Source organism: Phocoena phocoena, chromosome 2, assembly GCF_963924675.1.
Source record: "Phocoena phocoena chromosome 2, mPhoPho1.1, whole genome shotgun sequence".
In the NCBI taxonomy this organism is placed as follows: domain Eukaryota; kingdom Metazoa; phylum Chordata; class Mammalia; order Artiodactyla; family Phocoenidae; genus Phocoena; species Phocoena phocoena.
The window spans coordinates 87,837,048-87,909,136 of NC_089220.1; the positions used below are offsets into that span (position 1 = coordinate 87,837,048).

Genomic DNA, 72,089 nt, shown 5'->3' on the forward strand with positions numbered 1-72,089 from the left:
ATATTTGGGGACTTTCAAGGTATTTTTTTGTTAAACATTCCTAGTTTAACTCCTTAATTGCCTTAGAATATATTTTGTATGATTTCAATTATTTTAAATATACCAAGTTTTTTTTTTTTCCTCTAGAATATGGTCTGCCTTGGTGAATATTCTGTATACTCCTAAAGTCAATGTATATTCTGCACTTGTAAGGTGAAATGTTTAAATAGTTCAGGTCAAGTAAATTGATGATGTTGTTTAGATCTTCTGTTTTCTCATGTTTTTTTCTATTTATATTATCAATTATTTAGAAAAGAGTATTAAATTCTCCAGCCATAGTTTTGTACTTGTCTATTTCTCCTTTCAGTTTTATCCATTTTTGCCTTGTATCCTTTGAAGCTACATTATTTAGTCCATATGAAACAGGAGGGAAGGGGGCAGGGCACAACCTTTAAAAGAATGACATAGCTGTTGAAGATGTGACATAAACTAGTTAGAACCAACTAGGTCCAAGATGGTGGAAGATTCAACTTCCAGTGGACCTTGAGCCTCATTATACACTCATTGTAATATATTAACATGCTAAATGACACACCCACCAGCACCATGACAGTTCCAAGGCTGACCTAAAAGGCTGAAAAGTGGGTGGTGGCTCAATTCCTGGAAATATCTGCCCCTTCCCCAAAATAGTTGGAATAATCCTCCCACTCATTAGCCTATGAAATTACCCAGCCCATAAACACTAACCACCCCATATTTTGGGGCCTCTTGCCTTCTGAGATGACCCACACTCTGTCTTTGGAGTGTGTTTGTCCCAAAGCCATTCTTGCCTTTTTAGAGGGACTGTATTCTGTCTATGGAATGTGTATCTCTCTAAATAAATCCACTTCTTACCTACCACTTAGTCTTTCACTGAATTCTTTCTGTGATGAGACATAAAGAACCTGAGCTTTGTTAAGTCCTGAGACCAGTTGTGTGACCTCAATTAAAAGACAGTGTGTTCAAGTCCCAATCTGAGTTGTGTGGTTTCACATACACATTTAGGATTGTGATATAGTCTTGGTGAACTGACTCCTTTCCATTAATGTAATGTTCCTCTTTATCTCTGGCAATATTCTTTGTTCTGAAGTCTACCTTTCTAATATTAATATAGACACTCCAGCCTTTTTTTTTTGGTGTTAACATGATATGTCTTTTCCCATCTTTTTACTTTTATTCTGTGTTTTTATATTTAAAATGGGTTCCTATAGACAGCATATAGTTGGGCCTTGCTTTTTTTTTTTTAAATCCAATCTGACAATCTCTGTATTTTTTGGTATATTTAAACTATTTATATAACTATTGACATGTGTTGACTGAAAAAAAAAATGTACAACCCAAAAGTTGAAAATTATGTTTTATTCGGTAGCCTTACTGAGGATATAAGCCCAGGATAATATAGCTTCTCAGATAGCTTTGAGGGATTGTTCTGAAGAGGTAAGGGAAGAGCCAGGACGTATAGGAGTTTTTGAAAAAGAAAAAAAAAAGAAAAAACAGGTAGTCAGAACATCAAAAGATTACTGCTAATTAAAGAAAGCCAGACTTTGAATTTAGCACTTTTCTATGTATGGGAAGATGCAAGAGTCTGGGCTTACTGAAATTATTCCTTTGATATGCACATCAACTATCTAGAGCCAGTATCCTGTTCTTTCCCATCCTGAATCCCCTCAGGGTGCACCGCTGGGGTGGCTGCAGAGGCTGATGTCTTGATGGCCTCAACATCCTTTGTTTACTGAAATGGCAGGCTGAAAGGACTCTAGAGTGAAACCTAGAGGAGTTAAGCTCACAAACAGTATGTTGGCCCACCGCAGGATCTTCACTAGTGATTTTTTCTCAACAGACCAACTTTGGAATGGGGAACAAAGCTTTCAAACTAAAAGAAAAAGGAGCGACAGATTGTCAGCCTCCAACTAACATCCCAACTAGGTTTATGTACGTACAAAACGTATACTTACAAGTACTTACTTAATTGGGAATTAAAGGAAGTCTCACCCTGAAAATGACTAAGATGGAGCTCTTTATTGTGTTTGCAGTTAAGTTAGAGAAAGCCGGCTTGATAAAACAACTCTTCAGAAACATTTGGCAGTCTGTTGAATAGACTGGGATTCTAAACAGGGAATTCCCAGAACTCTTAATTTTCAGTTTAGTTGGAGATCATCTCACTGATACAAAAAGGCAAATTAAAGAAAATATAGCTGGGCAAGTCAATCTTTTAATATCATTAATATCATTAATATCATTTAGGTGGCAGACCAGTTTTTTGGAGAATGAAAAGTAACTGTTTTTGTCTTGCAAATCTCTACAAATCAGAAATGATTCATAGCCTCCTTAATGGTTTATCAAGGACAAATACAAATCTTAAAAGTCTTTTCCACAAATAGTAAAAGCCTTAGTCATCTGAGTTAACAAATTTAACTTATTCCAGCTGTTATTTACAAACTGGTAAGTTTATATTGTAATACCTGATTCATAACTAAGTGTTAAAGTGAAGATATGAGATCTCTAGTTTTGTCTGTTTATATGTCTGTATGTACATTATACATATGAGATGTCTCTACCTCCAGAAAATATTATCAGAACTAAATTTATAAAATAGTTCTATCTAACTGACTTAAAAGTAAGTGCTTACAAATTAAATGTTTCTAAATATAAAGGAAGCAGGGCAGAATGACTTTCAGGTTCACATAATCTAGGAAATATTAATATTAAATTAATATCTGGTATTAAAGCTAGCTTAAGCTTGTTGATTTAATCAATATAGACATGTCTTACTTTTATTGTACCTAGGTATACTGAAGGTCAGTAAGTTCATGTTATTTCTATTGCAGAGTTTATCAGCAAAAATAAAGAAAAAAGTTAACTTTGGTATGATGATATTTTCATAAGTTATAAAATAAAGATAAATGAGGTAAGAATTTTCAATGTGCACTCTAGGAATAATTATGTTTTGGGTGTGTCCACCTAAAATAGTTTCTGCAGATTTTTTTTTTTTTTTTTTTTGCTGTGTTGGGTCTTCATTGCTGCACGCGGGCTTTCTCTAGTTGCAGTGAGTGGGGGCTACTCTTCATTGCAGTGAGCAGGCTTCTCATGGTGCTTGTTGCGGAGCATGGGGCTCTAGACGTGTGGGCTTCAGTTGTTGCAGCACGTGGGCTCAGTAGTTGCGGCACACAGGCCCTAGAGCATGAGGGCTTCAGTAGTTGTGGTGCGCAGGCTCAGTAGTTGTGGCACGCAGGCTCAGTAGCTGTGGCGCACCAGCTTAGTTGCTCCACGGCATGTGAGATCTTCGAACCCGTGTTCCCTGCATTGGCAGGAGGATTCTTAACCACTGCACCACCAGGGAAGTCCCTCTGATAACTTTTAGATCATACTGTTACTCAAAAAACGGTGTTTGCCTCTTGAGCCAAAAGATACAACCAAGCCAAAGACTGGGAGAAGGAAGGATTTATTACTTGCAGCAAGTAGAGAGAACATCAGGGATCTTTTCCAAAGCACTGTCTCCCCAAGCAGCAAAATTGGGGAAGTTTTAAGCTAAGGGTACATGCATATTCACGAAGGGGCTTGGGTGGTGTACGCGTATTCATGAAGGGGCTTGAGCAGAGGAGAATTCAGCATAGAATTGGGCAGAGTTTAACAGAGTCCAATCTTCAGTTGATTGAAATCAGAAAAGGTCAACATCATCATTCCATCCTCTATCTGGGTGGGGTCCTTAGTTCCTGCAGAACTCAAAGATATGTATCAGATTGTTATGTACATCCCTTGAGAAGGAACTAGGATCTATTTTATCCCTGAACTATTGTTTCTTGACTGTTTTTCCTTTGTTCCTGTATTCTCTCACTTCCCTTAAGATCATTAATTACTGAGACATGTTTAAGGGCAAGCACTGTGGCCAGGCTTAGACCACAAGTTGACTTAGGCCCACAATGGCTTCTCTTATGTTAGGAAAGCCATACCTGGTTCTCTTTCTCCGGGGACCCCCTCGCCTATCTGCTTACAATACCACTGAACTAGGTAAGAAATTGCAAAACTCTAATGAAAAACATGATGACTTCATCCAGATCAATAGGAATTAATTACCTGGGGCTGAATGAACTGATAAATATGGTTTATAATGTTATGACTTTTTTCTGAAATATACTGGCTAAACATCTTGAGGCAGTTGATCATATATTTATCTCTACATAGAATAATTATAATAGAGCAACTCTAGATATGGGAAGAAGCAACAAGGGAAAATACTTCCTGGATTATAAGAGACTAGTAAGAAAAGAGAGCCAGAGAATTTCAGATTATCAACAGGGTCTAATCCAAAAAAACCCCAGCACATTGAGTGGCCTATCAACAGAATCCTCACCTGATCCAGCAGTGAGCCTTCCTAGGGTAGTGGGGCAAAATTGGTCATGAAATGCCTACCAAATGTTGGTCAGATTTATGTCCAAGAGAGGGTGCTGTGGACAAAGAATGTCACCAGCCATTTTATTATAGTAAATAAAGGATGTTGAGGCCATCAAGCCATCAGCCACTGCAGCTGCTCCTGATGGCGCACCTGGAGGGAATTCAGGATGTAGAAAAAAACAGGTTACTGACCCTAGATTGTTAAGGTTCATATCAAAGGAATAATTTCAATAAACCCAGACTCTTGCCTCTTCCTATTCACAGAAAAAGGCTAAATTCATTAACTTGCAATGCCAGGTTTTCTTTAATTAGCAGTAATCTTTTGATGTTCTGACTACCTCTTTGTTTATGTTTGTTTTTTTGCAAAAACTCCTCTATATCCTGGCACCTCCCTTACCTCTTTGCAACAGTCCCTCAGAGTTATCTGAGAGGCTGTATCCTGGACTTAAGTCCTCAGTAGGCCCACCAAATAAAACATGATTTTCAACTTTTAGGTTGTGTATTTTTTTTTCAGTCAACTTGTCTTTCCTTAGATTTGGGGATAATTGGTTGCCCTGCAACCTCAGGTCACTGATGGGTTAAAGAAAATTGTAAATTTTCAGATTATCTGAATTTTTTAAATTGTTGTTATGAAGATGGGAGCAAGACTTTTCCAGCTTTCTACATCCTAAATGGAAGATAGAAGTTTTATTCTGCTTTTTTCCCCTAAATTTTTCTTTCTGTGCTGTTCAGATATTTTCTGTTGACTACTCTTTGAGTTCACTCACCCTGTCTTCTGTTTTATCCAGTTCGTTAAACCATTTTAGTTGGTTCTTTTTATTTTATTTTATTTTTTATTTTTGGCTGTGTTTGGTCTTCATTGCTGCACGTGGCCTTTCTCTAGTTGCAGCGAGCGGGGGCTACTCTTCGTTGCGGTGCCCGGGCTTCTCATTGCAGTGGCTTCTCTTGTTGTGGAGCATGGGCTCTAGGCACGCGGGCTTCAGTAGTTGTGGCATGCAGGCTCAGTAGTTGTGGCTCACGGGCTCTAGAGCGCAGGCTCAGTAGTTGTGGCGCACAGGCTTAGTTGCTCCGCGGCATGTGGGATCTTCCCAGACCAGGGCTCGAACCCTTGTCTCCTTCATTGGCAGGTGGATTCTTAACCACTGTGCCACCAGGGAAGCCCAGTTAGTTCTTAATTTTAATCCCTAGAATGTGCATTTATTTTTTACAAATTTTAATTGTCTTTTCTAAATCTCTATCTTTTCATCTATTTCTCCACCTTTCCCCTTATTTTCTTGAAAAGATTAATCATAGTTATGTTAAAGTCCCTGTTTGATATTTCTAATATCTGAGTCGTTTACGGATTTGTTTCTATTATCTGCTGTTTTTTTTTTTTTTTAAGAATGTCTTTTTCTTTTAAATTAGATGCTGGACATTGTAATTGAACATTTGTAGAAGCTCTGGATGATATGTTATATATGCTTAAAGAAGGTTAGCGTTTCTTTTGTCAGGAAGATAGGGTAGAAATAGACTGACTTACTTCTGTTGAGTCTTTGTTTTATGTTTGTTATTTCGGTTTTGTCTTTCCCCTAGGGCACAGTGTTTATTCTTAACGCATGTTTCTTATTACTAGGCAATGGCCCCTTTAGGGTCTCAGTAGAAAGCCTGATGTGTTTATCAAGGTCCAAAACAAACATTTGTCTCTCCAGTACCACATAGTTGCTGAAATCTCCGCTCAGGTCTTTTTTTTTTTAGTATATTTATTTTATTTATTTATCTTTGGCTGTGTTTGGTCTTCGTTGCTGCGCGTGGGCTTTCTCTAGTTGCAGCGAGCGGGGACTACTCTTCATTGCGGTGCCCGGGCTTCTCATTGAGCTGGCTTCTGTTTGTTGGGGAGCATGGGCTCTAAGCTCACGGGCTTCAGTTGTTGTGGCACGTGGGCTCAGTAGTTGTGACTTGTGGGCTTTAGAGCACAGGCTCAGTAGTGGTGGCTCATGGGCTTAGTTGCTCCACGGCATATGAGATCTTTCCTGACCAGGGCTCAAACTCGTGTCCCCTGCATTGGCAGGTGGATTCTTAACCACTGTGCCACCAGGGAAGTCCGTCTGCTCAGGTCTTTAAGCACTCCAAATACTGTTTTTCACTGAGTTTCTTGGTGGCTTGTTTTGAGCATCTAAAATTTTTGAGTTGGCCAATGACTTTGAAATTTGGTTGCAGGTTTTTAGCCTCCGTCTTCATTATTCTTTTCTTTTTATGATTTTTTTTCCTTCAAAAAGACTACTTGAGCATTATTTCTCTGCATTGTGATTTGAAAAATAAAATGCCTTCAGGAAAAGAGCTAGGATGAATGTGGAACTCAACTGGTATGCTTCCCTTCTCTCAAGAATCAAAAACCTTCAAGTCCTGCTTCCATTGATTGCTCTGCAGTGCTTTCACCTGTTGATTTATATATTTGTCTAGCCTTTTTAGTTGTTCTCAGCAGGAGAGTCAGTTAAGTGTAAGTTACTTCATTAAGACCAAAACTGGAAATTTCTATATGCTCTCTAGTTCCCCTTGCTTGTACTAGTAATCAAGGAGAGGTCAAAGCAGGAAGGATAAAATCATTTATTGTTTATACCCTACTTATTTCCCAGATGGGTTTGTGGCAGGCCACCTGGTTTTCCAGGAGCAACCCCTAGACTTTAGGAGAGCTCTGAGGCCAAGCTTCCATGGAAATGACCATAGCTAGCCTCCAGTCCTGACTCTGCCCTAACCAGCTGTATGACTTTAGACAAATTGCTCATTTTCTTTGAATATAATTTTCTCTGTACCTAAAATAGGATTAGTAGTTGACTTGCTTACAGAAATATTATGAGGATGAGCAGTGAAAGTACAGGAAAATCTTTTGAAAAACTGTAAAAGGCTGCAGAGACAGAGCATCTCTTATGTTTCACCCTACAGCCCAGAAATAGCACAGAACCAGGAGTGAGGATCCCAGGATATTGGTTTGGCTTAGCCACTAACTAGCTGTTGACTCTGGGTAAATCATTTCATTCTTCCTGATCTTTACTTTGAGAGTTTATCAAACTGTAAATGATAAGAGAAAAAGAAAACATTTAAACAATGAAGCCCAAGCCTGTGAGCCAGCAGTTACTCAAGGGGAGATATCAGCCGGATTAATTCTCTTCCTCTCCGCAGTTGGGTGTTATCAATTGTACCTGCATTTAAAGGAAACTTGGATCTGCTGGACAAGTGAGATGAGTGCTGTAGCCTGCATTTAGAAGATGAACATGGATTTTTCACGCCTTCTAGAGGAAAAAGAAAGAGGGAAGAGGAAGGGCAAGAGAAGACAGATGTGATCACTGGCATCATTTCACCTGGACTGAACGCTAGGCTCTGTGCCTATAACTATACCTGGGCTTGACCCCAGAACTGGCAATTTTCTAAGGTAAAAATGAAAACAGAGATAAAGTGTGTGCTAGGATGAGTCAGAGACTTCACAGTCATACTGAGATTGTAATCAGATGTCAGCTTGAAAATATCTTTAATTTTCCTGAGTTTGTATAAGAATGTACAATAGTAGACTACAACTGCAAGTTTACCTACTGTTTTTCAAATTCTTTTTCTGTATTAAATTACTTAATTTTCCTAATCAGATGGCATTGGGCAATTAGGCGGGGCAGGAATAACAGAAGGGGCCCAGAGAGGCAAAATGAGTTGCTCTAGGCTGCAGAATATAACACACATTTACTCTGGTGGGGCTTTTATGTTTGTGTGTACGTGTGTGTGTGTGTGTGTGTGTGTGTGCACGCGTGCGTGTGCATGGAGCTAGGGAAATAGAGATATGTTTTCCTATTTTGGTGATTGTTATCATCATCTACATACCCAATAATCTAAGCCAGAAATCTGTGTTTGTTTGTTTCACTTATTTTACAGATCTTTATTGATTGCCTAATATTGTGGCAGGCCTTGAGCCTGGGGATACAGTGGTGAACAAGATAAAGAGCCTGTGCTTGATGAGATCATGGTCTACTGGGAGACAAGTAAACATTTAGAGCGCTAAATGCTCTGTAGTCTTCTGCAAGAGCATGTTGCAGTAAGGGTGTGGGGAAAGGGGTCTTAAGTCTCATCTGCAGCGAATCATGGAAAGCTTCATTGAAGAGAGTAGCCTTGCAACAGAGACTTGAAGGTGGTGTGGGAATTTTCCAGGTAAGTAAATGGGAGCAGGGTGTTGGAGGCAGAAGGAACAGCATCCACAAACAGTCGCACAGGCACAAGGGAACATCAAGTGTTTAGGGAACAACATACAGCTCAGTATTACTGGCAGATAGGAGCAGGAAGAAAATAGATCATTTTGAACACTTTTGAAGAATTAACTTCCCCCTTTCATTTACTCCCTTATGCCCAGTTAGTCACCACATCCTGTAGATTTGTTTCCTTCTCTCCATCTACTGCTTTGGTTAGAGCTTCACCATGTCTGACCTGGACTATTGCTTTTGTCTCCTGACTGGTCTCCCTGTCCCCAGTGTGCATCCTTCCAATCCATTCTCCTCTTGCCTCCGCAGCTGGTTCCAAATAAGCCCAAACTTCTAGCCTGGCTTACAGAGCCCATCTCCATCTGGCACTTGACTACATCTCCAGACTTATTTCTGGATAAACTACCACCGTCTCATTCACATTTTCCCCCTCCATTCCTTAACTAATTTCTTACTTTATTTTGTCCCTCCTTCATTAGTTTCTCAAAAATTTGCCTCTGTTCTTTAGCTATTTTTTTAAACACCTTTATTGGAGTATAATTGCTTTACAATGGTGTGTTAGTTTCTGCCTTATAACAAAGTGAATCAGTTATACATATACATATATCCCCATATCTCCTCCCTCTTGCATCTCCCTCCCTCCCACCCTCCCTATCCCACCCCTCTAGGTGGTCACAAAGCACCAAGCTGATCTCCCTGTGCTATGCCGCTGCTTTCCACTAGCTATCTGTTTTACATTTGGTAGTGTATACATGTCCATGCCACTCTCTCACTTTGTCCCAGCTTACCCTTCCCCCTCCCCGTGTCCTCAAGTCCATTCTCTAGTAGGTCTGCGTCTCTAGCTATTTTTTACAGCCTCCTTAATGTGTCAGGGAAGTCTTCACCTCTGTGCCTTTGTTTCAGTTTCTCCCTGTGGTGGTATATCTTTCCCCTTCTCCATCAGTGATTCCCTACTTACCTTTCAAAACTTTCCAGACTCAGGGCCAATGTTACCAACTCGGTAAAGCCTTTCTTGACACATGTCTTTCCTCACTGATTTGTAATTCCTTCATGGCAGAGGCAATATCCCATTCATCTTTGTGTCCTCAGCACCCAAAACTGTGCCTGGGTGATGGTGAATACTTAACAAATATTTGTTAAATGGATTAGTAAAAGACTTCCTAGCAGTCATTTAGAATTGAATCATGTACAGTCCTTCATTCTGTTGTTTTCTAACAACTTTGTTGTCTTTCCCGTACAAAATGATGCTAAGTTTTCTGAGTACAGAGATCCTTCTCTTATTTTTCTTCTTCATACTATCCCGTGCCTAGTTCTGTGCTGGGCAGCGCTCCTGCTGATGTGCCTGTTAGGAATTCCTGCAGAATTCTTAGACCTGACCCTGCAAAATAGTCTTTAGAACATATAAATATTTAACTTGAGAGTTGCACTCCTCCTCTACAGAGAAGGGCAGGAACAGCAAAGGAGGGCCCAGGGCAAAATGGGCCAATCAGGAAATCCTTCTCTCTCATTTCCAGCCCATCCCTTCAGAGTCAAGGTCTCCTGGAGCTGAGTTTTTCTTTCTATCCTTCACTGAGGCACCAGAAGGAATCCTGCAAACTGGAGTAAGTAATGGTCTTGGAGGAGGGCAGAAACCTGATTTGCCAGATTTCTTAATTGATCATATTTAGACCAAATTCAAGTAGTTCTGTGCCTATACAGGAAAGCCCTGATTTAAAAAACAAAAGTTGTTTATGTATGTTGAATAAAATTATATTTAAATGGTTGAAGAGATCACAGTAAAAAACAAAAACAAAAAACAATTCCATAAAATTGAAGGAAAATTTCTACAAAGTAAAAAAAATATCAGATGAACCTATATTATAACTTTGAATGTTTATCTATTAAGGTTGCTTATAGTGAGGCTCAAGTATTTGTTTCTTTATTCTCTCATTTTGTTTTAAAACTTTCTTTACTGGGGATAATTAACATTCATACTGATTATTCTACGTGTAGGTTTCTTTTATTTATCTCATGAGGTACTCTCTTAGATGCTCCAAAAACAATTCTCATGCTACATTATAGTCAGGAACTGGAAAGTCTGTTAATCTTGGTTTCTCAGTAATATATTGGGGGCTGTGGTCTTCCCAGCCCTCTGCCTCCTTGTTTTCTTCTTACTCAGCACAGCTCAGTGGGGTCACCTGGAGGCTAACAGGAGTAGTTGCCCTCTAACCCTTCCTTAAGGGGACTGAAGAGGGTCCTTTTTAGTCCGGGTCCTGGAGCCCTGGGTGAGCCACTGATTCATTTCAGTTCCCTTGCCCTTCATTTCTCTTTTCCTATCTTATTTCCCTTTCCTTTGTTATTCACAATAGGAAGTAGAAGTCTATATTTCATTGTTTATTATTTTAGAATTGTGTTTCCAATTTTCTCAATTCTTAAAGAAATCAACTAAATCTCTAAATATTTTTAGTTTTGTTTTCCTGTGGGTAACTGGCCCTAAAAGTTCTATCCGGCCCCATATTATAGAACAACTAATCTTTCAGCCTTGGCTCTGAATTTGTTTTTCAGGAGAGCAGGAGATGGAGAAAACAAATGGAAGAGAGGGCATTGCTCTGTCCACAGTGGAGACTGGCATGGAGAACCCAGGGCTGGAGCTCACGGTAACTCACCAGTTTAGTTCCTGCACATCTCTGTGGGCTGATGCATGGCCTCATGTAGGGTCTTTGATTGCTCGCAATCCCTATCACCCCTGGAAGGGCCTTATGACTGACCTCAACTCTACCTGTGCTTACAGGAAGAAGGAATAAATCCTGAGGGAACCAGGAAGACTGAAGAGCGAGGACACAACCTTGGGGATGGATTGGAACCCCCAACTCAACAGAGGTACAGGTGTTCTGGCATTGATTCAGTTAAGGGTTGGCTAGTATGGTTGGTGGACTCAGAAGAGGTCAAACTTGCCCTCTTCTCAGGAGCTTATGATCTTGTTGTCGAAATAAGACTCACAGCCACCTGCTGTTACCAAGTGCACATATACATTTTTATGTAATTAATTGTTACATAAACCTGTGCCATAAGTAATGAGTTCAGCGATATCAGTGTTGGTTGGACCGGCAACAAAAAGAACAGAAGTGAGAATAACAACAACTAACATTTATTGAGTACTTACTGTTGTGCAGAATGCTTTATGAAACTAATTTAATTTTCATGCCAACAGGTGGGTACTAATTTTAGTCCCCTTTTTCAATTAGAAAATTGAGGCTTAGATATTAACTTACCCATATAATTTTTTAAAAAGAGCTCTTTTGGAGTACTCAGATTTGGGGATGAGGAGAAAGAGAAATCAGAAATTTAAAAAGATGGAGAAGGACCCACCAAAAGAGATAATAGAGAAAGGTAAAAAGTACAGTCTTGAAAGTCAAAAGGGAAGAAAGTGTCAAGAATGAAGGTACAATCAATCCACAATGTTCTGTGTATCAGGAGACAAGGAAGGAGAAAAACCTCTGAATTTGGTCATGGTCATAATCGCAGAAGTAATGTCTATAGAAGTTGTTGGGGTAAAATAGGTCAGATGGAAGCCGTGTTCCACGGTGTGGAAAAGAGTCTGGGTATTTATAAAATAGTGCAGGGCTTTCCTGGTGGCGCAGTGGTTGAGAGTCCGCCTAACGATGCAGGGGATGCGGGTTTGTGCCCCGATCCGGGAGGATCCCACATGGCGCGGAGCGGCTGGGCCCGTGAGCCATGGCCGCTGAGCCTGCGCGTCCGGAGCCTGTGCTCCGCAACGGAGAGGCCGCAGCAGTGAGGGGCCCGCGTACCGCAAAAAAAAAAAAAAAAAAAAAAAGTGCAGAAGTCATACGTTAAGAAGCTTAGAAGAGGATATTGGATAGTTTCTAAAGGGAATATATGGATATGTGTTTTTTCTTTTTCTATTTTGGCTGTGTGGTGTCTTCATTGCTACACGTGGGCTTTCTCTAGTTGCAGCGAGTGGGGGCTACTCTTCACTGTGGTGCGCAGGCTTCCCATTGTGGTGGCTTCTCTTGTTGTGGAGCATGGGCTCTAGGTGCGTGGGCCTCAGTGGTTGTGGCATGTGGGCTTCAGTAGTTGTGGCACACGGGCTTAGTCGCTTCGCGGCATGTGGGATGTTCCCGGACCAGGGCTCGAACCTGTGTCCCCTGCATGGGTAGGCAGATTCTTAACCACTGTGCCACCAGGGAAGTCCTGGATATGTCTTTTCTTCTCTTTATTTTTAGGAATTAACTAAGTGACTTCATAGAGAAAACAAGCTTAACTTTTTTTTTTTTTTTGGGGGGGGGTACGTGAGCCTCTTACTGTTGTGGCCTCTCCCGTTGCGGAACACAGGCTCTGGACGCGCAGGCTCAGAGGCCATGGCTCAAGGGCCTAGCCGCTCCGTGGCATGTGGGATCTTCCCAGACCGGGGCACAAACCCGTGTCCCCTGCATCGGCAGGCGGACTCTCAACAACTGTGCCACCAGGGAAGCCCAAGCTTAACTTTTTAAATTCTATTTTCTTCTCCAGAATTTCACGTCTAGATACAAATTGATATATATCAATGTGGACATTACCACTTTGTATTTTTGTTTTTCCACTTATTTTATACATCACATTTCTATGAATTGACAGTAAGCTTTCTATAAATTTTCATGCTTACATAATATTTCATACTCTGTTTAGCAATATAGTGGTTAATGTGAATTCTAGAATCAGACTGCTTAGGTCTATATATGAACTCTACCCAGTGATGTGCTGGTATATGTTTAAGAAATGGCTCTCCAAGAGTAGTTTTTTTTTTGCGGTACGCGGGCCTCTCACTGTTGTGGCCTCTCCCGTTGTGGAACACAGGCTCCAGATGCACAGGCTCAGCGGCCATGGCTCACGGGCCCAGCCGCTCCGCGGCATGTGGGATCTTCCCGGACCGGGGCACGAACCCATGTCCCCTGCGTTGGCAGGCGGACTCTCAACCACTGCGCCACCAGGGAAGCCCTCCAAGAGTAGTTTTGCCATGAATATTGGTTCATATTTTTGCTCGCCTTAGTGAGTAAGACCCTGGATTGGCAAACATTTTCTGTAAAGGGCCTGATAGTAAATATTTTAGGCTTTTCAGGCCATAGGGTCTCTGCCACAGCTACTCAACTGTACCATTTTAGTGGGAAAGCAGCCACAGATGTTACTAAACAAACGGGCATGGCTGTGTTCTTAAAACTTTATTTATAAAAACAAGGATGGACTGGCCCACAGACCATAGTTTGCCGCTTCTTGATCTAGACAAAATAATAAATCAACCTTTGATTTGTAGCATTTGCCTGTAGTATAAATACTCTCAACATGGCTTATTTCAACCTACCAATGGGATGTCATTGAATGAGGAGTTGGGAAGAGATGGACAATGGCATATCATTACATAAGATTTCTACCATACACACAGAAGAGAGAACCTTAAGAGCTTAGGTAACAGTAAAATGTAGCGAAATAATTAGGAGGTGTCCTGAGATTTATGACCTGTCTTGTTAAAAACCAGAAGCTTGGTGTCATAGTTATGGCATATTAGTCAGCCTCTGCCTCTTCCGGTAGCGTCAGGGCCTCCTGCTTTGCACCTGCCATGCTGTGGCTCAGCTTCCAGTGATGTGTCCTAGTGTGCCCAGTGGTTGTTGAGACAGTGGTCAAGCTACCTATAGATTAAAGCCTATTTAAACACAGGGCTGTGTCTTTCTCTATTAAACCTTCTAACTTCTGTGGAGCCTTTAGAAGATTGTTTGATAATTGGTTTATATTTAGCCCAGTGACTGTGCTGGGCATAGAAAAGACAGAGTATAGATCCACCTTAAAGTGCCCTGCCCAAGTTAGGGAGTAGGTTCCATGAAGCTGTTGATCAGCTCTTGACTCTTCTAATACTGGGCTTAACTTTTTTTAAAATTTCATTTTAAAAAATTGAAGTGTAGTTGATTTACAATGTTGGGCTTGAATTCTTATTCTATTTTATTTTTTTCTGGCTGCATTGCACAGCATGCTGGATCTTAGTTCCCCAACCAGGGATGGAACCCGTGTCCCCTGTAGTGGAAGGGTGGAGTCTTAACCACTGGACCACTAGGGAAGTCTCTGCACCTGCCTACATTTTGTCAGATTGCTGTTGGTGTCTTAAACTGCTCTGATGTATAATTGTGTCCAGTTCCCTCAAATCTCATCAACTTTATATTTTCTCAGATGAAAAATTTGTTACACAGATGTTAAATCATGCTTTAAAGTTATAACTTGCATTTCTTTGAATCCTAGTAAAGCTATACATTTTCCCCATTTAGTTTTTCTTTCTGTATTTCTGTGGGTGGTTTGCTTTCCTTCTTTTACCACCTATAGTAGAATCTGGATTTTGAAACTCATTTCATTTCTGCTGAACTATTCAAATAGCACCCATACAGATTCTTGTTTCCAGTCCTTCCCACTTGCTACACACCTATCTTATATAGATTCTACCAGAACTGCCTAAAGCATGACTCTGAACTGCCTTGTTCAAAAACCTCTATCATTCCCCACTGGTTGGCATTCCCCACTGGTTGGCATTCAAGTCTTCCCCACTCCTCCTGCTCTCCAGCCATGATTTGTACCTAACTTGACTTTCCAAAATTAACTCTTACAATTCCCTTTCTAATGCTACTCTATGCATTAGAATTAACCCTCAATTGTTCCTTAAATATAACTTTTCATTTCCTGCCTCTGTGTCATGTTTTCCATCATTCCCTCTGCGTGAAATGTCTTTTCATTTTACATCTTTCTGCCCAGATACAACATATCTTTTAAGGCCCAACTCAAGAGCAATCATGTCCATGATATTATCACAAATGGTCTTCCTCCTCCTCAACCTCACTGGCCGCAGTCCAAAGAGGCCCCTTCTTCCTCAAAACTCCCATAACATTTTTATTTGATCTTCTGTAATAACACTTAAAAGTTTTGACACTGTGTTACAGATTTATATGTATATTGCATCCCCTAAACTGGACTGTAAATACATTGAGGGCAGGATCCATGTCTACTTCATCCTTTTATCTCCTATAGCACCTGGTACAATGCTTTACCCATAGTATATACTCAAAAATTCAAAAATATTCAGAGTTCAATAGATACACTTTTGAAGTAGAATTGACAAGATTTGATGACTGATTAAGGCCAGCCATTCTCAGGACACATACTCAGACCCCTGTCTTTATCCTTTCTTCTGTTCTTGGTTCCTCAGGATATCCTTAATCTGATCCTTCAGTGCAAACTATTTTAACTTCTCTTTCTTTTCATTACTCTTTCTGAATTTAGACATTTCTATAAAGCAATTTAGCAAAACATAAACATTTTAAAGAGGGTTCTTTCTGTTGTTGTTAGAATTCAAAAATGTTTGGTGGTGGTGAGGGGTGTTTGTTTTAAAGAACTAGTGAACTTGAGCACATCTGATGGCTGAAAGAAGGAGCCAGAAGAGTCAAAGAAAGAAAAGGAATGGACAATAGAAGAGGATGGAGATAGTGAGATAAATAATTGTCGGATAAGCCCTTAGGAGTTGCGAGGAGGTGGAATTGAGATCAAGAGTTGGAGGATTTGCTTTGGTAAGTGGGAAGGCCAGTTTTCCCTAAGATTTTAGAAAGGAGGCTCAGAAGCTATTGGGTCAGAGACGTGCTAAAGGATCTAGGTCAAGAGAGGCTGAATTTCTGTAAAACAGAGGGTATACCTGCTGAAAGCAAAGGAAACTAGGCTTCATAAGAGCATCCCTCTTGCCCTCAGTCCCACAGACCCTCAGCCATATGCCCTTATGACCCCCCACCACCCCCACAGTGATGCTAGGGTCTTGGGGCTGGCTTAGCAGGGAAGCATCCTGTCCTAAGTTTAGGTCTGGTTGACGGAAGGGCCAGTAGACCTGAGAAGGGCTCTCATGCCCTAGAGGAAAAGAGTCATGTACTTTTTCCTAGCTTATCTTCTAAATACCAGCTCTTCTGGTTCTTGATTCCAGAAATGAAGAGTTGGATCATTAAAATTTTCTTTTACATGTATGGTTTTTCATTCAAGTCAATTACCAGGAAAAAAAGGATAATGATCATGTACCAAATTAATATTGCTTTAAATCTTGCTGAATTTCAGCTATAAATTCTGTTCAGACACGCCTAGTCTTCACGTGGAGCCCAGTAAAGTCATTACAACTTAAAACAATTAAGTGGAACTTTGGCACCAAACTGGACTGCCTGAGCCATCTTCAGTGGTTTGGCACTTCACTTTGTTACATGTGGACTCACCTGCTTATTTACCTTTAGTAGTTGTTTTAAAACTTCCATCCTTTTCAAATTCTCAACCCCATTTTTTCTTACCCATCCCCATCTCCACTGCTATATAATAGCTATACAATCTCCACTGTATATAATCCAATATCATTCCTTTCTAAGAAGACTAAGTATTTTTGTTACTAAGACCCCCATTCATTACTTATAATTTTCTTTGTCTTTGTCCTCTTTTTTTTTCCATTCTCTCAGAAAAAGAGCAGTCTCCCTCTTGCTTTTTTTTTTTTTTTTTTTTGTGGTATGTGGGCCTTTCACTGTTGTGGCCTCTCCCGTTGTGGAGCACAGGCTCCGGACATGCAGGCTCAGCAGCCATGGCTCATGAACCTAGGCGCTCTGCGGCATGTGGGATCTTACTGGACTGGGGTACGAACCCGCATCCCCTGCATCAGCAGGCGGACTCTCAACCACTGTGCCACCAGGGAAGCCCCTCCCTCTTGCTTTTTAAAGCTAACCTGCCAGTCTCTGCTTTTTAATTGGCATTTTTAGGCCATTTACATTTAATGATTTAAATCTACCATCTTGCTATTTATGTGTGTGTGTGTGTGTGTGTGTGTGTTTGCTTTGTTTTGTTTTGCTGCACCGTGTGGCATGTAGATCTTAGTTCCCTGACCAGGGATTGAACCCATGCCCCCTGCAGTGGAAGCATGGAGTCTTAACCGCTGGACTGCCAGGGACGTCCCAGCTATTTATTTGTTTTTATTTGGCTCCACTGCTCTTTTCTTTTCTCAACATATCAAATTTATTTCTTCCACTGTTAATTTTCCCAGTCATCAACTAAGAATAGATTGTCTTTTCACTAGTTACCCAATATTACAGGTTGTCTTTTCACTAGTTACCCAGTATTGCATTCCTCTCATCAATTAAAGTCACCCCATGCCACTGATTTTATGAAAGTTTTCTTAATGATAAAATTTAGGATTTGGAAAGCATTTATAATTTCATTTGTCATTCTTGGCTCCACAAAACAAAACTAGACAAAATAAAAAGTAAAGGCCCAATTCACAATCAATGAGAATTTAGCTCAGCTGTTTACCCAGATCCTTCCTCTCATCTCTGGATTGCAACTAAATGTAATTTTAAAAATTGAAATATGTTTGACATATAACATTGTGCAAAGATAAGGTGTACAACATGTTAATTTGATATACTTTTATTTGTAATATGATTGCCACTGTAGCAATAGCTAGCACCTTTATCATGTTACATAATGATCATTTCTTTTTAGTAGTTGGAATCAAGTTCTAGTCTCTTAGCAAGTTTGATGATTATAATACAATACTGTTATCTATATTCACTATACTGTGTGTCAGTTCTCTAGGGCTTATTTACTACTTGTTGAAAATTTGTACCCTTAACACCATCTGTCCTATCCCCTCACCACCCCATTCCTTGGTAACAACCATTTACTTTCTGTTTTTTAATGTTTGGCTTTTTAATTTTTAATTTATTTTATTATTTTATTTTTTTTGGCCATGCCACAAGGCTTGCAGGATCTTAGTTCCCCAACCAGGGATTGAACCAGAGCCCCGGCAGTGAAAGTGCTGAATCCTAACCACTGGACTACCAGGGAATTCCTGAGTTTGGCTTTTTTATAGATTCCACATATAAGTGAGATCATACAGTACTTGTCTTTCTTTCTCTGACTTACCTCATTTAGCATGATATTCTCAAGGTCCATCCATGTTGTCAAAAATAGCAGGATGTCCTTTTTTCTCATGGCTGAATAATATTCCATGGCATATATATATATACCACATCTTCTTTACATATTCATCCATTGATGGGCACTTAGATTGTTTCCATATCTTGGCTATTGTGAATAATGCTGCAGTAAACATGGGAGTGCATATATCTCTTTGATACCCTGTTTTCTTTTCCTTTTGGCATATACCAGAAGTGGAAATACTGGGTCATATGGTAGATCTATTTTTAATTTTTTGAGGAAACACCATATTGTTTTCTATAGTGGTTGAACCAATTTATATTCCCACCAACAGTATATAAGTGTTTCCTTTTCGCCATATCCTGGCCTACACTTGTTATCTCTTGTCTCTTGATGATAGCTATTCAAACAGATGTGAGTTGATATCTCATTGTGGTTTTGGTTTTTATTTCCCTAATGATTAGTGATGTTGAGCATCTTTTCATGTACTCATTAGCCATTTGGATATCTTCTTTGGAAAAAATGTCTTTTCAGTTCCTCTGTCCATTTTTATTTTATTTAATTTTATTTATTTATTATTATTATTTTTTTGTGGTACATGGGCCTCTCACTGTTGTGGCCTCTCCCGTTGCAGAGCACAGGCTCCAGACGTGCAGGCTCAGCAGCCATGGCTCACGGGCCCAGCTGCTCCGCAGCATGTGGGATCTTCCCAGACCGGGGCACGAACCCGTGTCCCCTGCATCAGCAGGCGGACTCTCAACCACTGCGCCACCAGGGAAGCCCCCTCTGTCCATTTTTAAATTGTATCTTTTGTTGTCATTGTTGTTATTAAGTTTTATGAGTTCTTTATATATTATGGATATTAACTCCTTATCCAGTATATGGTTTGCAAGAATTTTCTACCATTACATAGGTTGCCTTTTATTTCATTAATTGTTTCTTTTGCTGTACAGAAGCTTTTAAGTTTTTTAAAATAAATAATTAATTAATTACTTTATTTTTGGCTGCACTGTGTCTCTGTTGCTGCGCGCGGGCTTTCTCTAGTTGTGGTGAGCGGGGGCTACTCTTCGTTGGGGTACGTGGGCTTCTCATTGCAGTGGCTTCTCTTGTTGCGGAGCACAGGCTCTAGGTGCACAGGCTTCAGTAGTTGTGGCACGTGGGCTCACTAGTTGTGGCTCGCGGGCTCTAGAGCGCAGGCTCAGTAGTTGTGGCACACAGGCTTAGTTGCTCTGTGGCATATGGGATTTTCCCAGACCACGGCTGGAACCCGTGTCCCCTGCATTGGCAGGCAGATTCTTAACCACTGCGCCACCAGGAAATTCCCGCTTTTAGGTTTGATGTAGTCTCACTTGTTGACTTTTGCTTTTGTTGTTTCTTCTTTCAGTTTCCTAGCCATAAGAATATTGCCAAGACCAATGTCAAGGAGCTTCCTCCCTGTGTTTTCTTCTAGGAGTTTTATGGTATCAGGTCTTATGTTTAAGTTTTTGATTCATTTTGAGTTAATTTTTGTGATTGGTATAAAATAGGGGTCCAGTTTCATTGTTCTTTATGTGTTTATCCAGTTTTCCCAACACCATTTGTTTAAAGAGACTATCTTTTCCCCACTGGGTGTTCTTGGCTCCCTTGTCAAATATTACCTGACTGTATGTGTGGGACTTTAAGTCTGGGCTGTCTATTCTATTCCATTGGTCTATGTGTCTTTTTATGCCTGTACCATACTGTTTTTATTACTATAGCTTTGTAGTATAGTTTGAAACCAGGACATTTGATACCTTTGGATTTGTTCTTTTTCTTCAGGATTGCTTCAGCTATTTGAGGTCTTTTGTGATTCCATACAAATTTTTGGATTGTTTTTTCTATTTCTGCAAAGAATGCCATTGGAGTTTTGCTGGGGATTGTATTGAATCTATAGATGGCTTTGGGTTGTATGGACATTTTAACAATATTAATTTTTCTGATGCATAAACACAGGTGTCTTCCTTTTTTTTAAAAAATGCCTTTCCTCTTTAATACCCTTTCCTCTTTTTATGCCTTCTTTCAGATTAATTGAAAAAAAAATTTTTTTGGCTGTGCCGCACAGCTTGCAGGATCTCAGTTCCCCAACCAGGAATTGAACCCGGGCTCTTGGCAGTAAAAGCATGGAGTCCTAACCACTGAACCACCAGGGAACTCCCTGAATATTTTTAAATGATTCCATTTTACCTCCTTTATTGGCTTATTAGGTATAACCCTTTGTTTTGCTATATTAGTGGTTGGTTTAGAGTTTTTAGTATATATTTTCTTTCTCTCTCTCTCTCTCTCTCTTTCCTTCCTTCTTTCTTTCTTTCCTATGTGGTATGTGGGATCTTAGTTCCCTCACCAGGGATGGAACTGGTGCCCCATGCAGTGGAAACATGGAGTCTTAACCACTGGAGCACCAGGCAAGTCCCCTGTAGTGTATATTTTCAACTTATCAAGTCTACCTTCAAGTGATATTATACCCCTTGGCATATAGTATAAGAAACTTATAATAGTATACTTCTGTATGTCCTCTTCCAGCCTTTATATTACTCTTGTTTATGTTTATATATTTTAGTTTCACATATGTTGTAAACCCCATACTACAATATTATTATTTTTGTTTAAACATTAAGTTATCTTCCCATATGTTCCAACTTAAATATACCTGCACCTGCATGAATCCTTATCTTTTCCCCTCCTTATCAGAAGGCCTACTCTCCCTGAGTTTGAAGCCAACCTCTTTATCCATCTTCTTAATGCCACCCTTCTCCATCCCCTTCAACAGGGCCTCTTTCCCCTACCTCTTCAATTATTCCTTCCCTCAATCTATAAATATACTCAAGTTTCTTTCCTCAAAAATCAACCTTATCTCAAACTTGTGATATCCTTTTCCTTCATGGCCAAGTTTCTTGGAAACGTGGGATTTCCTTGCTATTTCCATTTTTCTCACCTCCCCATTCAATTTTCAGCCCAGTACAATCTAGTTTTCACCATCACTGCTCTGCTGAAAATCTTTTACTCAAGTGAGCAATGAAAACGTACATACCAAGTCCAATGTACACACACTTTCACTGGGCATCTGCAGCATGACTTCTGACCCTTTCTTTCTGGAAACTCATTTATTGATTTTAATGGCACTATCCCCTCCTCATTCTTCTACCTCTCTGGATGTTCTTTCTTGTGTGTTGTTTTCCAGAGCCTGTCATTTGTCTTCTGTTCTCACTCCTACACTTAATGTCTTGATTCCTAAAGCCACATCTGAAGCCTGAATCTTTGTTCTAAGCTTCTGACCTATATACCTAACCACTTACCAAACACCTTCATCTAGGTGTTTCATATACACTTCAAATTAAACATTAAAACCAAGTTTCTGTCAGCATAGGTTTGATACTTTTCTACTCAGTCAGGCCCTAGTCAGGCTGGGCTCTCGGCACACAAAGATAAACTCACATTTCCTCCTCAGGTCTGTTCCTCCTCCTGTCTTTTCTATTTTGGTTTATGTTATCACCCTGACTGAGTCACTTAGGGAAGGAACCTCATTTGTCATCCCAGTTTCCCTCCCGTTGATGTTGATCCTCTTTCTCAAACACCTATGCCTTTGTTACAAAGTTTTAAAAGAAGAGATTTTTTAAATCTTCTAAAGTGGAAATGGAAAATAATTTAAAATAATTCAATGCCTTAATGAAAAGCTGATTAATGAATTAAAGTGGCCTGATGGAGATCATTCCGGAAAACAATTTATTGAGGAAAATTCAGCAAGGTTCATATAATTCTGAATAAAATGTTTATAATAAAAGCATGAATTTCCTAATGAATTAAGAGATCCTGGCAGGGCTTCCCTGGTGGCGCAGTGGTTGAGAGTCCGCCTGCCGATGCAAGGGACACGGGTTCATGCCCTGGTCTGGGAAGATCCCACATGCCGCGGAGCAGCTAGGCCCGTGAGCCATGGCCTCTGAGCCTGCGCGTCCGGAGCCTGTGCTCCACAACGGGAGAGGCCACAAGAGTGAGAGGCCCGCATGCCGCAAAAAAAAAAAAAAAAAAAAAAAAGAGATCCTGGCAACAGTCGTCAATGCTAACATCTCAAAAATAGAGACAGCCTGTGCCTCCTGATAAAAGCACGCAACGTCTCTGACACAGTCCTGCACACCCGCCTCCCCTGCTGAAAATGGAATCTGATCAGGTCTCTAACTCTGCCTACAATTTATAGGAAATACAGGGGGAAGGAGTAACTGGTTCAATTGTACTGCAGGGATGCAATCATCAAAATGCAGCCTGGGGGAAACCTACAGAACAAACAACCTACTTTCCTCAACAAAAAAAAGATGGCAGGACATTCAGATGGAAAGACACTTGAAAGAAGCTTCGTCCAACTGCAACATATGGACCTTAAAAAGATCCAGATTCAAAACCCAAACTGTAAGAACAAAACTAACAAAGGACACTTATGAGAAAATCAGGGAACTCTGAACTCTGACTAGATAACTGATATAAAGGAATTAGTGTCATACTGTGATTAAATTGAAAAATTAACAAACAAACAAACAAACAAACACCTATGCCATTCACCTCCTATCAGTCCTCCCCTGCACCTTCAGTTACTTCCATACTGGCCCCTAGCCCATCCCTCACCACCCGCCTCCAGAGTGATCTTTCTAAAAAATACATATATACTTATGTTATTATCTTGCTTAAATTCTTCAATGGGTCTCTGCTTTCTACAAGATAAAACTGAAATTCCTAAGCATGATATATAGTCTAAATGACCTGACTTCTGTCTTCTTTGCATGCTTTCTTCCCACCATCCATCCACATGCTCCCTGCTTCTCAGTGACAGTAAATCATACTGTTGTTTCTTTTTTTGTTTTTTAAAGAAGATGTTGGGGGTAGGAGCTTATTAATTAATTAATTTATTTTTGCTGTGTTGGGTCTTCGTTTCTGTGCGAGGGCTTTCTCTAGTTGCGGCAAGCGGGGGCCACTCTTCATCGCGGTGCGCGGGCCTCTCATTATCGTGGCCTCGCTTGTTGCAGAGCACAGGCTCCAGACGCGCAGGCTCAGCAGTTGTGGCTCACGGGCCCAGTTGCTCCGCGGCATGTGGGATCCTCCCAGACCAGGGCTCGAACCCGTGTCCCCTGCATTAGCAGGCAGACTCTCAACCACTGCACCACCAAGGAAGCCCCATACTGTTCTTTTTTTTTTTTTTTTTTTTTTTTTTTTTTTTTTTTTTTTTTTTATGTGTTACGCGGGCCTCTCACTGTTGTGGCCTCTCCCGCTGCGGAGGACAGGCTCCGGACGCGCAGGCTCAGTGGCCATGGCTCACGGGCCCAGCCGCTCCGCGGCATGTGGGATCCTCCCAGACCGGGGCACGAACCCGTGTCCCCTGCATCGGCAGGCGGACTCTCAACCACTGCGCCACCAGGGAAGCCCCCCATACTGTTCTTTCAAAATGCTTGGCTCACTCAAGTATGCTTTTCCTCCTCTAGAGGTAGCCCAGCCCTCTCTTCTAACTCCCTGAAACACATCCCCTTGGCAAGCGCCTTTCCCTTTACCTTTAGGATCAGTTCATCTGTCCTCTTCTTTGTGAAAGCTTCTTTGACATTCACAGGCACGGTTACCTGCTCCTTCTCCTCTGCTCTCTTCACAATTATAACTTTGGAATTCTGGAATGTTCCCTCTGGAATTCCAGTCTTTCATGTCTAATTAGAAGCCACATGGAGTAATGGAAAGATCTGGGGTTTAAATCCTAACTTTGCCAGCAGGCTCACTTTCCTTGCCTGTGAATATAATATTAACCTTGTGGTTTTAGGGGAGGATGATTGAGGAGGTCTTGCAGTACCTGGTAAAAAGTGCTTACTAAATAGTATCTGGTTTTTCTTTCCTTTAGAGGCAAGTTTTTGAAAAAGTAGTCCATATATACTCACACTCACTCAATCCCCTGCAATTCCATTTTCATCCAGTCACTCTCCTGTAAATGGCTCTTTCAAAGAGAACCAGTCACCTGTTCACAGCCATCTTCTCATTTGCTATGCTACCTGATCTTACACATCACTGAATGTTGTTGACCTCTCCTCCTTTTTTTTTTTTTTTTGTGGTACACTGGCCTCTCACTGCTGTGGCCTCTCCCGTTGCGGAGCACAGGCTCCGGACGCGCAGGCTCAGAGGCCATGGCTCACGGGACCAGCAGCTCCACGGCATGTGGGATCTTCCTGGACTGGGGCACGAACCCGTGTCCCCTGCATTGGCAGGCGGACTCTCAACCACTGCGCCACCAGGGAAGCCCTCCTCCTTTTTTTAAAAAAATTATTATTATTATTTTTAAATTTACTTATTTTTGGCTGCATTGGGTCTTCGTTGCTGCACACAGGCTTTCTCTAGTTATGGTGAGCGGGGGCTACTCTTTGTTGTGGTGCGCGGGCTTCTCATTGTGGTGGCTTCTCTTGCTGCGGAGCATGGGATCTAGGCACGCGGGCTTCAGTAGTAGTGGCACACCGTCTTAGTTGCTCCGCGGCATGTGGGATCTTCCTGGACCAGGGTTCGAACCCGTGTCCCCTTTATTGGCAGGCGGACTCTCAACCACTGCGTTACCAGGGAAGCCCGGGATAAGAGTTCTGGAAGGAAGAAGTTGAGGCTAGGTAGAAGGGCCGGTTGGAAAACCCACTAACTAAGTCCCTCTTGTTTCTGTGGATCTTTGAATCTCTACTTTTAGTGTGAAGAAGATCTGACTTTTTATTGCACATCAAGCAGAGATTTGGGTCCTGTGTGGAGAGAGGGTCCTTTTCCAAGGCAACACATCCATCACAACTCAGCAGTTAAGCACCCGGCTGTGTTCCCTTCTCACTCTACCTGGGCTGATGGTTCTCAGAACTGGTCATCCCCCAGTGCACAGAGCCTCTGACTCCAATGTAGGTTTGCTGGCTTCCATCTGATAGACTTTTCTCTTGCCTTCCCTGGTGTTCCAACTCCTTTTTGCCTCTCCACTTTGATTTATTAATAAGCTTTTTGCTTCTCAATCACCATTCTCCCTTGGACACTTTTTGTAACTGTTCTTGAGCTCCTCTACCACACTATCCAGCAACCCTTGCCCATCCAGTTTTAAACCAGTTTTATACACATCTTTGAATCTGGCAAAGTGGTACCCAGTACAATACCCACTGACCAGTTCTTCTTATGCTATCACCAAATGAAAACTTTGGACACCTTGAAAACATTCTGATCCCTTCTACCTGGAGGTCTTGGCCTTTACTCAGATCGTCATTTGGTACTGGGTTGACTCATTTTCTTTCTTCTAGTTCTTACTTCAAGCCAGGGCAAGCAAGGATTCAGCCAGGGCCCCACTGTCAACAGTCACAGGAGATGGATTTTTTGAAAGCTATCTATGCCTTCCATTCTAACTGCTAAAAGATAGTACCCCAGACCTTGGGAATTTCCATAGCTTTGTCTCCCTTAGTTGGGGGAGTTTCCACAACTTGTGGAAAGGGTCACTGAGAAAATGCATGAACACCCTTGCTGCTAGGCCTGACCTATAGTGACCACTAATGCTGTGTTCAGCTAGCACAGCCTATCATCCTTACCCTACTCTTTCCCATGCTGTCACTTGAGGCTGCAGACAGTAAGCATGTAAGTGAGAGCGTTATTATTAGTCCATATCTGGAAAGCCTTCCACATACATACCTGGAGAATTTATGAGGGGGTACAGACATCACAGCAAGTTATGGACAAGATATCAAGTGTCTCCATCTACCAGACAGATTTTTTTTCTCAATTAAGCTTCTGAGTATAACACAGTTACTAACTCTCAAACTGAGCCATTAGGTAAAGAGCTTGGTTGTATTAGCAAGATCTTAGGCCAAGCAGGATGCCAGGACCATGAACACCCATGCACAAACCTCTATGCACCGCTTCTCAGTCGGTTTAAAAGGGTCTGAGAACATATATTCTCTTTTCCTTGGAATGTCCTGTATGATTTTTTTTTAATTTTAATTTTTTAAAGTAGAGGTCCAGTTGTAAATTGATATGCTAGGATCAGGTTGTTCATGGGTTTTGCAGAAATGAGTGCTCTTCACTGACTTCTGGTAGTACCCACTGATCTTTAGTTCCCAGGGAACGGTTGAATGTGGTCATGAGGTAATGGCAGAAATCTTTTCTAGGTGTGTGGTTTATATTTATCCTGGACTAGTGAGTGTCCCCTCTCATTTTGCAATGGCTTTGCTGAACTGGCATATGGTTAGGTATGATTTAAAATCAGCTTCACCTAATAGATCAGTTTGGGTCCTAACAGGAACAGACGGAATACTTAAATTAGGATAATTAGAGAAGGGTTTATTTACAGAGGGGGTTTATTTACGGAGAGACCATTACAGGGGTGTGTGCAAGATGTAGTGGAATCACAAGAAACAATAGTACAAGAACCTGAGGCTAGAAGCAATGAACAGTTACTATTCCTAGGCAAGGGACAAGATATAAGAGAACCCAGAAGGAGAGTTAGATAAAGAAGACTTCAATATGCTGACCTCAGTCTTTTCATCCACTCTGATCTCCTTTTGGATCCTCTTGGTAGACCCCAACTAGATAATCCAGACGGTTATGTAATCCCACTGAGGCAGTCCACATGGGTTAGAATCCCAGGGCACAGAGCAAGATAGAGAGTGGATCTGGAGGGGCAAACCAAAGATATCTGGCACACATGGGAAGTCTAGGATTGAAATTACATTAGTTCCTTGATATACTTTGCAAATGATATTCCAAAGATATTGACATCCTTCAGGTACATTGACACCTCTCAGCAATGGTTTTTACTCACTACTTTCTCTATTAAGCATGGAAAGGTAGCAGAGTTCTTGAGATCCTAAAGCGTTCTCTTGAACTGATAAGTCAGGTGGTGATAAAGAATGTTTTCTCCTATCACCTATATCTGATAATATACACTCTACTCAACTAACACAAAGGGTTGGAGTCCTTGAAGAAAGAAGAAATAAGGAGAAGGAGAGAGGAGTGAAAAGGAAGGCTTTGTATAAAGAAGAGGAGGGAGTGTGCTAGATGGGAGAGGTAGCAATGGAGAAAGAGCCATGGAAATCTGTGAGCTAAGTCTCCAGGGCATTTGGAGCTAGTGGTTGCTCCCAGCCCTGGCTAAGCTGTCCTGCCTCAGCATGATGGGCTTCTTGCTGGGCTCACCTTCTTTGGAGCTTCTAAGAGTTTGGAAATTAGAGCTTTTTGTTCATATGACTTCAGTGTGCTGAGGACATTTAAAAGTGGCAGAGACAGGCGAGCCTGGGACCTGGGTAAGATGCAGCAAAGGAAGATGGTTAAGAGCTCAGATTCTGAAGCCAGACTGCCTGAGTTTACATTCTGTCTATGCTCCTTACAACTTCCATGACCTTGGGAAAGGTACTTCTCTGTTTTCCAGTTTCCACATCTGTAAAATGGGAATGATAATAGTAGCCACCTCAAGAGTTCTTATTAGGAGTCAATGCGTTAGTACTTTTAAACTTCTTAGAAAGAGTTCAGCACATAGAAAGCACTATATAAATGTTTGATAAATTAAACTTGAAAAGTTCTACTTGCTGGGCACCTTCTTTCAGGCCCTCTCACCCAGGGATTCTTGAGGGTGGTAGTGTTTTCCGTCCAGTCTGTCAATTCATATCTGATTGACTGTTCAGGGTTATGGGTTTATGTGATTTTTATTTTCTCTCAGAAGAATAGGCCCTTTTCTGAATCTGGAAGCTGAGCAATCCCTCGTCCCTAGGGAACAGGAAGGAGTAGGTCCCAGTAGTCTCTCCCTGATGTGACCAGTGTTCCCTTCTATGGTAGGAAATTACTGAGGATATTGCTAGTCCAGGTTGGGTAGGAGTGTTCTGACCTGCTGCCCATTGACAAGGTTGACCTGGCCTTTTTGGCATCGCTACACTACCTAACTTCCCCAGGATGAATTTCATTAAGAGAAAACTCTTCCTCAGGCCAGGCAATCTAAGTTCGGGGAATTGATATAAATGGGAGGGAATAATTTTTGGTTCTTAACTTTTGGATTCTCATCAGGAGGAACCTACAGCCTTTCACCAGGGCAAGAAGTTTCTGTAAGACACATGCTGCCTTGTTCAAGAAGGTCCTGCTGAGCCTGCTGTGTTTGGGTAAGGTATTGAGGATACACGGAAGTGAGAGACACAGTTGTTTTAGAAATGTGACCTTGTGTCAAGACTATTACTAGATGGAAAGCAAATTTATTCACAAGTTGATCTAAAGGGCTATATGATGTATAGATCGTAATTACTTGTCGGTGAGCTGTAATTTATAGAATTGCACTTCTAGGAATAAGTAAATAAGCTTCACTTCTGAGAATAAGCTATTTTTCAAAATGTACTATTTGATAGACTTAAATATGTCAGAGAATCTGGGCTTGTCTCTTTTTTAGTATCTTGATTAGATGAGGGGCATGGTTCTTGAAGTCTGTGAAAGAAGCCTGTAGTATGTTACTTATTTGCTGGTTTACTGGCAAGATCAATGATATAAAATATTTTTAAAAGATAGCAAACCTCTTGGGAATTCCCTGGCGGTCCAGTGGTTAGGACTCAGTGCTTTCAGTGTTGGGGCCCGGATTCGATTCCCTGATTGGGGAACTAAGATCCTGCAAGGCATGGGGCATGACCAAAAAAAAAAAAAAAATAGATAGCAAACCTTTATTTAAAATATACCGTCAGTGACGTATGGGACTTTGATGTGGATATTAGAGGCAGCTGGGGCAGTGAGAACAAAAATTATATTTTGGGGTGAGTCAGGGGGCCATGGAATGAGAACCATATGGCTGTACCCCCTAGTACTAGCCTTGTTTACTAGAAGAATGGCTCTGCTGAAGAGAAAAGATTAAAATGACTGGGGTTGTAAAGTTTTGAGAAAAGATGACTTTTTAAGAGTATAAAGGTGGGTGCTGATCAAATCCACTTCCAGGGATAGAAAGAGAATATCAAGGGAATGAGATTTTATCAGGGTCAAGTGAAAATATGCAGCATTCAAACTAAGTTGGTTCCTCCTTGGGATACCCCAAGAAAACAGTTAGCCATCTATCCTGGCCTTGAGAATTGCATCTCAGTCTGACAGGGATGGGTGGTAAGGTCACTGGAGGGTTTTACCTGCCTTAAGTCCCAGACATTCATGACTAAATCTTCATTTGGTCCTAAGGGGCTCTGCCTTGCTGGTCCTTACTCTGTACTTTCTCTTTTTAGCTTATGCCGCCTACTTCCTGGCAGCTTGCATCTTGAATTTCCATAGGGCACTGGCCTTGTTCGTCCTCACCTGTTTGGTGCTTTTAGTCCTGGTTCACCGCTTTCTGAAGAGGTTCCTTGGTGAAAAATTAACGAGATGTCTGAAGCCCCTTGAAAACTCCTGCCTGAAGCTTTGGATGAAACGGTAAGATAAGAATCTCAATATCCCTCATCCCACAACTTGTCTTAAACCCCAATCCATTACCCTTTTCCTCCTTTGACGGTTCCTGGGCTGTCTCTCAGACCCTCCCCTATACTTTACAAAACCAAGGCTCATACGGTATTTGTTTTTCTCTTTCTGACTTACTTCACTGTGTATGACAGACTCTAGGTCCATCTACCTCACTACAAATAACTCAATTTCATTTCCTTTTATGGCTGGGTAATATTCCATTGTATATATGTGCCACATCTTCTTTATCCATTCATCTGTTGATGGACACTTAGGTTGCTTCCATGTCCTGGCTATTGTAAATAGAGTTGGAATCTAAAAAAAACAAAAACAAACAAAAAACCTAGGGGCAAGATGGGAATAAAGATGCAGACTTACTAGAGAATGGACTTGAGGACACGGGGAGGGGGAAGGGTAAGCTGGGACAAAGTGAGAGAGTGGCATGGACATATATACACTACCAAATATAAAATAGATAGCTAGTGGGAAGCAGCTGCATAGCACAGGAAGATCAGCTCGGTGCTCTGTGACCACCTAGAGGGGTGGGATAGGGAGGGTGGGAGGGAGGGAGACGCAAGAGGGAAGAGATATGTATATGTATAGCTGATTCACTTTGTTATAAAGCAGAAACTAACACACCATTGTAAAGAAATTATACTCCAATAAAGATGTTTAAAAAAAGACAAAAAAAACCAAGGCTCAGAGAGCAAATAGGAACGGGCCTCTGAACACTGAACTTAGTCCAGTTTCTTATAGCCTCATGTCTCAATATTGCTAGGGGGCAGGAGGGGTTCCATTTCAGAGAAGGGTTTCAGTCTGTTTATTGTCAGGGCTGGTATCAGAAATGAGAAAAACCATACTCCTCTTCAATGAAGAAATCAAGGCAAAGAGGCTTATATCAAATTGATTTGGTGGTCATGTGTTTCTCCCTTAGTTCCCGGATACTTTTTGTGCTTTTTTTCCCTCTAGTCCTCCAGACTTCCTGCACCAACTGGTGTCTTATAATTCCCTAGAGTTTAAGGAGCAAACTCACTGTTCAGTGTATACTGAGCTGGATGCTACAGCAGCCGCACCTCATCTAACTAACTGTGGCATGCACGTGTCCTTTGATCACACGCCTGGGGTGAGAGGATAACTTTCAGACGCTCTATATGTTCCACTTTTATGCCTTTTGTCCAATGGATGCACAGAAAATAGCTGTTCAGGATGTTTGCAACAGTGATCATTTGGAGAAACACACCAGACTACAGCCTAAATTTTGGATCATTGATTTATTTGACACTGGAGGGATAGAGCGAAAGGACTTTCTTCATTAACAGGATGGATTCGGGAAGCCAGATTTATTTATTTATTATGTTACTTTATTTTTTTTATTTTATTTTTAAATTTTTTATACAGCACGTTCTTATTAGTTATCCATGGAAGACAGATTTAATTCACTTTGAGTTCACAGTGAGAACAGCTCCAAAATTCAACCCTGACCTGTAATCCCTTCTGTCGTCGTCATCGTTGTTCCTATGGCATCTCAACGGACAATGTACTCTTTTTGTTTTCTTTTCTTTCATATGTGATTCACCTTCTAATTCTTTTCCTTTGAACTGAAATGACTCCAACACTCAGACATGAGGAGACTAGTTTATGTATTGATCAAGCATGTTTGTTTGGTACATCAAGGGACCACAGGGCATTAAGTAGTTGATTTGTGGCTTAGCCTTTACTCTTGCCCTTGGAGTGGTTGGAAAGTGGGTGGAGATCCATGGGAGGACTTTTCCTCCTTCTTTTTTAAATATTTTGGTTATGCATTAGAACATTCTTAAAGAATAAGTCTTTATATCACATCTTACTGATATGATAACTTGAAGAAAAGGAGGTCATGAGATGTATGTCCTCAGATTGGACTCTTTCAGCTTCATTCTGTGAGTAAAAGAGTTGAGGGGAGGGGAGAGGTGTTAACTGGGAAACCACCAAATGAATGATTCTAAAGATATGTCTCTGTGTCTAATCTATTGGGTTGTTTCATTTATCCTTGTGGTGAATTTCTATTTTTTAGAGGTAAAGTTAATGATTTCTTATTCACTCACTGATTTGATGACATGGTCTTGAAATTCCCTCTCTAGTGTGTTCGCGGGAGTCTCCTTGGTTGGCCTTATCCTGTGGCTGGCTCTAGACACAGCCCAAAGGCCAGAGCAGCTGATCTCCTTCGCAGGAATCTGCATGTTCACCCTCATCCTCTTTGCCTGCTCCAAACACCACAGTGCAGTGAGTTTTGGGTATTGCAGGGTGGGCATAGTAATACCTAGCTAGCCAAGGACCATGTGTCACTAATTACAAAGTGCATGAGCCAAGTATTTATTACAAAGGCATAGAACTAAGTTCTTAACAATCTGGAATTGGCCCCTTTGACAATTTTGCCCCTAAGTGAAGTTTAAAGTTCTCACAGGCCCTAGACCATTTATTTTCAAACTGTAGGTTGTTATCCGTTAGTGAGCCTTGATAGCAATTTTGTGGATCCAGACCAGTGTTAAAGAAAAAACAAACAAAACAAAAAATAAAGAAGGAAAGAAAGGAAATAGAATACAATAGAGAATGAGCTTGCATTGCACATAGTAATATTAAAGTAGTGGTTTATAATGCTTTTATATGTATGTGTGCGTGTGTCTGTGTGTGAGGTCTAACCTGTAGGCATAGTTTTGAAAACCACATAGACGTATATGGCTCTTTATATACTACTGCCCTATATCCCCCTGCTCCCTGTTCCATCTTACCCCAGATTTACTGTTAACATGCTAAGGTGGTTCCAGAGTACACGTACCCATGTTTAAAACCCCAGCCAGGTAATGAACAAGTCGGGTTTAGAGCTCACATTAGAATAACGTTCTTATTGGTCCCAGGTGTCCTGGAGTTCAGTGCTTTGGGGCCTAGGTCTTCAGTTTGTCTTTGGGATCTTGGTCATCAGAGCTGATCCTGGATTTAATGCATTTCAATGGCTGGGAAACCAGATTCAGGTATGAGAAATTGAATATGAGAGCTCTTTTAGAACCCTAGAGAAAGGAGACTGGGGGAAAGCATGAGGAGATCAGGCTGTGTCTTGTTAGTGATGGTGGTGGGTGATCTGGTGGGAAAGGAGAGAGTATACTGGGGTACAACTATGCATACAAATAAAGAGAACGGAACAGCTGAGTCCTCTGTCATTCAATGAGTAGCTCATAGTGACTTAGGCCGCTTCCCATGCTGTCAAAGGGAGGCCAACCTCAGTAGCAGCACTAGGTCCTCATCATACATGAGGCTGATCCTATCTTCCCTGTGTCCTTTCTGGCTTCACTCTTGTTCTCTCTCTCTATTTTTCTTTCAGATTTTTCTCAACTATACTGTGGCTGGCTCCAGTTTTGTTTTTGGGGATATGCTGGTCAAGGATATCTTCGCTTTTCAGGTCACATGTTTCATGAGCAAGAATGAGGGTCAGTGGCAGTGAGGGTGAGGGGGATAAAGCGAGATGACGAAGATGTGTGTCCAAGATATCAGCCAGTCTATATACCAGTTTGACCGTAAGAAGAGGATTTGATCTTATCCATATAGGAAGCAGCATTAATCTCTTGCCCTTTGATCATTGTCATACTGAAATTGGAATGAAATAGGGGTGGGAGAAGAAGGCTCAGAAAACATCTCCTTGTGGCTTAGTATTGACGGCATAATAGATTTGCAATACATTTAAAATTTATTCCTAGACTAGCTTGTGTTTAAATATCCAGAGTATCTATTACTGTATCAGCTGTGCTTGGGATGCTAAGAACTTAACTTAGAGACCTGAAACACAGTCTCCGTATGGCACACAGTTGCACATTCAGTGTAGTATCTCACTGGTTGCCCCATCATTCTCATTATAGGCCTTACCGATCATCCTTTTCTTTGGATGTGTGATGTCCATTCTTTACTACCTGGGCTTTGTGCAGTGGGTAGTTCAGAAGGTGAGTCATTCTCCTGCACAGTCAGGAGGTGGGGCTTTGTCTTGTGATCTATCAAGAGGCATGAAGATGGCACTTACTTTGGGAAAAAATGATCATATGTCAGATCTAGAGCATTAGAACGAGTGTGAAAAGCAAACTCTTTCAAGCGTGCCTGATATCAGGTGGTCAGGACCAGGCCCTAGGCAGGCTGAGGGGCAGAGCAGGGAGAAAAAATGGGCTGAACTGCCATTTCATACTAAGTTTTAATCTACTTTTTCTGGAAGCCAAGAGTCCTGAGTTCTGGTCCAGGCTCTGTTTGTAACTTGGTTTGTGGTCTCGGCCTTGTGCCTCTTCTTCTCTAGGCCTTAGTTTCCTTACCAACATAATGGAGGAGGAGTTTTGATGGATACACCCCAAGATTTCTGCTAATGTTAATGGTTTGGATCTTTGCATCCCTTTAGATTGCCTGGTTTTTGCAAATCACCATGGGCACCACTGCCCCAGAGACCCTGGCTGTGGCAGGAAACATCTTTGTGGGTATGGTAAGCACCCTGAGGCCTTCTGATCTTTTCTCTGGGGAACAGAGAGTATGGCAGAAAACAGTTTGAGAAATGTATGCTTTCCTTTTGAAAAGTCAAATAGATGAAGACTGTATGGGCAGCCAGTCACTCTGATGAAAGAAAACTTGGAACTCAGCTCATTGCTTTCACCTTTCTTACCTAATACTACTTATTTGGGTGTATGTAAGGGGGACATACTTAACCACAGATCCAACTTCTTACGCAGGAATTTAGGGAAATGGCCTGGTCCAAGTCATCCCCTTTCAGGGGCTATGAAAGATGTTTCCTCCATATTCTGGTTTCTTCCTGTGACCTTTGTTTTCCATGATCTCTGAGGAGACAATAGCTTGCCTTGCTCAGGGCTAACACCAAAGCTTGTCCCCGTAATACTTGTTCGATACATTTGTCTGTATGGAGTAAGTGTTCAGTATATGCTACTGACTGATCAACTCAATGTTAGGGACAATGGCTTGTCAAACTGACAAGGAATTAGTATTGAGGTCTTTCTCTCCTAAGACCCCAGGCTGATTAATGGTATTTGACATGTTCTCAGAATACTTCTGTACACTTCTACCATAGCATGCTGCATTTTGCTGGAATTCTCCATAATCAGCTTAGTTTCCTCTGCTAGACTATAAAGTCCTAAGAGTAGGAACTTTGCCTTATTCATAGGAATGTCCCTAGCATATCATATAGCACTAGGCACACAGTTGTCACTCATTCAATAATAAGAATTTCTTAGGTCAATGCTAGATATATTTTACCTAGTTGGGTCTTCATAATTTCATACCATTTTCACAAACATTATTTCTTTTGATTCTTTCATCAACATTGGGCTTCAGTAATCTATTTGCAGTTCATTTAATGAGTACCTTTTAAGCAATGAATATGTACTCAGTAAGTACACTATACTAAATTCATTCACTAAGTATATAGTTTTTATTTGTTTGTTTGGGCCGCACCACGTGGCTTGTGGGATCCTAGTTCCCCAACCAAGGACCGAATCCCGGACCTTGGCAGTGAAAGTGTGGAGTACCAACAACTGGAGCACCAGGGAATTCCCGAGTATATAGTTTAGACATTGAGAACATAAAAAAGAAATATACTGTTTGTCTTCTATAGCATTCTAAATTTTAAATAGATGAGACAAACTGATATGAAAACACATGAGAAGAGTGCTAGCCAGGATATGATTAGGTGCCAGAGGGGGTGAGCCAGACACTGGGAGAGCCTAAGAGCAGAGCTTAGTTTTGGAAGAGCACCCACACTGGAGGGATGTGTGTCTGGAGCTGGGGCGGGCACTCTGGGATGGGGAGCTGTACCTTCTTGAATCTGACTCTCTTCTCCTTTTTTATAGACAGAGGCACCTCTGCTCATCCGGCCATACCTTGCAGACATGACGCTTTCAGAAGTCCATGCAGTGATGACTGGAGGGTTTGCCACCATCTCAGGCACTGTCTTGGGAGCCTTCATATCCTTTGGGGTAAGCATAGTCTGTTTGATCACTCCTGGGTGAGCCCAACTCTGGGTTCTGTAGATGCTCATTCCTAAGTCTGGCCCTACAGATTGACGCGTCATCCTTGATTTCTGCCTCTGTGATGGCTGCCCCTTCTGCTCTTGCTTTGTCAAAGCTGGTATATCCAGAAGTGGAGGAGTCCAAGTTCAAGAATAAGGAGGGGGTAAAATTGCCCCGTGGGTGAGTCCAATGAGGCATATAATTGGGAGATGGTGAGGTCAGGTGTAGAGTCAAGAGTGGTGCTATGGTGGTAGCGGCTTCAAGTCTCCTGGAGAAGGAATAATATGATTCCATATCTCCTCTTGTCTACCTCTGCCTTTAGCTAATCATGTTGATTTTTTCTTTTGTTTAACCCTCCCACCTGCCTCTCTCTTCTGCATGCCATTATCCTCTGTCCTTTGTGTCAGTACCATTTCATGGCGATTAAATCTGATTCTGCTTCAGTGTTATTTCCACAAAAAGGGTCACTAGGAACCCCCATCATCTCTCAAATTGTTCTTGCACTCTCCTGTTGCACTCCTGCACTGCTGGGACACTGGGACAGCTCTTCTCTGAGGAGCCGAGATTACTCTAGACACTGTATTCTTCCCCTATGCCCAATGACCACAGGAAGGAGAAGAATGTTCTGGAAGCTGCCAGCAATGGAGCCACAGATGCCATAGGCCTTGCTGCTAACGTAGCAGCCAACCTGATTGCTTTTTTGGCCGTGTTGGCCTTCATCAATGCTGCCCTCTCCTGGCTAGGGGAACTGGTAGACATACAGGGACTCACTTTTCAGGTAAAGGATTCCATTTGTTGGGCTGTCCCTCTAGGGTGTGTTTAAGTAGTCCTTGAATTGTGCATGTCCTCCTGACCCACAGTGCACTTAGGGAGCGTGGAGAGGAGAAGGGTGGAGGAGACTGAGTCAAGGCTCTAGAGAAGTCTTTGTCTCCTGACTGTCTCTCTCACCCAGGTCATCTGCTCCTATATCCTAAGGCCCGTGGTTTTCATGATGGGTGTCGAGTGGGCAGACTGTCCGATGGTGGCTGAGATGGTGGGGATCAAGTTCTTCACAAATGAGTTTGTGGCCTATCAGCAACTGTCTCAGTACAAAAACAAACGTCTCTCTGGAGTGGAAGAGTGGATTGGAGGCGAGAAACAGTGGATTTCTGTAAGTGACAATCTAGAAAAGCATAAACAGTCCAGGCAGACAAAAGGTGTTACACTAAAGTTTAACACCCACAGATCCCTTTCCAGGGTCCCAGGCCTGACCACAAAGCAAGAGTAACAGTATGCTTAGCTTCGGTGCCTGAGCTGCCCTGAGGTCTGTGTGCTAGTCCGCTACACTCTGACCCAAGTTCTCTCTAGAATGTAATTACTGAGCCTTTACAGTTGGGACAGTCCAAGGAGGATACTATTTCTGATAGTCTAAGGTCTCCTTCATTTATAAGTTTAAATTGCTATAAACTGTGCTCCTTTTTTCTCTCCCTCTATCTCTTTTCTCTCAATCATCCTCATTCCTAGACCTCCTAATTCATAGGCTTCAACAAGAAGAGCATTGGGTAAAGAGGTCATGGTGGTTCCATATCATTATCCCTGTAATAACTCATGAAGCGATTATTTTCTGGGCATCCTTTCCATATTCCTTAGAGTAGCACACACAAGATTGGGGGTTCTAAGTACTCTGGAACGTCTATCATGATTATACGACTGCACATATAGGACTGAGTTTACTTATTTATTTTTGTTTTCCCTAGGTGAGAGCCGAAATCATTACAACATTTTCACTCTGTGGATTTGCCAATCTTAGTTCCATAGGAATCACACTGGGAGGCTTGAGTGAGTTAATTCATTTTCCCAGCTACCCAGTATGCCAGCCAGTTCCCAGCATCTGTAGTGGGCACTCCTGGTACTTCAGTATGAGCTGAGACCAGATAGAGAAGCTGATGTGAAATGGGCCTCTCAGGTGAAAGTTAATTTGGAGTTAAGGTAATCATGCTACCTGACTATTCATGAGGCCCAGGCTGGGTTTGCAATCTCAACTTCTGTCATTTTTTTCCCTTTCAAATGGAGGCCCAAAAGACCAATTTTATTTTTATTTTCCCTATGAGGAAGACTATAATGATATTACTTTTACTTTGCCATTAAATGGACATAGTGCATATATAGTAAAGATATTTTGTTTTTTGTTCAGTAGTGAAGGTACTTTCTGAAATTGTGTTGCACACCAGTTGACTTCACAGAATTAAGCATTTGCACAAGGAATCAAAGGACAAATAAAAGCAGCAGACACATAAGGCAGATAGATAATTAGAGCAAGTGGTGTGAAGTGTTGGATTAAAAGCTACAAGTCACCAGGTGTGGGAGGAGTGAGTATGTGAAGCATACATAGATACAATTAGATTGCTGAAAATCTTGCTGAATGGTGATGGCTGGAGGAAATAATATGAGGAAAGTGGAATTGTCCTTGAAGGCAGGGGATTCCAAGAGTTTGGAAGATCCAAGTGAGAAATGAAGTGTAAGAAAAATACAGCTCAGTGTGTCCATTTTTTATGGCACTCATATTCTGGGCTAGAATCATTAAGTTGATTCACTTGGTTGCTGATCGAACAATTTAAAGGTAAAACAATTTCCTTTCAGTTTATCTTTTTCCCTTCTGTTAAACACTTGTCTGTATTCTAATTCTTTTTTTATAAATGTATTCATTTATTTTATTATTTTTGTTTATTTATTTATTAGTTTTGGCTGTGTTGGGTCTTCGTTGCTGTGCGCGGGCTTTCTCTAGTTGCCGCGAGCAGGGGCTACTCTTCATTGCGGTGCGCGGGCTTCTCACTGTGGTAGCTTCTCTTGTTGCAGAGCACGGGTTCTAGAGTGCGCAAGCTTCAGTAGATGTGGCGTGTGGGCTCAGTAGTTGTGGCTCACGGGCTGTAGAGCGCAGGTTCAGTAGTTGTGGCACATGGGCTTAGTTGCTCCGCGGTGTGTGGGATCTTCCCGGACCAGGGCTTGAACCCGTGTCCCCTGCATTGGCAGGCGGATTCTTAACCACTGCGCCACCAGGGAAGCCCTCTAATTCTTTTTTTAAAAATATTTATTTATTTATTTTTGGCTGTGTTGGGTCTTCGTTGCCGTGCACGGGCTTTCTCTAGTTGCAGTGAGCGGGGGCTACTCTTCGTTGTGGTGCATGGGCTTCTCCTTTTGGTGGCTTCTCTTTGTTGCTGAGCATGGCTCTAGGTGTGCAGGCTTCAGTAGTTGTGGCTTGTGGGCTCTAGAGTGCAGGTTCAGTAGTTGTGGTGCACAGACTTAGTTGCTCCGTGGCATGTGGGATCTTCCCGGACCAGGGCTCGAACCTGTGTCCCCTGCATTGGCAGGCGGATTCTTAACCACTGCGCCCCCAGGAAAGTCCCTGTATTCTAATTCTGATGCCTGATTACAATCTGATTGTGAGCTTGTCATCCAGTAGTGGGATATGCATCATGTGACTAAGGCTTAGGTGAATGTTGCCCTCCTTATTTCTCTGGCTCAAAATAGTCTAATTCTGTCCAGGTTAAGAATGCAGATTTCAACTCGTGAACACCCAAGGCATTTTCACCTGTCTGGAGCAACCCAGGGCTTTGCTTAATTCAGATATATCTTGGGAATGTTCACAGAACCACTAAATAGTTAGGGTCAGACACACAATCCTTGACCTGGGGAATGTCTAAGTTAGTGACCCCTTAGGACTAATGAATGTACACACTTCTTACGGTACCACTGTCCAGCCTCTGGTGGTTGGTGGTAAGAATGCTGTTCATCTGCCGCATTTTGATCCTCGGCATTCTTCTACTGGGGTCTCATGGGGTATATGCCTAATTGCCTCGTGGGGAAGAGATTGAATTATTTTGTTGTGTTGTCCGCAGCATCAATGGTGCCCCACCGGAAGAGTGACTTGTCCAAGGTTGTGGTCAGTGCCCTCTTCACAGGGGCCTGTGTATCCCTTATCAGCGCCTGTGTGGCAGGTAAGTGTCTCAGCTTAGCCTCAGAATATTGTTTTAACTCTCCATCTCACATATGCATAGAAAAGGCACCAAATCTGCAGTGTTCTCAATTTACACCCAAAGAATTAAGAGCCTTAAGGAACATGTGTAAAAGCTTCCCCTTAGCATCTCTGTCTCCTTTACCCAGGAATCCTCTATGTCCCCAGGGGAGCTGAAACTGACTGTGTCTCCTTCCTAAACACAAGTTTCACCAATCGGACCTATGAGACCTATGTGTGCTGCAGAGAGCTCTTTCGGAGGTGAGTGAGCACTGGGATCCCTGCCCCCTCCTCCTCTATGCTCTCCTCCACTCAGGAATCTTCTGGGAGTGGGGAGAAGTAAGGTCTTGAGGGTAATCACATGGATGCTGAATAGAGCGTATAAGAAGGGAGACAGGTATTTGTGGTGGTCTAGATCTCCGTTTTTTTCTCTTATTAGATGCATACTCCCTGTTAGCTCTAGCATGGACAAGTGACAGATTTTACCTGTATTGCTGGGGCACTGAGAAGTGGAGGGTGAGGGGAAGTAAGGGAGGGTGGTTTCCCTGATCAGAAGTGATGTATTTATTGTGATTGGAACATAGATAAGTTGTAGGTGAAGACTTGGCAATGGTCCTAAGTGGCTAAAAACTTACAGCCTTCTTCAGACAGAAATGAAGACTGAGAGAGGATAAACTTGAATTGATAAAATCATGATGCATTCGGATAGTGTAAAAATGAACTTGTTTACCAATTTCTGGGATATTATTAGAATAGTTTTCTGGTTCGGCAAGTAAGGAGCTCAGAAGTCACCACTCCATCGTAACAACAAGAAAAAAAAACTGAACAGTCTGAAAAATCAATAACTCTTCTTGGATCTGTAAGAGACACAGGGCAAACTGCTGACCTGAAGATTGGAGAGACAGACAGGCAAACACACGGCTTACTGGAGAGACTCATGAGCGGAAACTGCCACAGAATCCTGTGCTGGGGCAGGAAAACCGGAAATTAATTGCTGGAGCCTCAGTGAGGACAGGTCCGGATGTTAAAAACTCTGGGGGGACCCAGTTATATGGGGCAACCCTACACTTTAGGGAGTTTTACCTCTGGGAGCTAGACCAAGTTCTCACAGTAAATATCAGACAAAACCCCCCTCATTCTTCTGGCAGGGGGAGGGGAAAAGGAGCCATTTTGAAATACACCAGAGCACTCTGTTTTTTTAAACAAGGCCTGCCCTCAGGAGAAGCTAGTTAACCAGAACCTAACCAGCTGGGGTATTATCAGAGCCTACCAGACCTGGAAGAAGGGAAATACCCAACTAAAGCCCACTCTAGCCATCCTATCCCACTTAAAGGGGGAGGAAAAACTGAGAAACACTTGTGAAATTCACAGTGCAGAGGCACAGGCTCGCTAAAAGCCTGAGACCTAATCATAGGACTACAGAAGGCTTCCCCTTCCCCACACCTCACCACCACATTACTAAGGCCTATTTACAGCAGTTCCTTTTTTGGGTACATCATGTCCAGTTATCAAGAAGAAAGTACAAGGCCTGCTAAAAGGCAAAAAACACAATTTGAGGAGATAGAGCAAGCATCAAAACCAGACATGGCAGAGATTTTGATTTATCAGAGTGGGAATTTCAAACAACTATGATTTATGTGCTAAGGGCTCTAATGGATAAAGTAGACAGCAAGCAAGAACAGATGGGCAATGTAAGTACAGAGATATAGGAATCCCAAGAAAGAACCAAAAAGAAATGCTACAGATCAGAAAACACTGTAACAGAAATGAAGAATGTCTTTGATGGCTTACTAGTAGACTAAACACCTCTGAGGAAAGAACTCCTAGCTTGAAGATATATCAATAGAAGTCTTCAAAACTGAAAAGGAAAGAGAACAAAGACTGAAAAAAAAAAAAAAACAAAACAGAATGGAGCATCCAAGGATTGTGGGACAAATATAAAAGGTGTAACATACACATAATGTGTATACCAAGAGAAGAACATAATGTGTATACCAAGAGAAGAACAGAAGAAATATTTGAGACAATTATGACTGAGAATTTCTCCGAATTAATGTCAGACACCAAACCACAGATCCAGGAAGCTCAGAAAACACCAAGCAGCATAAATGCCAAGAAAACTATACTTAAGCATATTTTGAAATTATAGAAAATCAAAGATAAAGAAAAAATACTGAAAGAAGTCAGTTGAAAAAAAAAAGAGTATATCATTAAACTGAAAGAACTAGTTACAGGACACACAAAATGAAAGATTTGAGGAACTAGAATGTTTGGTTCTTCAAAAGCAAAAGATGTGTGTATTAGTAGTGATATATGGGTGAATGAAGAGAGTTCTGAGAGATGAGGCTGAAAGATCTTATAAGGCCTTGTGTGAAATGGTAAGGAATTTAGACTTTGACTTATAGAATTCTTAACACTGGTATGTTTTTTCAAAAGATCATGCTGGTAGCCATTTGGATGTCAGGGAGATCAATAAACACATTGCTGTAATACTCCCAAGTAAGAGATGCTGAGAGCTGATACTAAGTAGTTGTGAGGATGAAGATGCACTAGAACAAGGAGAATCAATAGGATTGGTTATTGAAGTGAAGGGCAGGATAAGGATGACTGTACCCTTTCCAGCTTGGGCAAGTGGGTCTGAGGGATGCCATTCATTCACTGACAGGAAGAGGACTAGTTCCAGGAATGAGAGTAAAGGGGAGAGATTATGGCTTAATTCAGGTGGATATGTTGACTTGGAGGTACCTGTGGGACCATCAAGTTAAGCAACTCACAAACCAACTTGGGTCTGAAGTTCAGGAGAGAAAAAAGAACTGGAGATAGATTTGGAAGTTGTCATTAAGTAAACGATCTGTTCAGTATATAGGTAGATGTTTGGGTACCAGCTCCTTAACAGGTTACTGTGGCAAGCTAACAGACATTACCCTCCTGTGTTTGGAGGTTTTCACCAGAGAAAGCAACCAACATCCTATGAAAAAAAGACTCCTTTTGCTGTACTATTAAAGATGAATTATAAACTGGATAGATCATTGATCTGGCATAGTTATGACTCCTATGTTCTTGGGGAAGTTCAGTGGATGTCATTATAAGCATAGTCTAAAGTAAATGAATGAAGTGAAAATTGCTAATTTGTGTTTAATGATGAGTTGTCTTTACATCACTGAACTTCACTAAAAAACTAGTAGAATACTCTTTCCTGGTCATTTCTGCCTTCAAAACAGAAACTGACTTTTTGCCTAAAGCCACATACTAAGCATCATTAGTGTCTAAAATCTGAAAGAGATAATGTTTTTGTCCAGTTCATTCATGCTAAATATATTTGGAGTGACTCCAGACCAAGATAACAACAAAGGAGGCTTAAATTTCCCTCTTCCTATGGATGCACCAAATGTACAGCTACACATGGAGTAATTCCCTCTAAGCAAAATCCAGAAACTAGCTGAATGACTCCTACAACTGAGAAAATACCCACATTGAATTGGGTAGGAAAGGCTGAGAAACAGTCTCATCATAAAACCCACCCCTGGCACAGCACCATATAATGGAAGGAAACTCCCAACTCTAAGCTTATCCCTAAGCAGTGAAGGGTTTAGACTGAACATCTAGTGCTCCAATTTTTAAGACTGTACTATGCCTACCTCCCCACCAACCCCCGCCTGCCCCACAAGGCTCAGTGTAGAGGAGGCAGTCAAAAATGTCCATCTCCCACTCTTTCCCTGAAAGGGGTTTGACTGCATACTTTCCAGCTGGTGCCTGAGGGTCCAGCTTCTAATCAGCCTGCATCTAGATGCTGGCTGCAATTCTCCTCTTTGGGACACTAAAGAGACCCACACTGAGACACATTATAATTAAACTGTCAAAACTAAGACAAAGAAAGCATAGGTAAAGGCAGCAAGAGAAAAGCAACTTGTTATATACAAGGGAGCTCCCGTAAGACTATCAGCAGATTTTTCTGCAGAAACCTTACAGTCCAGAAAAAAAGTGGGATGATATACTAAAAAGAAAAAAACTACCAACCAATGCTTGGTAATGCTTTACCTGGCAAAGTTGTCCTTCAGACTTGAAGGAGAGAGAGTTTTTCAGACAAGCAGAGGTAGCTATACTTATATCACACAAAATAGACTTTAAGCCAAAACAGTAATGAGAAGCAAAGAAGGTCATTATATAGTAATAAAGGGGTCAATTCATCAAGAGGATGTAACAACTGTAAATTTTTATGCACCCAACATGGAGCACCTAAATATATAAAGCAAATATTAACAGATCTGAAGAGGCAAAAATACAATAATAGTAGAGGACTTCAGCATTCCACTTTCAACAACAGATAGATCATCCAGGCAGAAAATCAACAAGGAAACATCGGACTTAAACTACATGTTAGACCAGATGGACCTGACAATATTTACAGAACAGTCCATCCAACAACAGCAGAATACACATTCTTCTCAAGTACACATGGAAATTATGTTAGGCTACAAAGCAAGTCTTAATATATTTAAGAAGACTGAAATTATATCAAATGTCTTTTCTGACCACAATAGTATTAAACTAGAAATGAGTAACAAGAAAAAACCTGGTAAATTCACATATATGTGGACATTAAACAACATGCTCCTGAACAATGGGTCAAAAATGAAATCAAAAGAGAAATAAAATATCTTTACTCACCACAAGGAAAAATCTGTAACTGTGTGAGTTGATGGATGTTAACTAAACTTATTGTGGTAATCATCTCACAATATATACCTATATCAAATCATTATATTGCACACCTTATACAATGTTATATGTCAATAATATCTCAATAAAACTGGGGGAAAAAACTTGAAAAAATATTTTGAGACAAACGAAAATGGAAACACAATATACCAAAACTTATGAGATGCAGCAAAAGCAGTTCAAAGAGGGGAGTTTATATTGATAAACACCTACGTTAAGAAAAAAAGAAAGATCTCAAACAACCTAATTTAACACCTCAAGAAAAAGAAAAACAAATTAAGTCCAAAGTTATAGAAGAAGGGAAATAACAAAGATCAGAGCAGAAACTAATGAAATAGAGGCAAAAACAGACAAAGAAAAGTTCAAGGAAACTAAGAGCCATTTGTCTTAAAAGACAGACAAAATAGACACACGTTTAGCTAAGCTAAGAAAAAGAGAGAGAAGACTCAAAGTCAGAAATGAAAAAGGAGGTATTACAATTAATAAGGCAGAAATACTAAGGATTTTGAGAAACTACTATGGAAAATTATATCCCAACAAATTAGATAACATAGAAGAATTGGATAAATTCTTAGAAATATACAACTGACTGAGACTGAATCATAAAAAAATAGAAAATCTGAACAGAATGATTACTAGTAAGGAGATTGAATCAGTAATCAAAAACCTCCCAACAAAAAAAGCCCAGGACTAGACAGTTCACTGGTGAATTCTTCCAAACAGTTAAAGAATAATTAATACCAATCTTCTCAAACTTTTCAAAAAAACATAAAAGGAGTGAACACTTCCAAATTCATTTTATGAGGCCAGAATTACCTGTTGCCAAAGCCAGACAGGGACACTATAAGAAAAAATTACAGGCCAGTATTCTTGATGAACATAGATGCAAAAATCCTCAACAAAAAATTAGCAAACCAAATTCAACAGTACATTAAAAAGGTCATACACCATGATCAAGTGAGATTTATTCCTGGGATGCAAGGATGGCTCAACATACACAAATCAATAAATGTGATATACCACTGTAACAAAATGAAAGATAAAAACCATATAATCATTTCAATAGATGCAGACAAAGCATTTGACAAAATTCAACATCCTTACATGATAAAACTCTCAACAAATTGGATGTAGAAGGAATGTATCTCAACATAATAAAGGCCATATATGACAAGCTCACAGCTAACATCATACTGAATTGTGAAAAGCTGAACACTTTTCCTCTAAGATCAGGAATAAGACAAGAATTACCACACTCACCACTTTTAATCAACATAGTGTTGGAAATCATAGCCAGAGCAATTAGTCAAGGAAAAGAAATAAAAGGCACCCAAATCAGAAAAGAAGTAAAACTGTCTCTTTCTGCAGATGACATGATCTTATACATAGAAAATCCTAAAGGCTCCACCAAGAAATTGTTAGTACTGATAAACAAATTCAGTAAGTTGCAGGATACAAAATAAACATACAAAAATCATTTGTGTTTCTATACAATAACAATGAACTATTGGAAAGAGAAATTAATGAAACAATCCCATTTACAATAGCATCAAGAAGAATAAAATACTTAGGAATAAATGTAATCAAGGAGAGGAAAGATCTGTACACTGAAAACTATAAAAAAAATTGATGAAAAGTGGAAGGGATAAATAAATGGAAATATACTCCATGTTTATGGATTAGAAGAATTAATATTATTAAAGTGTTCATACTACCTAAGGTGATCTACAGATTCAATGCAATCCCTATTAAAATTCCAATGGCATTTTTCATAGAAATAGAAAAAACAATTCTAAAATTCATATGGAACCACAAAAGACCCCAAATAGCCAAAGCAATCTTGAGAAAGAAGAACAAAGCTAAAGGCATCACACGTCTTGATTTTAAACTATATTACAAAGCTGTAGTAATCAAAACAGTATGGTACTGACTTAAAAATAAACACACAGGGCTTCCCTGGTGGTGCAGTGGTTGAGAGTCCGCCTGCTGATGCAGGGGACACGGGTTCGTGCCCCAGTCTGGGAAGATCCCACATGCCGTGGAGCAGCTGGGCCCGTGAGCCATGGCCACTGAGCCTGCGTGTCCGGAGCCTGTGCTCCACAACGGGAGAGGCCATAACAGTGAGAGGCCTGCATACCGCAAAAAATAAAATAAAATAAACACACAGATCAATCAGACAGAATAGAGAGCGCAGAAATAAACCCATGTTTTCAACAAAGGAGCCAAGAATATACAATGGGGGAAAGGGTAGTCTTTTCAATAAATGGCATTAGCAAAACTGTATATCCACCTGTAGGAGAATGAAACTGGACTCCTGTCTTACACCATATACAAAAATCAACTCAAAACGGATTAAAGACTTTAACATAAGACCTGAAACCTTGAAAATCCTTGAAGAAAATGTAGGGAGTAAGCTCCTTGACATTGGTCTTGGCAGTGATTTTTTGGACTTGAAACCAAAAGCAAAGGCAACAAAACCAAAAATAAACAATTGGGGGACTTCTCTGGTGGCACAGTGATTAAGAATCCTCCTGCCAATGCAGGGGACATGGGTTTGATCCCTGGTCCAGGAAGATCCCACATGCTGTGGAGCAACTAAGCCTGTGAGCCACAACTACTGAGCCTGCACTCTAGAGCCCTTGAGCCGCAACTACTGAGCCCACACGTCGCAACTGCTGAAGCCCACGTGCCTAGAGCCCATGTTCCACAGCAGGAGAAGCCACTGCAGTGAGAAGCCCATGTGCCACAACAAAGAGTAGCCCCTGCTTGCTGCAGCTAGAGAAAGCCTGCACACAGCAACAAAGAACGAACACAGCCAAAAACTAATAAAAATTTTAAAAAGCAAAAAACAAAAAACAATTGGGACTTCATCAAATTAAAAAGCTTCTGCACAGCAAAAGAAACCATCAACAAAATTAAAAGTCAACCTACAGAATGGGAGAAAATATTTGCAAACCATATATCCAGTAAGGAATTAATATCCAAAATATACAAAGAACTTATACAGCTCAATAGCAAAAAATCCAAGTAATCCAATTTAAAAATGAGCAGAAGGTTTGAATAGACATTTTTCCAAAGAACTCAACCAAATGGCCAACAGGTACATGAAAAGGTGCTCAATATCACTAACTAGCAAGGAAATACAAATAAAAACCTCAATGAGATATCACCTTACACCGGTTAGGATGGCTGTCATAAAAAAGACAAGTGATAGCAAATGCTGGCAATGATGTGCAGAAAAGGAAACCTTTATACACTCTTAGTGGAAATGGAAAATGGTACAGTCACTATGGAGGTTCCTGAAGAAATTAAAAGTAGAACGACTACCATATGATCCAGCAATCTTTCTTCTGGGTATATATCCAAAGGAAACAAAGTCACCACCTGTACTCCCATGTTCACTGCAGCATTATTAACAGTAGCCATGGTATGCAAACAACCTATGTGTCCACTAGCAGATGAATGGATAAAGAAAATATTGTGTATGTATACAATGGAATGTTAGTCATCCTTACAAGAGAAGGAAATCCTGCTATTTGCAACAATGTGGATGAACAATTACAGTAAGTGAAATAAGCCAGACAAAGGCAGATACTGCATGGTCTCACTTATATGCAGAATCCAAAAAAAAAAAACAACAACAAAAAAGAACTCATAGAATGGTGGTTGCCTAGGGCTGGGACATAGGGGAATAGGGAGAAGCTGGTATAATAGTACAAACTTTCAGATATAAGATCAATAGGTTTGAGGACCTAATGTATAACATGGTGGCTATAGTTGATAATACTGTATTATATAGTTGAGATTTGCTAAGAGAATAGAACTTAAGTGTTCTCACCAAAAAAAAAAAAAAGTAAATATGTGAGGTGATGGATGTGTTAACTCAATGTTGGGAATCCTTTCACAGTATATGCACATGTCAAATCATCACGTTGTACACTCTCTATATATTACAATTTTATTTGTCAATTATACCTCCATAAAACTGAAACACATATACATATATACATACACACCAAGCCTGAGCTGTTTTCCTTTCTCAAGAGGAAAGTGGCTTTGGAGTACCATCTCACTATTTAGAATAAATTCAATTCTAAATCATTACAAGGCATAAATGTTGCTTCAGTGATGTTTGGACAGGAAATTCCCCAAAAGACTATGGTTATGAACTGGACAGAGAAGCAGACACATTGTATAGGATTTCTTGCTAGTACTATCTTGGGCATGAATGAGAAAATACGCTTAATTCTGTCCTATTTATTGGTTGGCCAAAAAGTTCCTTCAGTTTTGAAGTAAAAATAAAAGACACATTTTCCATTTTCACCAAGAACTTTATTTGAACAATGTATTCACTGTTTTGTTCCACTGCCTTCTGCCATTTTTCAGGCAGCTTCATAATTCCGTCTTCCCAAAACTTTTTATCTTTTTGAGCAAAAAACGGTCCCAGGTACCTTTTATAGTCTTCCGGGGAATTGAAATTTTTTCCATTAAGAGAATTTTGTAAAGACTGAAATGAATGGAAATCCAAAGGTGCAATTGTCTGGTGAATACGGCGGATGAACCAGAACTTCCCAGCCAAGCTGTAACAGTTTTTTCCTGGTCATCAAAGAAACGTGGTCTTGCCGTACCCTAATGGAAGATTATGCATTTTCTGCTGACTAATTCTGGATGCTTTTCTTCGAGTGCTGATTTCAGTTGGTCTAATTGGGAGCAGTACTTGTTGCAATTAATTGTTTGGTTTTCTGGAAGGAGCTCATAATAGAGGACTCCCTTCCAATCCCACCATATACACAACATCACCTTCTTTGGATGAAGACCAGCCTTTGATGTGGTTGGTGGTGGTTCATTTCGCTTGCCCCACAATCTCTTCCATTCCACATTACTGTACAGTATCCACTTTTCATCACCCGTTACAATTAGTTTTAAAAACAGAATGTTTTCATTACATTTGAGAATCGCATGCAGAAATACGGTAAAGAAGGTTTTTTTCGCTTAACTTATGTGGAACCAAAACATCAAAGCAATTAACATAACCAAGCTGGGGCAAATGATTTTCAATGCTTGATTTGGATATTTTGAGTGTGTCAGCTATCTACTACGTGGTATAACGTTGATTGTTCTCAATATCTCGATTTCATCACTGTCAACTTCAACTGGTCTACCCAACCGTGGAGCATCGTCCAGCGAGAAATCTCCAGCATGGAACTTCGCCAACCACTTTTGACATGTTTGATCAGTCACAGCACCTTCTCCATACACTGCACAAATCGTTTTTGTTTTTTTTTTTTTGCATTTCAGTTGCATTTACCTTTCTTGAACTAATAAAGCATAATATGCTGAAATGTTGCTTTTTTCTTCCATCTTCAATATTAAAATGGCTACACAAAAATTCACCAATTTTGATAAGTTCTTTTTTTTAATTGCATGCTGATATGACAGCTGTCACAATACAATCTAATACAATTGTTTCGAATGAAGTTAAAGACAACTAAGTGCTACTAGAGCCATCTTATGGAAAAAACTGAAAGAACATTTAGGCCAGCCCAATATTTGGTCATTGTGATTGGATTCATTAATAAGTTTCTGTTTTTGTTTTCACCTGCTTGATAGAACTTATTGATACATCTTGTTGCATTGTCTTTATCTGACCCACTATGTATCTCTCTGGCTTTTCATTTCAGTACCTCTCTGAATGGCACAAGCCCTCCTTCTTTTCCTGGTCCCTGGGAAGATAAAGAGTTCAGTCCCATGGCCCTTGCTAAATGCTGTGACCTCTACACCAATGCTGTCTGTGCCTAAAGCTGGTCCATTTCTGTAACAATCCTGATCTGGATGGCTTTTTGATGGCAAAGTTATTTTCGTACTCAGAGTTCTCATTCTACAGCTAATCCACCTTGATCTTTAATAGTAAATGTAAAATATTCATTTTGGTTCACTGTATGTCAGTAATGAAAATTAGCACTCGTTTTTCCATTATTTGGATGAACCAAATGAGAAATTCCTTATGGGCTCTGTCTGAGCTTAGAGTTGAAATAATAAATATTATGATGTCAAAAAATGTCTTTCAAACCTTACCTTTAGTTGCCATCTTAAAAATTATGTGATGTGTGCCAGAACTCTTCTATATATGTTTTGGTAAAACAAATATGGGAGGCAGGCACAGTCTGCCTTGGAGTTTGATGAGTGTCATTCCTCTCTGCCCCTTACTGAAAGAAGACGTATGCAGGCAAGTTATTCAAAATCTTGTACCAGTTTTCTTATTGTAAAATGGGAAGAATGATGTTTGCCCTGTTCACTTCAAGATTATAATAATCAAAGCAGTGTGTGGAAGTTCTTGGAAGATGTAAAAAGTGTTTCATGACTCTGTCCTAAAGATGCTACCAGAAAACTACTGGAGCTAATCGATGGATTTGGTAAAGTAGCAGGATACAAAATTAATGCACAGAAATCTCTTGCATTCCTATACACTAATGATGAAAAATCTGAAAGTGAAATTAAGAAAACACTCCCATTTACCACTGCAACAACAACAAAAAAATATCTAGGAATAAACCTACCTAAGGAGACAAAAGATCTGTATGCAGAAAATCATAATACACTGATGAAAGAAATTAAAGATGATACAAATAGATAGAGAGATATACCATGTTCTTGGATTGGAAGAATCAACATTGTGAAAATGACTCTACTACCCAAAGCAATCTACAGATTCAATGCCATACCTATCAAACTACCACTGGCATTTTTCACAGAACTAGAACAAAAAATTTCACAATTTGTATGGAAACACAAAAGACCCCGAATAGCCAAAGCAATCTTGAGAAAGAAAAATGGAGCTGGAGGAATCAGGCTCCCGGACTTCAGACTATACTACAAAGCTACAGTTATCAAGACAGTATGGTACTAGCACAGAGACAGAAACATAGGTCAATGGGACAGGATAGAAAGCCCAGAGATAAACCCATGCACATATGGTCACCTTATCTTTGATAAAGGAGGCAAGAATATATGGTGGAGAAAAGACAGCCTCTTCAATAGGTGGTGCTGGGAAAACTGGGCAGCTGCATATAAAAGAATGAAATTAGAACACTCCCTAACACCATACACAAAAATAAACTCAAAATGGGTTAAAGACCTAAATGTAAGGCCAGACACCATCAAACTCTTAGAGGAAAACATAGGCAGAACACTCTATGACATAAATCACAGCAAGATGCTTTTTGACCCACCTCCTAGAGAAATGGAAATAAAAACAAAAATAAACAAATGAGACCTAATGAAACTTCAAAGGTTTTGCACAGCAAAGGAAACCATAAACAAGATGAAAAGACAACCCTCAGAATGGGAGAAAATATTTGCAAATGAAACAACTGACAAAGGATTAATCTCCAAAATGTATAAGCAGCTCATACAGCTCAATATGAAAAAAACAAACAACCCAATCCAAAAATGGGCAGAAGATCTAAATAGACATTTCTCCAAAGAAGATATACAGACTGCCAACAGACACATGAAAGAATGCTCAACATCATTAATCATTAGAGAAATGCAAATCAAAACTACAATGAGATAATCATCGCACACCAGTCAGAATGGCCATCATCAAAATATCTAGAAACAATAAATGCTGGAGAGGGTCTGGAGAAAAGGGAACCTTCTTGCACTGTTGGTGGGAATGTAAATTGATACAGCCACTATGGAGAACAGTATGGAGATTCCTTAAAAAACTACAAATAGAACTACCATACGACCCAGCAATCCCACTACTGGGCATATACCCTGAGAAAACCATAATTCAAAAAGAGTCATGTACCACAATGTTCATTGCAGCTCTATTTACAATAGCCAGGACATGGAAGCAACCTAAGTGTCCATCAGCAGATGAATGGATAAAGAAGATGTGGGCACATATATACAATGGAATATTACTCAGCCATAAAAAGGAACAAAACTGAGTTATTTGTAGTGAGGTGGATGGATCTAGAGACTGTCATACAGAGTGAAGTAAGTCAGAAAGAGAAAAACAAATACTGTATGCTAACACATATATATGGAATCTAAAAAAAAAAAAAAAGAAATGGTCATGAAGAACCTAGGGATAAGACGGGAATAAAGATGCAGCCCTACTAGAGAATGGACTTGAGGATACTGGGAGGGGGAAGGGTAAGCTGTGACAAAGTGAGAGAGTGGCATGGACATATATACACTACCAAACATAAAATAAATAGCTAGTGGGAAGCAGCCGCATAGCACAGGAAGATCAACTCGGTGCTTTGTGACCACCTAGAGGGGTGGAATAGGGAGGGTGGGAGGGAGGGAGGTGCAAGAGGGAAGAGGTATGGGGACATATGTATATGTATAACTGATTCACTTTGTTATAAAGCAGAAACTAACACATCATTGTAAAGCAATTATACTCCAATAAAGATGTTAAAAATAAATAAATAAATACAAAGAAAAACAAGTATTTCATGACTTTGTATGTGGAATCATTGCTATAAAATGTATTGTAATATATAATTAACATATAATTGACAAATGCTTCACTTTGTGTTGGCTGGAGTTGCCCTGAAGTAGACCTTGGATGTTATCTGAATACTTTGGGAAGGATGCTGTTAGAGGTACCCATTTGAGTATGAAAGTTGCAGTTTAATGCCCTTTACTTATAGCTTACTGGGTTTCATTTCATTTTTCTTTTTGTATCAAAACAGTGTATCACAATGGGCATTTGGACAATTTAAACATTTGGATAAAATATATAATTGACAAAATTTGAAAGAAATTATGTGATGTGGGTGTGCTATAAATGTGATTTGGTATGTAATGTGTACTGAGGTGAAAAGCTGTATTTCTTGGAGTTCTGTGGATGAGCTGGGTTTATGGTACTAAAGGTACATATGAAAGTTCCATGAATATTTTTTTCTTTGCGGTACGCGGGCCTCTCACTGTTGTGGCCTCTCCCGTTGTGGAGCACAGGCTCCGGACGCACAGGCTCAGCAGCCATGGCTCATGGGCCCAGCCGCTCCACGGCATGTGGGATCTTCCCGGACTGGGGCACGAACCCGTGTCCCCTGCGTCGGCAGGTGGACTCTCAACCACTGCGCCACCAGGGAAGCCCTTCCATGAATATTTAATGATAAGATTTTTCTGGTTGCCACACATTCATAAACCTGAAAACTCTTTAACATCATTACACAGTGAACGGTTTTTCCTATATGCAAACTTATAAGGAATATCTGTTTTTTAGGGGCCCTTACTTCATTTTAGTATTCTGCTTTAGTGCCATATTTGCTTCAAGTTTACAATGACTCTTTTAAAAAAGTGACTTTCGGCAGGGAGGGGGGACAGTTTTTCCTCCCAGAGGACATTTGGCAATGTCCTGAGATATAATTAGTTGTCACAACTGGGGGAATGCTACTGACATCTTCGACGGAGTAGAGGCCAGAACTGCTGCTAAACATTCTACAGTGCACGAGTTAGCCTCCACAACAAAGAATTCTCTGGCCTCAAATGTCAGTGGTGCTAAGGCTGAGATACTCTGATTGAAAATATTTAGCATATTTCTTATATCTAATATTATTTATAGTATTAATAATATTATAGCCTTAAGGAAGAGTTTCAAAAGGATGTAGGAGTTCCTCAAAAAGTTAAAATTACCCCCTGGCCCTACAGTTCTATTCCTTGGTATACCCAAAAGAATTGAAAACAGGTACGCCAACAAGTACATGTACACGCATGACCATGGCAGCACTATTCACGATAGTCAGAAGTTGGAAACAGTCCAAATGTTCATCAACGGCTGAACGGATAAACAAACTGTGTTATGTGCATACAATAGAATTCTATCCAGCCATGAAAAGCATGAAGTACTGATATATCCTACACAGAAGAACCTAGAAAACATTATGCTAAGTCAAAAAGCCAGACACAAAGGCTTATTATTGTATGATTCTATTTTGTATGATTCCCTTTATATGAAATATTCAGCATAGATAAATCCATAGAGACAGAATACAGATTGGTGGTTGCCAAGGTTGGGGGGGAGGGGGAATAGGGAATGACTACTTAATGAGTATGCAGTTTTACTGTGGGATGATGGAAATGTTTTGGAACTAGATAGAAATGGTGGTTACACAACATTGTGAATGTACTAAATGTCACTGATTTGTTCACTTTCAAATGGTTAGTTTTATGTTATGTGAATTTCACCTCAGTAAATTTTATATATATGTAAAATTTATATATATAGATAAATATATATATAATTATATAGAGAGAGACTATTTGTATGTTCCCTTAGCTAATCAACCTTCTTCCATTTCACAATTATCTGAACTCAGAACCTCTTGGTCTGGGCTTCCCTGGTAGCGCAGTGGTTAAGAATCTGCCTGCCAATGCAGGGGACATGGGTTTGATCCCTGGTCCGGGAAAATCCCACATGCCGCAGAGCAACCAAGCCCGTGCGCCACAACTACTGAGCCTGCGCTCTAGAGCCCGCGAGCCACAACTACTGCAGCCCATGTGCCACAACTACTGAAGCCTGTGCACCTAGAGCCTGTGCTCTGCAACAAGAGAAGCCACTGCAATGAGAAGCCTACGCACCACAGAGAAGAGTAGCCCCTGCTCGCCACAACTAGAGAAAGCCGTGCACAGCAATGAGGACCCAACGCAGCCAAAGATAAATAAATATCTTTATACTTTAATAAATAAATACATACCTTAAAATAAAGTTTATTAAATAAATAAATGTATAACTTTAAGTGGCGAGGGGGTGATGGTGTGATGAATTGGGAGATTGGGATTGACTATCCATATAGTTATGGATAACTAATAAGAACCTGCTGTATAAAAAAATTAAATAAATAAATAACTTTATAAAAAAAAAAACCCTCTTGGTCTTCCTTCCAGTCTCCTGTCCCAACTTCTCTCCCTTATTTTCCAAACTTGAGGTAAAAGAAAACAAAGCTTCAATAAAGAAGCATGCTTCTTGTCCTGCACGCAGATTTTCACCCTAGCCTGGTTTCTTTCCGAGAGGCAGCTGAATGCAGTGGTTGGTGGTACTGGACAGCGGGCCAGATTACTTGGGTTCTGCTTTGAGCTCTGCCACTTATCCCAGAGGATCATGGGCAAGTTCCTTAACGTCTCTGTGCCTTGGCATCCTTGTCTGTAAAATGGGGTTAATGGGACCTACCATACAGTTAACGGTTGTGAGGTTGTAAAGGGATCAAGAGTGTCTGCTCACTGTAAGCCCAATGTAAGGGTTAGCTACTATTATTACCATTTAAGGAGCTGAGTTCACAACCATCAATTTATTGAGTTATGTATGAAATTGAGTTCACACGAGGAAGGGTATGGGGCGGAGGGATCTTCTTATCTCCTTTCAGGCAAATGGGCTGGCTTTCTAACTCTGTCTCCTATTTCAAGCAAATCTGGTCTAAACTCTCACACTTAGAGGGCCGCCCTGTAACAGCCGGAAGCGTGACAATGCCACCACCAGCAGAACAGCCTCACAAGCGGGAGGAACGAACAGGAAAAGCTGAGCGTGATATGGGCAAACACAATGCTACCTCCTGGGGCCAAGGGGCACGCGCAGGTGAGCACAGCAGAGACCAGGGTGGAAGTGGGCTGGGCGGGCGCGGGTTGAGTTCGAAGTGCCCGGTCAACCCGGAGGGGAGGGGCAAGACGGGGACCATTGGCCCTCGGGCTCCGTCCTGTGGGCGGGGCAAACATGCAGCTTCCCAGTTCTTGGAGACTCCATGGCGCATGCACTTGACTTCCACAAACAAGTCTCCCTGTTTCCATCCCTGATAAAGGAGTCTTAGGCAGAGGGAAGAGAGGATCCTGAGGAAGAGCGGCCAAGAGAAAAGACTGGAGGACTAGGAAGGGGGCTGTGTTGGGATGTGGGAGCCGTAGTGGGAAATGTTGCAGGAAGGGGGACCCCTTCCAGGGCCCGAGAGTGGGCTCTTGTCTAACACTTGGAAATGAATTGTTGGAGGAGACACACGTGCTGACAAAGCGAGAGACTTTATTGGGAAGGGGCACCCAGGTGGAGAGCAGGAGGGTAAGGGAACCCAGGAAGGACTGCGAGCCACGTGGCTCGCAGTCTCGGGTTTTATGGTTATGGGATTCGTTTCCGGGTTGTCTCTGGCCAATCATTCTGACTCAGGGTCCTTCTTGGTGGCGCACAACCACTCAGCCATGATGGATTCCGGCGAGGATTCTGGGAGGTTGGCAGGACCTGTGGACTGGTGTCTCCTCTCTCCTTTTGACCTTTCCCGTATTCTTCTGGTTGGTGGTGGCTTGTTAGTTCCGTGGTTCTTACCAGGATCTCCTGTCATAAAATAACTCATGCAAATTGTTACTGTCTTTGCCTGGCCAGGGCAGGCGGTTTCAGTCAGTGTTTCCCCTAACGGAAGGGAGACTGTGATGAAGAAAGGAGAGTGGCCGACTGGATAACTGAATGGGTAGAGTCTGTTCTTGCAAACATTACACCATAAAGCCTCTTTTGTGTATATTATTCCACAGCCTGCAATTTTTGCTTATGTGTGTGGACATCTTTCTAGACCGGTACATGTAAACAGTTTGTGTTTGACTCCCACTTCTGACTCTTCTTTAGATGCCTGAACTACTCTTGGTGAAATTCTTTGGCTAAGCTATTGGTTGTCAGACATTTAAAAGGTTATCCCATCTGTGGGAATAATTGACTTTCAAGATAGGAATAAAAAGATTAGGAGGGCTTCCCTGGTGGCGCAGTTGTTGAGAGTCCGCCTGCCAATGCAGGGGACACGGGTTCGTGCCCCGGTCCGGGAGGATCCCACATGCTGCGGAGCGGCTGGGCCCGTGAGGCATGACCGCTGAGCCTGCGCGTCCAGAGCCTGTGCTCCACAACGGAAGAGGCCACAACAGTGAGAAGCCCGCGTACCGCAAAAAAAAAAAAAAAAAAAAGATTAGGAGCCGGAAGATCTGGATTCAAAGTCCTGTCCTGAGTCCCTTTCAAGCCACGTGAAAGTTCTTAATAATTCGAAAGCTCAATTTCCACTTCTGCTGATAATTATAATAATGAAGGTGATGATAATAATATCTACCTTATAAGTTGCTAGAAATTTTGAATTAATAATATATATGAAAAAAGTACATTATGTAAATGGTAAGGTGTGCCAAAGCTATTCTTTTCACAAGTAGTTAAAGTGTACGGATTTTGTTTTTTCCCTTTGGGCTGTGTTGTGCAGCACGCAGAGTCTTAGTTCCCCGACTAGTGATCCAACCCAGTCCCCCTGCATTAGGAGCATGGAGTCTTAACTACTGGACCACCAGGGAAGTCCCAGGGTGTAAGGATCTTAAACAGAGAGCATTTGTTCCTTTGTACATGAACATTTGCTTGGCACTTACCGAGTTCCTTGCGTTGCTTAATGAGATGTGCGTGTCCCCTGCCCCAATTTAATCTGTACAACAATCCTTTAAGAAAGGTACTATTATTATCCCAGTTTTCCAAAGGAGGAAAGATAGGCTTAGAGAGATTAAGTTGCTCCCTAGAGTCACATAGTAAGTACAGAACCATGATTTGAGCCCAGGGAGTGTCTAACTCCAAAAGCCTCTTAACCACTATGTCCGTTCTCCTTCTATCGCAGCCCTCCCTGCCTTCTTTCCTTCTCTAATCCAGTGCCTCAAGGCCGACCAGTTTAACCCAAGTGATCTCATCAGCTTCTAAAGTATTTATTATTTCTGAACGACTTGTGTGCCAATCATGTCCTGCTGTGTGACATCTTTCGTATTTTTGTCTTATTTTTCAGTTTGTCTTATTGTTGTCTTCTATTGCAGTAAGTAGAAAAATGATTGTTATAAAAACTGGCAAGTACCTCAAAGACAGAATTGTCTTTATTTAGCAAGTTACTTTTATCAGGTCTTTGAATATGGAGCTCCATGAGGGCAGAAACCAAGTCTGTTTTATTTATTACCAAAGCTCTAGGAGCTAGCACTGTGCCTAGCAAAACAAAACAAACGTGCAAGCAAAAAATGCATTTAATATTGTTGAGAAACAAAAAAGAGGAAACTCCAAGGGTTTTGGCCTAGACACCTGGGGGCAAAACAAAGAGAGGGAAAATGTCTGCTACATGGAAGAACATACGGCCTAGTACAAAGTAAGCTTTTATAATCAGTATTAGTTATTATTGCTACATATGTATAATAGGTTTGGGGAGGGTATGGGTAGCAGGTAGAAAATGGGAAGGCAAAAGAAAGAAAAAATAGAGCAAAATGATGCTGGGCTAGTTTGTGAATAGATGGCCAGTGAGGACTTTTCAGGCAGAAATGGGTAAAGAGCAGTTAAGAATAGGGATATTTAGGGCTTCCCTGGTGGTGCAGTGGTTGCGAGTCCGCCTGCCGATGCAGGGGACACGGGTTCGTGCCCCGGTCCAGGAGGAACCCGCATGCCGCGGAGCAGCTGGGCCCATGAGCCATGGCCGCTGAGCCTGCGCGTTCGGAGCCTGTGCTCCGCAACGGGAGAGGCCAGAGCAGTGAGAGGCCCCAGCAGTGAGAGGCCCGCGTACCGCAAAAAAAAAAAAAAAAATAGGGATACTTAATATTTACACCCACCAACTTTGCCCTCAAATCTTCAGTGATCTGGTGCCAGTGGTATTTTGATGAATTCAAGAATCCAGGTGGTATCCAGTACAGATAGTATGGTATAGGCACTCCAGTCAACAGGAGTAAAATAGAGCCATAAATTATAAGGAGAGAGGTAAGGTGTCCAAGAAACCTCAGAAACATTGGGAACAATGCTGGTTTTTCTCATTTTATGTAGGACGGGGGCTCAAGACCATTTCCATTAAATTGTAAAGGATGGGGAATTCTCCAGTAGGCGGGAGGACTTTTGAGATAATCAAGACAGCTAAACCTTGAGTTACACTGCTGTGGTTATTCTCTGTAAGTTATGTTTATGTCATGTCCTCCCAGCTGGATTGTAAAATTTTGCAACTTGAAATGATGAGAAATGAGTTGAGTTTGTATGGCATTTTTCTATGTATGAATTTCCTTTTTTTTACATGAGTTCATTGAAACTAACAAAACCGTTTGTGGTATGTATGATGTCATCACTTTTCTCCCCTCTGTTTTAAAAACAAGGCAATTCATGCACAGAGAGTTTAAGTACACCTGCCCTCGGTTACAGAGCTAGCAAGGACCTAAGCCAGCGTGGTATAGTGAAAAGGATATAGTTTAATAAGGCTTTTCACTATATGGGTGAAATCTAGCTTTCCAATCTCTTTGTTTTATTTTTTCCTCTCTTTTTTAAAAATTGAGATATAGTTGATTTACAATATTGTATTAGTTTCAGGTGTACAACATAGTGATTCAAAAGTTTTATACTCCATTTATAGTTATTATAAAATATTGGCTATATTCCTTGTGCTGTACAATACATCCTTGTAGCTTATTCACTTTATACATAGTAGTTTGTACCTCCTAATCCACTATCCCTATCTTGCCTCTCCCCATCTCTCTCCCCGACTAGTTTATTCTCTGTATCTGTGAGTCTTTTTCTTCTTGTTATATTCACTAGTTTGTTTTATTTTTTAGATTCCATATGTAAGTGATAATATACAGTATTTGTCTTTCTGTGTCTGACTTATTTCACTAAGCATGATACCCTCCAGGTCCAGCCATGTTGTTGCACATGGCAAAATTTCATTCTTTTTTTTTTTTTATAGCTGAGTAGTAATTCATCCAGTCTCTTTCTTACCACTATCTCATGCTACCCATCCATGTACACAATCACCACAGAGATCTACCAACTTTCCCTAAGAAATCTACACCTCAGTGACTTTGAAAAAGTACCTAACCTCCGAGAGCCTCTATTCTCACAGTTATACTAACGAAGATAATAGTGGCTTCATTAAAGGGTTGTTGTGGAGGTTAAATATTTTAACTCTAAGGCGCATGGAACACAGAAATGCTTAAGGAATGTTCTCTCCTTGATCCCTTGGCTTTCTTTCTTTTTCATATCTTTCAACTTAAAGTTCAATACTTTCTGCATAACGCTACCAAATATTTCTTATATTTCTCTGCAACTTCGATGACACCTGGCTTCATGTCCTGTGCATGTCCCAACTCCTCCCGTGGGGCCAAAGGTAGTCTCAGAAGAACGGAGCAAAGGGCTGGGTTGGGTCTGGCTGGTAGTTGCTGAGGGTGGCCTGAGGCAGTCCAACAGGAACCCCATGCCACGTTTAAGTCACAAGACCAAAGATCAGATTTGATGGAGCCAAATCTTTTCTCAGGGAATGGAGGTGATGTAGATCTGGGAACAGGGGCGACTAGGTCATCAAAGGGTTTCAAACAAGTACCAGATACTCATGACAAACACATGTCATCAACAAGAAAAGCATGATTTAGGAAATTTATTGGAAACCACCCATGTTAACAGCTTACATTTTTCATTAGATAATAACTTTTACAAGTTTTTACTTTTAAAAACTCAACTCTTACATCCAGAAAAGAAAAGCATATTTTTTGAAAACCCCAAATGTACTTTTCAGTTTCAAGGCTCATGTCTATCACATTTATCACATAGATTTACCTTGACTATAAAAATCCTTTCTGTATATTTTAAGCAAGAATCAAAACAGAATATTGAAGCCATTTTTAACACATAGAGCAGTAATTTCTTTGCTGAAATCACATTTCCACTTGTCAAGAGCTGTTGTACCCTCAAGGGAAGTACACATTATGTCTGTGGCACTGAGTGTCTCATACAGAAAAAATGGAGGAGGGAGCCCTCTTTTCCATGGTGGCAAGACTAAGGTTTGAATTATTCATTAAGTGAAGGATATTTATTTGTGATTAAGCAAACTCAGAGGATGATGTAGGAAATTTCCCAAAGAAAATATTATCCTTCAGGTATTTGACATTTGAGGGCTCCTGTGTTCATGGTTTCAGAAGCAAATCTATGACTCTGTGAAAGGGCAAATTATCCTTCAGCTACATGGCTATGATTTATAGAACAAAAAACAATACCAATTTACTTCCTTAGTGGATTTCAGAGACAAGTTAAATGTTTAAAAGTTTTTTTTTTTTTTTTTTTTTTGCGGTACGCGGGCCTCTCACTGCTGTGGCCCCTCCCGCTGCGGAGCACAGGCTCCGGACGCGCAGGCCCAGCAGCCACGGCCCACGGGCCCAGACGCTCCGCAGCATGTGGGATCCTCCCGGACCGGGACATGAACCCGCGTCCCCTGCATCAGCAGGCGGACTCCCAACCACCGCGCCACCAGGGAATCCCTAAAAGAATTTTTTAAGGTGGCTAAACAATGAAAGGCAGTATCACTAGTCATATTTTATAAAGGGAAGATACTCAGCTCCATCGCACAGCTGTATGCTGCCTGGCCAGTGGCCACCACTCTTGTGAATTTGTTGCAAATCCATTTGGCTGCTTGGCTCTCCCCCGCTGTTGTGGACCACTGCCTGTGGCATTGCTGAACCACTCAGATGAGTCTGGCTCTGTATCAGAGTGACGATTGGGTCCAGTGGTGCCTAACAAAGGCTTGGGGGGGGAGGGGGGAGGAGGATGCTCATAACAGTCATATCACATAACAATCACACACAAAATTTTCACTTAATTACTATTAATAATAATAGCTAACATTTGCTGAGTGCATACTAAATGCCAGGCACTGGGTATTACTTAACCGAGTCCTCACAAAAACACTATGAGGTATCCTATAGTCATGAAGTTATGGCCCCTGGTGCTATCTGGCCCCCACAAACTGAGGGTCCTCCACAGGTAGTACTGACTGGGAGGAAGAACTGAAGCACCTGAAAATTGGCCAGAATGAACTGCCGAGGCTTTAGCTTCCCAAGAAGCTACCTGGGTGGGGAGGGGTAGGGCTGGGTAAAACAATCCAGAAGTGTAGGGGAGTTATGTCTGCGGGTAGATAAAACTTAACCCGTGAGAGACAGGAGACAGAAAGAAGCCAGCGTTGCTCACTCTTTCTCCTGTGTGAAGGGCAGTTCTGAGAAGTAGCAGCTTCGTAAGTACTTCCTGGAGATGCCCTGGATAATCAAGCAGCCAGCTTTGTTTGCAGTGAAGCTATGGCCATCTTGCTAACACATCCGTTATGTTCGTTTTCACTTTTTCCCTACCTCACTTCCTTTTTCTCTCACACTTTCTTCCCTGGAATTTCACCCATCAACAAAGCATTAGTACATTATCTTCTGCTTCAAGTTTTGTTTTCTTAGGACTCTCTATTAAAAAGCACTGGTACAGGCTTCCCTGGTGGCACAATGGTTGAGAGTCCGCCTGCCGATGCAGCGGACACGGGTTCATGCCCCGGTCCGGGAGGATCCCACATGCCGCGGAGCGGCTGGGCCCGTGAGCCATGGCTGCTGAGCCTGCATGTCCGGAGCCTGTGCTTCACAACGGGAGAGGTCACAACAGTGAGAGGCCCGCATACCGTAAAAAAAAAAAAAAAAAAAAAAAAAAAGCACTGGTACCAGGAGTGGTCTTTAAGAACAGACCCTCAAAATGGGATTTTGGAGTTGAATAGCCCACCTAACTGAAGGCAATAGGAATGGTTTTCCTGATAGTAAGTGGGATAATAATTCCTGCTATGAAGTAGCATGGCATCACAGCTACTAAAGCTTTCATCTATAGTTAAATGGGGTGAGGTGCAGGTGGAAGTAAAGCACTGGGATACCAAGTGGATGCTGTACTTGACTGGTATGGGAGAAACGATAATGATAAGGATTGGGGAAGAGATTGGCTCCTTTTTTTTTGAAGTATAGTTGATTTACAACGTTGTGCCAGTCTGCTGTACAGCAAAATGACTCAGTTATACACATAGAGACATTCTTTTTGTACATATATACTCTTTTCTACTATGGTTTATCCCAGGAGATTAGGTATAGTTCCCTGTGCTCTACAGTAGGACCTTGTTGTTTATCCATTCTAAATGTAATAGTTTGCATCTGCCAACCCCAAACTCCCGAGACTGGCTGCTTTTGACAGCACTGGAAGCCTTGCAAAAAGAAAACAATAGTTTGAAGCAGCTAATTGCCAATGTAGGAACACTATGGAAGCCAGAGGACTTCTCTGGCAGCCATAAAGGAGACTCTGATCTCTTGCAGAGCAAGTGAGGCACTGTAGAAAATTCGGTTCAGGATCCAGAGTGGCAGAGTTGCAGAAGAGATTGAATGCATAGCTTCAACAGGTCAAAGACTTTTCCAGATAGGAAAAATGTTAAGACCTTAAGACCTGGACAAGAAATATTTGGGTGGATGAGAGCCTCAGAACCTTGACCTCCCAATTGTCCCTAAATCTTCTTGGCCTGAAGAGGCAGTCCATTTCCTCTTGACTGAAGAAAACAGTCTCCCTTTACCTGGAGACTGTACATGAATGAAATAGTAATAGATTCATTGCAAGATGACTCTTGTTTTCCTCCATTGCCCTTTTTTGCTCCCAGTCTGATAACCAGTGTCAGAGCTCTGCACACCCTAACCAGGGAAGTACAGGTCCTGCTCCAGAAGGAATTCACCTACATTCTGAAAGAATTATAGGACCTGAGAATATGTGAGGATCAGAATAATGTAGGAAGGAACTTGACAAAAGTCATGCAGAGCCAAATTTGAAAAGACTTTAGTTCCAGGTAGAATAAAAGATCAAGATAATCTCTGATGTCATTTTCTGTTGGAAAATGAAGGTTGTAGGAAAGTAACCCAAGAGTGAATCCCCACCTCAACTGTGTTTAAACCTGTAACATTTCATTAATTCCATCATTCTATAGACAGGTGTCTTAACCGACCTCCAAATGTATTCAGAAGTTGGCAGTTTACAGGACCACTTTGGTAAGCCTCATGCATCAATAGAGGCATTAGATAGCCAAGCCTCTAAACAAGGTAGATGGAGCAAGAGAACTCAAGACACAACTACTCTGAAGTTCTGCTTCTATTTCTCTAATCCCAGGCAGTGTGGAGTACCAGGCAATAAGACCAGACTTTAGTCAGGTAGCCTGGGACTTTAAAACCTGGCTCTGCCACCTACTGGTGACATCGATTTTGCTCATTAGAAAACTGCGGTAATCATACATACCGGCAGGGTGGCTGTGAGGATGAGTAACATCCCATCTGTGCAGAACCTGGGAGGAGGTGATGAAGAAGAGGTAACTTATTTTTCCTGTTTTAAAATTCACTTACAAATACACGTGTCACCTCAAAGTCTGTTTTTCTTTCCAAAGCAATTACTCCCCCAGACCTGTCTTTTCTTTAGTAGCTCTGTCATTCTTCCAGCCAGCCAGGCTGAAAACCTGTCATACTGGATTTCTCCTCATTCTTTATCTGCCTATTTTTAACCAGCCACAAGATCCTGCCCTTTTTCTTTCCTTCTTCTAGCATCCTTGCCTTATACTTCGGAATTCCCTACCTGGACAGTTGCCGTTGTCTTCTGGCTGGTCTCAGATACCACTTCACCAATGTCACTCCTTTGTGCCAAAATCTTCCATGGATCCTTATTAGCTATGGAATAAAGTCTCAGTTCCTTAGTGTATATGAAAACCTTCCATAATCTGGCCATATGGTCGCCAGATTTAGCAAATAAAAATACATGGAGCCCAGTTAATTTTGAATTGTAGATAAACAACCAATTTTTTTTGGTAGAAGTATGTCACATGGAATATTTGGGATGTATTTATACTAGTAAATTTTTTGCTGTTCATCTGAAATTCAAATTTAACTGGGCATCCTGTATTTTATCAGGCAAACCCACTTGGCCCTAACTTTTCTCTCTTTGGTCCTATAACTCAATACTCTCCACGAATCTAGGCTACTCGTGGTCTGTCCTCAGGTCTCATGTTGCTCATGGTTTGTATTTTGGCCTCAGGTGCCCAAGGAGAATCAGAAAGATCTGATTTTGAACCTCTGCTTTCTTACTTACCAACCCTATGACTTTGGCAACTAATTTAACCTCCCGAACCTCAGATTTCTCATTACAGAATATGAGCCCTAATTTTGACACACGAGGGAGTGATTGTGAGGATCAGACGAGCTATGTAAAACCGGGAACCATGGGGTCTACTGTCTGTATTCAGCATGTTAGTTCATTGTTGTTGTTGCTAGGATTTCTGTAAGAGCAGAACTTAGTCAGCTCTTCAGGTCCTCAGTTGTACTGCTGGCCATGATTTGTAAGAAGCAGTGTGGTCTAGGTCACATTTGGAAGTTACAGAGGCTGGAGTGGATGTCAGGATGATCTCTCCTGGGCACACTTGCCTTCCCACGTCATAGTCTGAGCCCAGCAGTGGGAGTGAAGCAAGCTGTGCAGCAGGGGGCACCTGGGGACAGGGAGCCACTCACCACCCCTGCGCCAAGGTTCCTCTACCCCACAAAACCTTCTCTCCTCACCTTACTCCCTCTCAACCTGTATCCCATCACTCTCCTTGTCTGTTTATTGCCGAACGTCTTTTAAAGGTTCTCACACTTGCTGTTTTCCATTTCTACATATGAAGCTCAGTTGATACCCCAGTAACTCCTTTGAAACAGTGCTATCAACTCTCTCCAGTCACCTCCTGATTGCCACATTTGGTCTATTCTTTACTCCTGTATTTGGAACCGCTGACCACTCATCTTCCTGTGACCTCTGTGGTATTGACCTCTTCTGGTTCTCCTCCTACTTCTCCGGTGGCTCCTTCTAAGTCTCTTCTGCCTGCTCCTTCTGCATGACTCTTCTGAGCAGGATGGTGGTAGAGTATGGAAGCCTAGCATCTCCCTCCCCCAAGTCCACTGAAATAATCAATAGAGCAGGGAGATGGGAGGAAATAATTTATCACTGCTGAAAACTAAGGTTGGAATCATCCATAAACTAAAAATCTGGAGGCATTTCTTCCAGCAATAATGATGAGCTCGGATTAAAAAGAGCCATTGAGGACTTCCCTGGTGGCACAGTGGTTAAGAATCCACCTGCCAATACAGGGGATATGGGTTTGAGCCATGGTCCAGGAAGATCCCACATGCCGTGGGGCAACTAAGCCCGTGTGCCACAACTACTGAGCCTGCGTGCCACAACTGCTGAACCCATGTGCTACAGCCACTGAAGCCTGGGCACCTAGAGCCCAAGCTCTGCAATAAGAGAAGCCACCGCAATGAGAAGCTCGTGCACTGCAATGAAGAGTAGCCCCCGCTCGCCCCAACTAGAGAAAGCCCGTGCACAGCAACGAAGACCCAACGCAGCTAAAAATTAAAAAAAAATAAAAATAGAGCCAGTGAGGGCTGAGAGCCACCCTCGTTCACGAGGGAGGATGACTCATCTAAGACTCCCTGGCTGCCTCCACCGTCACTCCCTGACTTGGAGAGGCAAGGGCAGTGCTGTTCTGGCAGAGAGGATGTGAGGCAGGTCGTGGGGCGGGAAGGAGGTTGCTGCTGAGAGGCCCAGCACCAGGAGCACCTCTGGCCTCTGTGGACCTCTGACACTGTACTCCACTGCTAGCTTGCAAGGACTGGCTTGCAAGCAGTAAACAGAGACTGAGTGCTGTGTGTGTAGAGGTCTGGGGGTCCTTTTACAGGGCATAATGGCCCTGTGGCTTAGGCTTCCTCCTCACTCACAGCCTTGGCTGGTGACCTCAGTACTCATTACCTCCAGTTGCGCCCAGCCTCGCCTCCAGATTCAGTGCCAGACCATCTGCTGTTTGCTCACGCCCACCCTCTACGCCTCTCTCCTGCCTTCTCTTGTTTCCCAACTCCCATTTGGCCTTCGGACCAACCCAATCCTTTCTGTAAGGGGTGGCACTTCAGCTCAAGCACTTTAAAAAATGTATGGCTAAAGAGGCAGCACTATGGACTGATTTTTTTTAATTAATTGATTAATTAATTAATTTTTGGTTGTGCTGGGTCTTTGTTGCTGCGCGCAGGCTTTCTCTAGTTGCAGCGAGCAGGAGCTACTCTTTGTTGTGGTGCACAGGCTTCTCATTGCAGTGGCTTCTCTTGTTGTGGAGCTCGGGCTCTAGGCGCCCAGGCTTCAGTAGCTGTAGCACATGGGCTCAGTAGTTGTGGCATGTGGGCTCAGTAGTTGTGGCACGTGGGCTCAGTAGTTGTGGCTCACGGGCTCTAGAACGCAGGCTCAGTAGTTGTGGCACACGGGCTTAGTTGCTCCGCAGCATGTGGGATCTTCCTGGACCAGGATGTTGGCAGGCAGATTCTTAACCACTGCACCACAAGGGAAGTCCCTGGGCTGATTTTTTTTTTTTTTCTTGTGGTACACGGGCCTCTCACTGTTGTGGCCTCTCCCATTGCGGAGCACAGGCTCCGGACGCACAGGCTCAGCGGCCATGGCTCACGGGCCCAGCCGCTCCGCAGCATGTGGGATCTTCCCGGACCAGGGCATGAACCTGCGTCCCCTGCATCGGCAGGCGGACTCTCAACCACTGCGCCACCAGCGAAGCCCCCTGGGCTGATTTTTAAATGCCCTCCTCCTTCATATTCTTCTCAGGAGGTAGAACACCAAACTCTTTGATACAATCTGGGCTCAAAAGAATATCCCTCAGTGGAGTATGATGCCACAGCAAAGTAATTTCAACAATTTTCTCACTTCAAGATATTTCCCCAAGGGCTCTGCCAGGTCATTAGGACACCATCTGGCTAGCAGTTTGATAAGGATAGATAGTGCTTTCCAAGATGAGGAAGTGAACTACAGCCAGCAGCAGAACAAAGAAATTTTACACTGTTTGAATTTCAAACAGTTTGTGAAAATGTAACAGGTCTCTCTGGGGGGATAGCCAAATATAAAAGAAATAAATCTTTGCCTCCCAGGAAATAAAATTCCATTGTTGAAGTTCTGCATGCAGTGAAGGAAAACTGGCAGTAAAAGCAAACAAACAAACAAAACACCTTCCTTATCTGCCCAAGTTCAGGATCAACTGAAAGACAAAGGAGTTGGGTAGCTGGATATTTTTTAAATGAGAGAACATCTGCCGTTCTTTTTAAATCCCATTCCCTGTCCCCCCCCCACCTCCTCCACCCCAGTCTTGTCTTCCCTTTCGTTTTCTTTCCTCCTGGGCACGAAGGCAGTGAGCTGGGGGCAGGGGTGAGCTACACGAGGTGGTGTGGCAGCTGCCCACCTGCACCCCGGGACACACACACTGAAGGGGAAAGGAAGGCCCTGTGCAGATCATGTTGGTGTTGTGCCCACTGGTGCCCAAGAGCGAGGTGAGGAGACAAACAGCAGGGCTGGGAGGCTGCTTACACTGAGCAAATAAGAAAATTCATTGAGCAAATAATTAAATATATTTGGGATTAGAGAGCCAGGTTTCTCACCATTGGAGAAGGGAAACATGGAAAGAGGCAAAGTTCAAAAGAACCCAGAGGTGTTGTAGTGGTTTTAGAAGTACTGGTATAAATTCATGGATATGTGTCTACATACATGCCTACTTATGTACATAGACCTCCTAGCTCTGCCCACTGAAAAAAGTCTGGAAGCAATGACACTCTGGAGGCAGTGAGCACATCTAGTAGCCAGATCTTGGTTTCCAAATACCACCCTTCTCTAAAATGCCAGGACTCCTTGAAAACATGGCTGATTCCAGGGCTGGGGCAGGGAACATACAAGGTGATCCTGGAATATCTTGTTCCAGAAAGCAAGAAGATATTTACAGAATGATGGGGACATGTCAAAAGATCTTAGAAGCCCCTTGATGGAACTCCCGTTGGCCAAACCTGGATCAATTTAAGCATGAAAATAATGATAGTAACTTACGATAATGAATGAATAGGAATTCATGAGTCCATACTAATATAAATAAATAAATGAAAGAGTAAATAGGGAGGAGGGAAAGATCTTCTTTACAGTAGAATATCAAGTACTAAATGTAACAGGAATGCTGGAAGTAGAAAATCACCATTTGGCAACATTCATAGTAGTGGTTTATTGAGGTAAATTTGTCGGTGAAGGCTAGGGCTGCATGTAACTGGAGGTTGATGGCATAATTTGGCAGCACATCTCCAGGAAGTACTAATCAACATTTACAAAGGTGAACGGGGACCTTACAGGAGAGAAAACTGCAGATGTCAACACCACCAGGTGACTAAAGTTAACATCACTAGTGGTGGGATGGATTGACAACGCAGGCCCCATCTCTACCCTAGAAAGTGTCCAGCATCATTCCTGAGGAATCGCTGACAAGAAAGCACAACTCCAGCGTGGTCAAGAGGAAACACCAAACTTAGATTAAGGATCATTTCTCCAGAGTGTAAGATCTGTATTCCTTAAAAGTGTCACAGACATGAGGTAAAACCGTTGAGGGTGTGAAAGGCAGGGAAAAAGGGAGAACAGTTTCTGGCCAGAGGAGACGGGAGAGACGTGACCCCAATGGCAGCGTGTGTTCCTTTGAGGGATAGTTGCCAGAAAGGAGGAAGAGGCATTGTTGGGAGAGTTGGGGAAATGTGAGTTGGGACAGGATGCGGGTGGGAGTCTCTGAACTAAATGATGGTGTTGTATCAATGTTGATTTCCTAACTGGGAGGGTTTTATGGTAGATGAGTAGCAAAGGGTCCTTAATGTGAGGAAATACACACTGACGTATTTAGGGGTGGTGGGGTATCATGGATGTAAATTGTTCTCAGAAGGCTCAGAAAACAACTAATTATATATATGCATACAATACACATACAGAAGGAGCAAATGTGATCCAATGTAACACCCCTGGGTAAGGGGGATGTGGATATTCTTTGTACTGTACTTGCAATTTTTCTGAAAGTTTGAAAATAAATTTAAATTTATTTTCGATAAATAAAATAAAGTTAGTAATTTATCAATTTCAAAAAAATCTTTAAATTAATTAAAAGAGAGTGTCAGCTTTTTTTCTTTTCCTTTTTTGACTGATGAAAGCTAAGTTGAAGAACGTACAGCCCGTTTCCACCCAGGACAAACAGCCAAGGACAACACCTCAGGCCTTGCTCTGCAGGAACAGTCTCTTTACTGTACAGACTAAAATATCTGCATCCCAAGATTAGGCTGGGTCCCAAAGAGGAGGAAGTGAGAGGCTGAACCTCATATGCTGTGTCCCTTCTCCCAAACTCACCACTCACACAAGTCTCCTCCCAGCACATCCCAAACACAAATACCCAAGTAGGAGTGAGGGAGGGAACCTCACTTAGCTGACGTCTCTCTACTTGGAAACACAAAGATTGAACGTAAGTGTTATTCCTCAACAGCCTTGTTTTGAGGAGCCTCCTGTTTTTCAGGTGTTGGTGGGTTGCCCCATGGGCTCCTCGATTACCTTGGGGGGATGAACCCTGCAGTTGCCCAGAAATTCCTCTGCTCCAGTCCCACCACCCACTGAGACCAAGTGTGTTGATCTCAGCACAGGTGTGAATGCTGTTGCAGCTGGTGCTGCTTCTCTGCTATCTGCGCGTGCTGTCAACTCTCAGGCAAGCGACTCTGTGCCATGTGTGGAGTCAGAACCACTTGGTGGTCTCCCCCAACCCAATTCTCACCCTAGGAAGACCTACTATTTTCCTATTTCTCAGCCCACTTGGGCAACCTCTCCCAGGAAGTTAACTGGCTTGGGCAATAGCTGAGCCTGTCTACTGCGCCTCCTGAGTCATTCTGGGATGTTTCAGCCTGACCAGGAAGTCACTTCCATCTTTCTTTTTCCATCTGCATATGCTGGGCCACCAAAGTCTGGGACGGGAGTCCTCCCAGACCCCATCCAGGCCTCCCCCTTCCTTAGAAATGGTTTTCTTCCCTTTCCGTTCTGCCAGCTATCTCCCCACTAGCGTCCAGTCAGCACATTTTAAGAGGTCTTTTTATTTTATTTATTTAAGTTTCATAGCATTCTCATTTTACAAATGAGGAAAGTGATGCTCAGAGGGGTTAAGAGGCTTACCTAAGATCACCCAGCTGGGATGTGGTAGAGCCAGGACTTACACCCACTCTAACTCCACACGTGTGCCCTCCATCTCAATCAGCGAGGCCTTCAAGGTTCCACATTCACGGGTCTCCTGTCTCTTCTCCTACCACATCCCTCTGTCCTCCTGAGACTGCTGGTTAGTGCTCTGACTCACTGGTGCTTTCATCCTTCCACCCACATCCATGCTATTTCCTAAGTCTGGAGGGACACTGTCTTATTCCTCATTTATAGAAATCTTACTCAGCTTTTAAAGCTTACTCAGCTCAAATATAAACTATCATATTAGTTAGAACTGCAGAAGACTCAGGAGGAATAATGCTGAAGTTAGTAAAATCACAAGTGAACATGGACTTGTTTACCAAGTTCTACAATATTAAAGGAAGGGAATATGTCCTGGAGCTTCAAAAAGGCACTTTGGGGGCATGTAAGAGAGGATCACATGAAACGGTGAGTGGTAAACTAGTGGAACCTGTTATTCC

The 72,089-nt window shown here is 41.7% G+C and overlaps 1 protein-coding gene across 1 annotated transcript; it reads left to right on the forward strand.

Annotated features, from left to right (window-relative positions):
- The first annotated feature begins 11,179 nt into the window (after positions 1–11,179).
- Positions 11,180–50,534, forward strand: SLC28A2 (solute carrier family 28 member 2). The gene is made up of 17 exons (XM_065871161.1): positions 11,180–11,260; positions 11,395–11,483; positions 28,614–28,705; positions 29,795–29,978; positions 32,123–32,264; positions 32,897–33,010; positions 33,358–33,435; positions 33,890–33,970; positions 34,411–34,491; positions 35,867–35,992; positions 36,075–36,205; positions 36,635–36,803; positions 36,978–37,175; positions 37,762–37,843; positions 39,901–39,999; positions 40,166–40,277; positions 50,417–50,534. The coding sequence occupies exons 1-17, from the start codon at positions 11,180–11,182 to the stop codon at positions 50,532–50,534; spliced, it is 1,977 nt and encodes a 658-aa protein (XP_065727233.1).
- The last annotated feature ends 21,555 nt before the right edge of the window (positions 50,535–72,089 follow it).

What these genes read in the sequence shown, in the direction of transcription:
- SLC28A2 (XM_065871161.1), top strand. Translation starts at nt 11,180, where the DNA reads ATGGAGAAAACAAATGGAAGAGAGGGCATTGCTCTGTCCACAGTGGAG. An exon ending in GCTCCAAACACCACAGTGCA is followed by an intron (nt 32,265 to 32,896) that starts GTGAGTTTTGGG and finishes TATTGGTCCCAG; the next exon opens with GTGTCCTGGAGTTCAGTGCT. An exon ending in TATCAGCGCCTGTGTGGCAG is followed by an intron (nt 40,000 to 40,165) that starts GTAAGTGTCTCA and finishes TCCTTTACCCAG; the next exon opens with GAATCCTCTATGTCCCCAGG.